Source organism: Vanessa tameamea, chromosome Z (genome assembly GCF_037043105.1).
Source record: "Vanessa tameamea isolate UH-Manoa-2023 chromosome Z, ilVanTame1 primary haplotype, whole genome shotgun sequence".
NCBI classification, from domain to species: domain Eukaryota; kingdom Metazoa; phylum Arthropoda; class Insecta; order Lepidoptera; family Nymphalidae; genus Vanessa; species Vanessa tameamea.
Genome location: NC_087341.1, coordinates 4,328,442 through 4,400,530, shown reverse-complemented (window position 1 = coordinate 4,400,530; position 72,089 = coordinate 4,328,442). Strand labels below are relative to the sequence as shown.

Below are 72,089 nucleotides of genomic sequence, written 5' to 3'. Positions count from 1 at the left end.
TATTAGTTCAAATATAACTTAAGCATCCGCTTAATAATTATATTTAGAAGTTTTAATTAAAATTAGAGGAAATATTAGAGATATTAATTTAACATTTGACGTTTGACACTGGAATTTTATTGTGTTTATTTTATTGTTTATGTCATTGTAAATTTTAAATAAACCCGAATGAGTGTGACGAAAATTGTCACAGATGGTTTTATTCATTACTAGCATCCGGCTCCGCACGGGTAAAATCTGTATATTATTATTATATTATATTTATATTCTTACAGTTCCATCCAACGTATAACCTTTGTATCGCAATAGATACTTAATTGTTAACGCTCGACATTACAAATCGTCACGATGACATGATATTATAATGATTAATTACGGCATGTATTTTTGATGACATCTTAAACAATCATCAAAATTATTCAACCAATTTATTACATACTCAAACTTTTCTTATGAATTGATCAAAACTGTATGAAAATCCGTTTGATAGACAGACAGGCGAACACAAAGATAGACGGTTGTGTTTGTGATATAATACGGTATAAGCGTTGTCTTAAAATGACGTTAGACCCAAAGTAAGACTTGTTCATATAAGTTATGATCAGATCGTAAATAACGTTACATAATCTTAAGCTACTGTAAACTAACTAAAAAATACCGAATAATACATTTCCCAGCAAAATACTCCAATAGTTATATCTACATCACATTAATTTGTATAATTACTTAAAGCAAAACTTAAAAAAAACAAATAAAAATGTAAGACACAAAAACCTAACATAATATTTTGATTTAATCTAAACGTATAATATAATTTTAAAAAAATACTACAAAGTTTACATAATTGCATTATTCTAAATAAAATTAAATTCATTAAAAAAAATAAAGCTGTAATTTATAGTTACAACATGAAATTTCAAAGCGTTCAGCTTTTATTCTTTTAGTGGAAACTTCTAAAAGAAATCTAAGACAGTGCATGTTTCCGAACGTTAACTCCTTTATACTTTATAAATAAGGTCCTGAAATATTCCGTGTAATATTCTATGCAAGAACAAAAAATGCATTTTATTATATATTAATATTTTTCACATAGATTTTTTTTCCTTATAATATTAATATTAAAAATTAATATAAATATAATCCGAATACAGATCTATTTAAGTAACAAAAAATATTAATAAATTTAATCGAGATAGCGAACTGATTTTAAGAAGGGCATAAAAAAACTAAATAAAAAAATGTATTAACTATTAATAATGTATTTATCGGACACTGTGCTTGTATTTGACATAACAAAGTCTTGTACAATTAGTTCTTAAAATGTTCATGACATTAGTTCGCAGTTGCGTATAGATATAAGTTTTTAGGATATGTAAGAAACGTCCACCCCACGTATCGGAGACAGATCAGGCACAAGATCAACGGATTCACGGATGCGGTGCGGATGAGTTGCATTGTCAACTTCCTATACCTATCCGTTTTCTTACTAAGAATCAGCAAATACAATAATATTTATTATTTAATATTATTATTAAAATTATGATTTGAATCACAAATGTACGAATCGAATTATTGGTGCGTGTATGAGTTTATTCTATGGACGTATGTGAGGACAGTAGAGTCGCAGTCTACGGAATTTAAGGCTTAGTGATTTGTTCAAGATTTGATCTGCAAATTTAAATTTGGAATAACTTTAAAGTTGCTTTAGGATTTTTTTTAGTTGCACTAGCTCACTCACCTTTCAAACCGGAATATAACAATACTGAGTACTGTCGTTTTGCGGTAGAATATCTGATATGAGTGGGTACCCACCTTGGGCTTGCACAAAGCCCTACCACCAAGTACTGTGTTTATTAATGAAAACCGCATTAAAAACTCAAATGTAATTTAAAAGATCTAAGCACACAAATGGCAAGCTTTGTTTTATACTATGAAGTGATATATTTCAGTATTTATTACAAACAAGCTTCCAATCGAAGCTTCTCCTGCGTGTTAATTGGTTCGAGGGACCAAGTGTTAAGTATCACACCGTTTTCTGTATCGTGACAATCTGTATTCAAACTGTCATGATAATAATTTGAGTAGTTAAGATATGGAATCGAACCAATATAAACAAATGAACAAACTCATTGTCGTAGTAATATTAGTTAGGTTAAAGAGTATTTATTCATTCATAAGCCGTCCATCGCCTTCGATTTCGCTCACGGTTTAGGAGTTAGTCATCCGATGTTAGGTTTAAAAAATTGCTTATCATTGGTGTTCAAGCTTGCATATCAAATATCAACAAATTCCGTTCAGTGGTTTACCGTGAAAGAGTAACAGACAGACAGACAAAGTTACTTTCGCATTTATAATATTAATATAGATTTTGTGTCTGATTAATGTAAAAAGAACGAATTAAACAATTGTTAGGAATTGTCAAATCGCCTCAAAATGAAAGGGCGTTTTAGAGCAGCAGCCGGACTTTTAAAGGCAAATAAATATTAATCAAATTATTTTATGAATATTATTTTCACTACGAATATGATTTCGGGACCTCATCTAGCAATATTCTATGTGATATTTTCATGATAAAAATTATCGCACTCCTACAAACTCCTACGAGTATTCATTTAATTATTTACGTACATGTTTTCTTTAAGAGGCTGCTATAGATAAGTATTTTTATTTTAACGATGTTTTGTTTTGTAACAAACTATAAAATACTTAGGATTTTTTATTAAAATATAGAAATATCTGTTTGTTAATGTACCTATAAAGACATAATATAATTAAGATGTCTCGCCTTAGTGAAGGACCAAAAGGGTGATCACATGGGTAGATGGGTAGTTGGCAAGAAATTGTTAAAAGAATATACGGTCTCAACTACATTTAATGAGCCCATTCTATAGAATACTGGCTAACTTTCAAGAAGACTTTTACCTGCAGAAGATTATAATTATACTAATGTATCATTTATCCATCCATATTTTCACATCGCCTCTCTGCTAACTCTGGCAAGCATGGGCCGATTTCGGAGATACTATTTTATTATATTGATTTAATAGATAATAATTACATCACATAAAAGGGGTATAATATTTTAGATAAATCGGACGTGCTAGCCAGGGTATACCTTATCACGCCTATTCCTAGTAGGTATAACTCTTAGAATTCTACTCAAGATTATTGTTCATCTTTTGGAAGAAAAATTGTTGCAAACATAAAGGACTATAATAATAAGGCAAGAGCCCATAGTACGCCGGACGAGGGTCCGAACCATTGACAGACGCGTTTCGAAAACCACTCACTTCGTTGCAATGCTATTTTTATTTAGCGCTCACTCGTGACTAGCTTCGACTTGATATATTCTTAATAGAAATGATAATACATTGATATTTTCATTTCTTTTTTCGCGTGCATTTTCAGTCCCACGGACGCACCCTGAACATTGCCTACGTCACCGCAACAAGTAAATTACGAACACACGCCGCCCACCTCGGTCGCTTTATATATTTGGGACTTTCAATTCATTGCATACAACGTCATACATATTGTCCTCAGAGCGCTTTGAGCTTCAGTGCAGAGTATTTTGCACATCACATACCTGAATTACTTTTTGAAATTATTAAATAATAATTTATCAAAACTGTAATAACAATTAGAAAAATCATTATTGTATCTCATTTGTTATATTAAAATTCTTAAATAGTTTATAATACCAGTTGAAGATCGTTCCAGACTTTTCCATTATCTACAGCGCTCGTTAAATTTAAATAGAAACAAGTAAACATTTTGGTAGGTATAAAATACATAAACTAGGTACTTATACAAGGTTATTAATATTATAATAATAGTAGCTACCTTCCGTCATTTTAAATTGAATGTGAATGTGCTTCCGAAGAAGCACGCTACTTAATCGAACGCTAGTCTATTATTTCTTGCTACTTAGCTCAATGATGGAGGCAATTCTGAGATATCACTTATAATTTCATCAATAATAGTTTCGTTAACATAGATAAGGACATATAATTAAATTAAATGTCTAACATTTTTTTCAGAATTTATCGAAAACCTGATTTCGATGTTACGAATAAGTTATCCTGTAAAGTTCAAGTACCTTTAAGATGCCGTTAACCGAAATTTCACTGTAATTATTTCGGATACCGATCGAGATACCAAAAATGAAACCCAGCGGGCTAGCGGCTACGTCACGTTTCGCTCATCGCCCTTGGCTTCCTATATAAAGTGGACCTCGTAAATTATTATTTAGCCGCATTGACTGAAGCTTATGCGAAAATATGATTATTTTATTGGAAGTGGAGTGGTGGGGCGAGGCGCGGGCGCCGAAGGGCGCGGGGCGAGCTGGGTCCGGGGAGGGAAGGAGGCGCAGAGAGCCCGCGGCGTCGCGGCGCGGTCTAGCCTTCGGCGTCAGGCTGCGACGGTATTAAGGAACACCTAGCTCCGCAGCCCCAAGCGATTTCACCGGAGGCGCTCATCTACAGAACAATCATTTCGAAAATTATTTTGAATCCGCCGTAAGCGGTTCGAGCCAAACTTTGAGTGCTCCTCCCATCGTCTACTTCGCATGTGTGAATGATCCTTGAGGTTACATCTCAGCCTCATAAAATATTTCATTATTGTGCTTGTCATGTTTATAGTTGCTTAATTTAGCTGCGTGGGCGCACTAACCAAAGACACAAAAGTCGCAACAAAATGACCGCAATCCTCGCTATTTACACAAATGCTCATCATATTTAATGTCCGCGTTGTTATTGTGTAACAACTTATACATTTCCCACTGCTGGGCTAAGGCCTCCTCTCCCTATGAGGAGAAGGTTTAGAACCCTGCTCCAATGCGGGTTGGTGGAATACACAAGTGGAAGAATTTCGTTGAAATTAGACACATGCAGATTTCCCCACGATGTTTTCCTTCGCGAGATGAATTATAAACACAAATTAAGCACATGAAAATTCAGTGGTGCCTGCCTGGGTTAGAACCCGAAATCATCGGTTAAGATGCACGCGTTCTAACCACTGGGCCATATCGACTCCTCGAATTACATTTTTAACTTCAATACAATGTAATAGTGAGAGTAATGACGATCGGAAATAAACCCAATCGAGGATTTGATGTTTTTTTTTATATATCAAACGACTGTCGTTTCGAAATACGAACCTGTTTTGATTAAAAAATTGCACCGTCAAAGCAATATAAAATAAAACGTATCTTTATTTTGAAATGCCCTCTCGGCTTTAGGAGATATGTTCGAAAAAAACACAAAATATTTCCATAAAACGCTTTGATAGTTCATACGAGAATGGAATTCATATACTGCACTATTGATTGCATTTTTGTATCAAAAAACGAATGCAATCGCAGGCTTTTCAAAAGCCTGTCACCGTTTGCATGTAATATGCAAGTTACACGTGAAATTCTGTCTAAAAAAAAACCGTACCGTTCACAAGAACATTAATATTTTTTAAGAAATTATCATTGTTTAAAAAATTAATGTTCATATCATCAGTGCAAACCTGAAATAAATTTATTACTATATTTTGTTTATGAAATTTTAGTAACCAACACGTTAGCAAAAAATTTTGAAATAAGTAACACCGCATCATTTTTCTTACTAGTAATATTGTAGAAAAACTATTACTAACTTGAGTACATATGAAGAACTAATTGAAATTAATAAGATTTGGTTTAAATAATTACTAATTGCTACGTCTTTGAAGTCGGCTAAGAAGCATATCCACTTGGCTCAAACATAAAAAAGTGTAATTTAAGTGAAAGATATTGTAAGTCAGAAACTCAATAAATTAAGTATTTTGCGACATAACATATGACCTTCCTTGCACATTTCTTGCGAGCCGGCGCTGAAAATTCCACTGAACTCCACGCAGCGGACATGAAATCATTTGAATTTTTCTAAGCTTCACTACAGGGTTTATTACTAAACTATAGATACATAAATAGTCATACCTTCACACTAAGATTATTAGGGTTTAAAAAAAATCTTCAGGATCATTGACCCCATACGATGCCACGTTTGCCCTTCAATACATATGTAAACCCTTGTTCTATCCGTGCGAAGTCAGGTAACTAATGTTTTCTGATATCGACAAATCATAATACCAAGAACTACCTATTAACAATATTACAGCAGCCAATTATTTCATACACTAGGAGTACAGCTAACAAAATAACTATGATGACTATAATGATTAAAAACTAGGATGCCGTGGTGATACATAAGTAAACGAAATCATTATTCTCAATTGTAAATTTATAATTATTTAGTTCAATTGTTAAAAAATGTTTCAACACTTTGTAGGTAATTTCCATTTCACACCACTGTCATAATTACTAAAATTCGTTTTACAAAATAAACGGAGCTCGACTCTCTGATTGATTTTCTTAAATTGATTACAATTTCAATCTGTTTTAAAACAACGAGAACTTTAGTTATATTAAGGATATCAAGCGCTTTAAGATCAATAGTTAGGTTAGGTCAGGTCATGTTAGGTTAGTTAAGTATTGTCTACGTAAATCGACTGATTATAAAAAAGTTTTTTGAAACAATAAGTCAGTGACGCCATTAATTGGAAAAGGTTTTTAAGCTATTTATTATGCAGTATTATAAACAAGCAAAACACGTGACATTAAATAATTAAGACATTTCCTGTCATAATGCGATCCTTAGATACGTTACAATATTATATCAAAGTTTGTTTATGATTCGGATATACGCAAGAGCCGCTATCCTCACTGCATAATATTATCATATTAATCCTAACTAGATAAATGCAAAAGTGACTTTGTTTATCAGTTCATTATGCTTTCACGTCTTAACGATAATCATAAAATTGCATCGTCATTAGAGGTATAGAAAAATATTTACCACAGCTACGGTACCTAACACCTGAAACACCTCCCCCCCCCCCCCACACGGGTGAAACTGCGGGCCCAAAACTAGTAATATTTTACTATAACAGCAATACGAAACAAATGAATTATTACGTTGCACATATTGTAGAAAATTAACAATGCCATAGCAGCTTCGCGAAAATCATAGTGTGTAATGAATAAAACTCGAAATGTTCACGTTTAGTCCACAAAGTTGGAATCTGTGTTTGTTAGAACGACGTCTGTGTAGATGAAATAACTCGAGGTCTGTTAAACGGAAAGTTATTAAAATGTCGAGACCGATTTTCACTCAGACATATTTTGTAACGTTGAAATTAAATAACTTTTCCGGTAGAGGTGTCGCCAATATTAAATATTTGGCTACATTTGAAATACAGACACAGACGACGTAAAGGCCCTAATGAAGATTCCTAGGCTAGTGGTACAGTCAGCGTTACATAATGGTTAATATTTCATACGGCGCTAATGTCTATGGTCAGTAATTCAATACCAAAAGATCTAATTGGAAAATTGTACGTACATACGTTTTTGAAACAAGCTCATCTTGTATAACTAAAAAATTTAAATGAAACTGAAAAGTCAAATTATTCGAAGAATCTTTCGCTTGTTGTCATATGAAAGTCTTCTGTATCACCTCACTCTGGAGAAACAGCAATAAATTGTCCGTTCTATAACAGCATCTTGTCGTGGCAATGTTTTATTAATTAAATTAGTTTTTGGCCGCGGCTTTGCTAGCGCGTTAGAGTCGTATGTTTTTGGCATAAATAGGAATATATGATTTCTTGGGGCGAGATTGTTTCAAGCCATATTTAATCACAACCGGTTAAGTTGTTTAGCCGAGAAAGCGTAATAGACAGACAGAGTTACTTTCGCATTTATAATATTAGTTTAGATATCTGCTATATTAATATCTGCCCAAAAGGAGTGTAATCTCTTCAGGGTTCATAAATGTATGTGACTTCTTTATTCATCCATAACCTTTAAATGCCTAAACATATTTGGATGTATGGCGTATCGGTAGAACCCTTACATCAATGAGCGAATGACAATGTATATGACAGCGCCAATTATTTTCCAAATTCAAATTAAATTTATCCGTGGAATGTATTTATCAAAATACACGTAGATGAATAACTTCGACATGTAATTGCATTATTTGAAACTGAAAGGCATATTCGATACCTGGGGTACGCATGGTATTCATATCTCCCCTGAATAGCAGCGAGGTACTATTGTTATTTCTATTATATTAACATGAAACGCGGTCTATTGCGGATGCGGTTGTCTGGAACCGTAAATAATTTCCCAATACATTTAATTGCGAGCGGTATAATTTTCATCTCAAATTTAACGTTTATCACCAAATGAAGTATAATATTTCTATCATGATTTAATCTTAAGGTCGCATATTTATTTGACTTGGTCAAATGGACTTGAATTCACTGAATCAGACGGAGTTGACGATTGTGTAAAAGAATATGTGAAATTTTCTCTTCTTGTTAAACTAACTCAAAGGTACTCGCTGGGCCAGACGCCGGTGTTCTGTTTCATGATGCTTACTTCCATTGTTCTATTTTTGAAATTATTTGTAGTATGGTAACATTTGCTTATGTATTGGTGTGTTGGGAAGGGTGACACGACCAACGTGTCTATTGGACCAAACTTATTATTGAATAGTGTATGCGTTTAACGCGCATCGTTTGCAGGGTATATGTATCGATCGGGCGAAGTCCCTAATTAACTTAAATTACATATTAATTACTAAATTTTTGATTCAAAATAATATCTGGTATCAATTTGTTAGAGAGTTAATGTTTGTGCTTTGAATATATTTAAACCTCCTCGGAATACAAGTCCACTATTAGAATATAAAAATAAAAAATTATATTGAATAAAATATTAAGCTATTTTTTTTTATATTTTACAAAGACAATATATAAAACCGCTTCTCAGAGTAACAGAACAATTTAGCTTTCAGGGTTTGATCAACGAACGCGATATGATATATGTTCAAAGATACAGGAACCTTTAAGGTACGAACAGTTATTAGCTACAAATCGTACGCTGATGGTGCCACGAGTATGTAAGTGATCTTCACGCACGAGCCAAAGACAACAGCACAAGTTCTAACGATGCGCGTGCGCAACTTATACAAACGAATCATGAAGTTTTATATGTTTAAAAAGATAGATAATTAATTCCCGATTCTCATTGTCCGATTCCAAAATCCTACCAAAATCCAAATTAGAAAAAAAGTCCAGAACAGCACATAATATTAATTCAGTAAAACATCGTTTTTTTTAAACAAGGACTTTACTGTCCGGCGTATACATAAAAGCTTGTTTTAATTCATCTATACCTGTACTATAATAAGTATATAACTCTGTCAGTCTGTCTGTGTGTTACGTTATCACAGCAAAAACTCTGCTTGCTTCATAGCAATTGATATGAAGCCTACTAAAAAAATAATATTCAAGTTTCGACCCGTAGTTTATTTTATTTCATTTATTTAAAAGGATATATTTAAAACCAACATAGTATACAATAATAAAATATGTATATCTATTATAAAATGTATGCAACATTCACAAATTGTGAAGCTGATAAAATATTTAATAATTAAGTATATTTAGAATTAGGTATGAAACAAGATTGAACTCCAAGGAACGCGTTAGACTTTTTATTAAATATTAAACGCGAGCAAAGCCGCGGACGAAAACTAGATAATTATAAATGAGATTATACTTCCGGCTAATCTTAGCTACCTTCAAATATGTTGGGATACTATAACGCTATAAGTTAAAAGGCAAGCTAAATAAAATGTAGGTTTCATCATCATTTTTAGTTTTTTAAATCATATTAAGCCGACGCGACGCGTGAAGCCTATCCGATTAGTGCATTGGTAATAGAATCGAATCGCATGACTGACATCGACTGACTAATTAACCACGTACACCCTGACAGGCGTGTATTTCATTCGCAAATATTATTTGCATAATTACTGCATGTTTAGAATTTTTGGAAATTTATAATATAAAATATATTTTTATTACAATAAATAAAAATTCTTGAAAGCCTTTTAAACGGACGAACTAACATTGTACTATAAATTTGATATTAAAATTACGCTTAGCATATTTTGTATGGAAAATTTTAGTTATAAATTCATTTTAAACTACATCACGGAAGTGGTTTAGCTCTAGCAATTTCCTATTATATTTTAAGTAACTAAATAACGAGAGAACATAAAAAAATTATAATACTATATAAATATTCTAACTTCATATACTTTAAGTTAATATTATGTCAATTTTACAATCGCATTGCCAAGAGATCAATTTCAAATACCTAATAATGATAAAAAGATTTACAACGAGCGAATATTACAATACGCAAAATCATCAAAGTACGTTAAATTCAAATGAAAGTTTCAAATTAATAACGTTACGATTTTTAATACCGAATAAAAAAGAAATTAAAATTAAAGTAAAATTAAAATATTGAAAAATCATAATAAAAAGATAAATAAAAATTCTTACCTAACTGCAACAGGAACTTGAGCACTCGTAAACGCGCGCGAGACCGGAGGCAGCAGACGCAGCCTTCCTGGTCGACACGAGAACGAGATCTGACGTACTGACGAATGTAACGCACCGGTAACACTCCCTTAGCGTTACGGAACGACACGCGATTGGTTGGACGTGAGAGCCCGTTGCGCAGACTATAAACTATAATATATATACATAATCATATAATATGATTTCTGGTATCATTGCAATTCTGAATACCGGTCTCTATAAATAGTACCTTTATATAAATATGTTACCGCCCATCGTAATAAATCGTTATCAATCAAGCTTTTATTGAAAACTTAATAAGTTCATGTGAAATGAAATCAAAGGTTTTTTGTAATGAAAAGATTATTCCTAACTTATATGGATTGCCAATTTTTTGATGTTACTATGTGTCCATGCTATTTCAATGTTGGTAACGGATATTGAAGAACTTAAACGAGTTCCTTAACACATTATTAGATTTGAAAAATTTTACCTTATAAAAAGTTATTCAAAATCTGAAATAATTGAAATAAATTAGAATAAGCTGAGTATGAGATGAAGAGATTCCAGTCATATCTCTTGTGTTTTTGAAACTATTTGTTGTGCGATTTTTTAATGAGATTAGTGGACTAGATCAATTCACAAGTCTTGATCATTTAACAGCGAGCTTATCTGTCTCCATTTGGAATCGGTTACAGCACATCTCGCCAATAATTGTTATGCCAACTATCAAGATGTCGAGAAGCTATAATGAACAATGTCGGCACATGTCCATCAGTCAAAACCAGGTTCCTTAGATACAATTTGCGTTGATACATAATTTGGATTTCTGTATTGTGTTCAAATACAGACATTTTCAAATGTTTTGTTGTTATTCATAAGTTCATACGTTATAACGTAATTTATAATTCTACTTGCGTTGAAAGGTACTCCTAGAAATTAATCTGCTCTTGAGTCCATCATTGTCGATATTCGTCGCCAGTCAGCTACTAGGGTCATTGTTGAGCATAAAAAAATTCCTGGACGAAATCAATAATACCCAAAAACGCAATGAGATTTTAGCTTTTAGCGTATCTGACTGGGCCACGTCGTTTATATTGCGTGCCGTCGGTATTGCGTTGATGCCACGACGGAAGTGATATACGAAATGTAAGCACAATTTTGATTTTCAAGATAATAGAAATACCGATATTAAAGAAAAATCAAATGTTCAAATTTTAGTGAAACTATTTTTTTTTATTTCAAATAATATTATGCAATCCTAAGCGAAATAGAAGAAAGGGAACTTCTCAGTATTTAGTATTAAAGTCGTATATTTAATAAATAATGACCTAATATGTCAAATATGGCATATCATAATTTGTTTTATTATACAACGCAAAAAATTGTTTTTGTTTGCTCATAGCTGATTGAAAATAGTAAACTAGTGTAATTTTACTAAAATAATTAGCAATTTCATAGTTATAGCAAACCTTGTAGGCTTGATAAAACGGTGTGCTGAGCATTTATTAAGAACTAAGAAGTATGTATGTATATCGCTGTTGGCTTAAAATGATTACAGGGCTAACATCTTAGCTCGAAAAGTTGGTGATTGGTGTTGATGAGCATGTAAGGAATAGATATAATATTTCTTGTATATTTTCAGTACATGTGTATTATACCACCTTCGTACGACTACCATTTTATTTCATTTAAAAAAGCAGTCACAGTTCTTTTTGGTAACTTATACTATAAGCTAATTTATGGGCTATTCGCTGTGTTGGCATCTTTATTTTTGTCGTATTATATTATCTAAGGCGATGGTAAGCGTCCGCAGGTTTGACTTTATTAGTAAAACATATTTTTTGCGCGTAACGTAACATAACCTCATAATTTTATTTTATAAACTTTTCTTATTAATATATAGTTATTGAAATATTATGTGCCTTTTCCTCAACAGCCAAAAAAATATTTTATTTTGTCGGTTGTCGTGCTGAGGAATAAATATCCCAATATCCCATATGCACAATATAATAGAACCTGACTAAATTGAGACGGGTCGATATTGATATACATATAAAACCAAAGTGTTCGTGTATGTCGAAAATCGAACTATCAGATTTTTATCGTCCCCATATAAACTACAAGGTGTCAAGCATATGAACCGTTAGAGCAACACTAATACCCAAATACCTCTCAATGCCCTAAAATGTACTGTTCAGTAAACAACCCTTAGGGCAAAGTGCCGTGCAACCGATGCATTCGAAATTACTATATATATATAGTGTTTACTTAAAACGTATTATAGTCCAGTGAATAAAGACATTGCACTTCGGAAAAATTAGGGGAAAGCTGAATTTTTGGATGAACCTTCCTTTTATGGTTCTAAAAATAAACCCAAAAGTCCTCATTGATCCATGTGCCGCTAAGAAAATTATCCATTACGACCTTTGAGGTCGCGACAAATAGTTTATAGTTTAATAGGTCATAATTATGAAAAAAAAATGTATTTATTAAATGTGAAACTCAGTAAAAAAAAATTATATTACTTTTTCTCGGAAAACCAAGCGTTTTCGAGAAAATTTAATTTCAAACTATTTTATTAACGACTATTTGTGATTAAAATTCTTAGTTTGCTAATATAAATAATAAAGAAGTTCGGTTTTTATTTTGTCTTTACTCACTGGACTATTAGTTAACTATTTATTTTACGACAAATATTATTGAAAAGTTGGTAAATGTTGTCTTGCTTCAGAGGGCGATTTCTTTCGTACTCGAATTTTAGTTTTTAATCCAATTTTTTTTAACACAAAACTCATAGACCTTTATGTTTTGAATGTCATCATATTATCTACTGACAAACAGCAACGCTTAGAATTGTTCTGTTCCAGTTTTATGGATGAATGAGCCAATGAAACTACACGCATAAGGTACATAACATCTTAGTTCTCAAACTTGGTGGTGCATTAATGGTGTTAGGTATTGTTAATACTTCTAACAGTTTCAAAGTCTATGTACAGTGTACGTACACAGTACGACTTACCAGCCTGACTATGTTTTGATAAAAATATCGTTATAACGTCCCAAAAGTAATCACTTTCATTATTGAATGGTCAAAGAGAACTCACCCTTTCAACTTTATTAGCATTGTTCCAAGGCACAAAACAATGAACTCATATTTGCAGTATACATTAGGCAATTAATTAAAACGAATCAAAGCATAATTCCTTAGAGGACCTCGACTCAAAGCACCCGTGTGGTGTGAGCTTTAGTAAAAAATACATTTCCTAATGGACATTAGGTAATATCAATTCACTTGACGTCTGACACTGCTGTTCCACCAACAAAGCAAATTTAATCAACGTTAAGTAAAAATTTGAAAACATTGTGTGGATATTTTAGAACTTTCTGAGTATTTGAAAACAGTACAGGCGCCATAAGGCTGGTGCATACATGATACAATATTGTTATATTGGATTCCTTCAAATAATAAATACAACACATTCATAATTATTTATCATAAATTAATGTTATTCAGTTAAGGCTGGTTAAGCTAACCGCGTACACTAGTGGACACCGAGTTTATGAGTGCACACAGCCAGTATAAAAGCTTTACCGGTTTTGTCGATAGTCTACCAACCTGCACTAATTTTTAGGGTTCCATACCCAAAGGGTTAAAACGGGACACTATTATTAAGACCGCTGTGTGTCTATCCGTCTGTCCGTCCGTATGTCTGTCACCAACCTATCTCAAGAACCGCAATAGCTAGACAGTTGAAATTTTCACACATTATTTATCGCTCGATAACAATAATAGCAACAGGTAGACACTTGAAATATTCACAAAATATTTAGTTTTATTTAACAATTAAACATTTTACAGAAAATTTACTTATATTTATTGTGTAGCGTATATAACTATGAAATTGCTAATTGTTTTAATAAAATTACACTAGTTTACTATTTTCAATTAGCTATGAGCAAACAAAAACAAATTATTGTTTTTGCTTTGTATAATAAAACAAATTATGATATGCCATATTTGACATATTAGGTCATTATTTATTAACTATACGACTTTAATACTAAATACTGAGAAGTTCCCTTTTTTAGGGTCCCGTGGCCAATATGAAATTTGTGTACCTACTGTTGTTTACTTAGCCAATGGTACGGAACCCTTCGTGCTCGAGTCCAATTCGCACTTTTTATGTCATTAACGTACCAAACCGCAAATTGCACAATATTGTGATGACTATCGTTGTATTCCGTAAAGCATTTAAATGACGATAATATAAGTGTCGCTAACGTAAACACTACACAATTGATTTGGACTTTAATTTAAATTGATTGACGTTTGATTCGTTTATATAATATACAGACAGATATTTTTGAACACTGGCAACGATTAACGTCATCGCGTAACGCCATCTAGATTTAGACGGTGTTCTTAAATCAATTCTCAATCGATTTTCGTTCAATAGCTTCAACAGAGATGGAGTTGCGTATTCATTCAATCATAGAGCAAAACATAATCGTATCATTTGGAGTGCTTATCTAATTAAGACTAAAATCGTTTTCGTTTTATTACTATTTATAGAGGTCGTAATATGCTTTTAGTTATGTTTTCTGATAATTTTAGTAATTTATAGTTGATGGCTGATTTTCTTTGCAAGTATTTCTGTTGTAGCAATTAGCTCAAGTAAGAAAGGGATTATAAAAAACATTCTTTTGATTTTGTTTTCCGTGCTATTAATTATATTTTCTCGCAACCTGAACGAGAAATGAAACGGAAAAGGCTTAGATTAGTAATATTAAACAAAAGGCAGGTGGACCGCGCTGAACGTTATTGTGACGCAACAAAAGCAAATACAAATCCCCGATAGTGCGAAAAAGGCCATGTCACATCAAGTGAAACATCAAGGACTATCTTAATAATTACTTAATTTAACTGTTGTTTAGATTTTGTATTCATTTTATTCGATTTTGTTACCTCACTATAATGTTCCGCGCGCTCCATCTGCCTTATATTTTATTATCTGAGGCAAAATCGGTCAAGGAAAAATTAAAATCAAAGTCGGTCTATTCTAACATTGGCCTTATGGATTAAAATGTTTAATTAGGTAAATTGAAACTGACATAAAAAGTTTGCCTGCATTTACAAAGTAAAGATTACTATGTTGAAGAAATTGTATTAAATGAATTGATATTTATATTGTTATTGAAATATTTACAATAAGACCTGGTACATATTAAGGCACATACACACACACATATATATATATTTTGTACTCGTCTTATGTGAACTAGCAATGATGCGTAGAAGAATACAGCTTGAGAGTCTTATACAGAAGATTACGATAGGCTAATGATGAATGTCTTTTTCGTAGTACTTGTCGTCTGACGTCTCTTCTCTAGCTTTCTTGCAATCTCTGGAAGTGATTTCGTGACTTCGCGAAAATAGACGGAAGTGTGTAAGGAGGATGCGGATCTGCTGATATCATCCCGCGTCCATATCCGCCTTTGGAGGACATCGCACAATATCGCACGAAGTGGCTCGTGGCATATCCTAGCACTACGCGTATGGCCACTCTCGAGCGAATTTTGGATCTTAGTCATGCAGCGGCGGACGCTCAACAGTCAGTGTGACCAACGGGCTATTCGACCATCCAGGGTCACCAACGTGGACGTGCGAGTCAGGCGGTTCGTTGCTCCTCGGCAGTTTTTGGAACCATAGCGCATCTGTCTTACGAGATGCGACGGATCCAATTCGCAGATGACAACGATATTCACCTAGAACCTCCCCCCCTGATGTTAACACGAATGCCTTACCCCAAAAAGGATTTATTGACTTTGCGGAAACGGACCCTTGGCGTCATAAGCTTATCCTTGCATCTCGTGTCATACTCACTGATTCAATCAAAGTGATTAATGTTATTGTTATATGTGTATTGTGTTATGTATACATAACATTGTTGCAAGTATATTGTGACGCAACTGTGTAACTATATAACTTAAGTATTCCTATTTTGTTAAAAATATCCCGAAGGGAGTCCTTTACTCCAAAATTATAAATAGCGCCGGCGCTTTTATAAAATAAAAACAGGTTAAATATATTTAGCGTTACCCAAAAGTGATATTTAATACGACATAATACCTACTGTAAAAATCCAATAACCAAAATATACTTGACGAGCGGTATTAATATCAATTAGTTATCTAACTTTTCTAATCGCATATTTTGAGAGCTGAGACTTCATGTTAGGGACGTTAAATGAGAATTGCATTGAAGTTTATAATCTAATGTTATACCTAAAAACACCGTAGCATCGGTTACATCAATTAGTATTATAATTTTGCTTTCTAACATTAGTTTGGGTAAAAATGACATATTTTTACGCATTAAAAATTTAAATTATTTACAACCTACAAGAGAAGTTAAGGCAATTTATTCTTTTCTTGTCTCGAATATTCTCTATGGATCTTATCGGCGAATTATTGCGAGGGAATTGCATACGTCAAATACAGTTTCATGTGATGTTAAGAAATTTGCCTGATGGTAAATGGCCGATACATAAAATCACGTTTAAGAAATATTCACTATCCCTTACATCCTTGAAAAATTTGATGTTTTGTCCCTTGTGTCTGAAGTGATACTTACTCACCCTTCAAATCGGAACACAACAATACTGAGTTTTGTCGTTTGATTTTAGAATATGCGATGAGCAGATGGTGCCTACCGAGAACTGAACCCAACTGCTGATATACAGAGCGATATTTTATCGGTGAAAAGCAAAAAATACTTAATGGACCAAACCTCAAGGACCCAAAAAAAACGACCCAATTTTAATAAAAAATAAACCACATCATTGATTTTAAAAAAGAAAAATATATTTTGTAGCCACTAATTGAACCTGTTAATTTTAAAATAAATAAGATATGGCCGTAAAACTACCCGAACAGAGTTGAGGCAAGTGGTTAACGTAATCAAATGCTAGCTAGTACATAATTGGTACTGTGTTAAGCTAGTTTTAGATCACAATCCCTAGATCCGTGGCGACTATTGTATGCTTTAAACGCAATTAAGTCTTCGTTTACAATTGCTGACTAACGTGAGTGTTACGCCCTTTTAGTAATATGAGGCCGTCAACGGAAATGTGACCATCGTACTTAACGTTTAGTAGTTTATCGTAATATCGATTTTTGATGTAATGTTTAGAGATTTGTATTTTTACAGATTTGACACATTGAATTATGACATAAGGTGTTGATAGTTAATTGTTATTGATTCAATCGTTATTGATATCCGAAATAAGCTTAGTGTAGTTCCAATATACTCCAAAATGATTATCGACTGTTTTATCATATGTAATTAAATAACATTAGCAATTTTAAGAAAAAGTTGATTTTAACACAGAAAAATAAACTTAAACCGTCGTATGGTACTTTTGAACGACGTATGGAAACCTTGGAACGGAATGGTACGCTTGGAACGAAGTTTCTTTCGCTAAATATTAATTTAGGGAAAATGAAACAAATTAACGGTACCAAACGTTTTACGTTTGAGAGCAGTTAAATCAATGAACGCGATAAACTCAAAAACTACCAAACGGACTGTCATACGGTTTTCACCAATGGATTTATGAAAGGTTTAGGTATAATGAGTTAAGGTTTCGTGTACATCTTTATGAGCCGAGATGGCCCAGTGGTTAGAACGCGTGCACCTTAACCGATGATTTCGGGTTCAAACCCAGACAGGCACCACTGAATTTTCATGTGCTTAATTTGTGTTTATAATTCATCTCGTGCTCGGCGGTTAAGCGAAACCTGCATGTGTCTAATTTCAACGAAATTCTGCCACATGTGTATTCCACCAACCCGCATTGGATCAGCGTGGTGGAATATGCTCCATTTTCCATCCTTCTCCTCAACGGGAGAGGAGGCCTTAGCCCAGCAGTGGGAAATTTACAGGCTGATTATGTTATATATAAAATAGAACACTATTACACTTTACGACTTATTTCCACTTTAATTTTACTTCCGAAATTCCGATAATAATTCGTCAACGTTCAAAACGCCATTTTTACGCAAATCCATAGTGAATATCAAAGATTAACCAAGCTCTCGACCAATGATAGCGCGTCAATTTACTGTCAAATATTGTTTATTTGGCTTTTCTCCCCTTATGGTTGGAATAGAGTATAGACACTTTATTATAAGTTGAAGTAATTAGTACCATTAGTAATCAAGTAAAAGATTTAGATATACGTCACGATAGCCGCCCTCAGTTCAATCGAAAAAAAAAACGAATTTTATGTGTTATTTTTTGATTTTATGGTATATAAATCTAATATCTTATTGGTTTTATTAATTATTATTTATTATATAATAGTTAAAAATATATATTATAATTCTAATCATTGATTATGTTTAATTTATATTTTTAATACATATTGTGCAATGTGATAGTGCACGGTGAGACTACCTGCAAATAGTAGAACATTGGCCAAGATAATTTTGAAACGTATTTTTTTTATTTTGATGTGATATTGTATCTACTGTTGGTTTACCTATTGAAAATAAAATAAAATAAAGGGCCATCTGATACCAAAGCACAGCGCGCGCTACGTCGCTCCCTGTTACGACACAATGTTACAAACTTCCGCCCCTTCTTCATCAATCCTCAAAATTGCAGAACATCTAATTAAAAAAAAAAAAAAAAATTCTTTAGGGTGTGAAACAATGTGTTGTTGATTTATCTTCAATTTCAAATCAATGATGACAGATCAGACAGAGAGAAATGAGTACTTAATTAAACAGCGCCGTACAATGTTTATAAGTAATCCCGTTAGAGCATTGCAGAATCATAATTAAATATTTACCGAATACCGAAACAATCACGAGTCAAAAGTCAAGATTTTAATGTATGTTATCACCAACATACATTAGTTGAGTGATGTTGTTTTATACGATTATTACCAAGAAATCAAACAACTATAATTTGTGTTACTATTTAACTAGACATATGAATTATAAATTCATCGAATATGAAAATATTTTATATGCAACTTCTCATGTGAATTATAATTTAATTCAGGTTTAATGAAAATATATTTTATTTATAGTAATATGATATATTTATTGAAATATGCAACGATGTACGGTGTGAATATACAAACCAGTTACATGGACAAGTACTAGTTCTGGTTTCATGTTTTATGACGTCACCAGAATCCAATATAGCCTGAAGGGAACATTTAATCTCCTTGAAAGCAATTGAAATCATGCCCTTATTAAAGCATCAGATAAATATAATCGTACATAACAGTAGTACAAACTCACCACAGAAAACAAACAAAACAAAAAGCGATACGAGATAGCGTCATAAAATAGGCTTAAACCAAGTCAGTTGGCAACATTTCACGAATGAGCTATATAAAGAGTTCTTACAGAATACAACGGATATTATTTAATGCTATCGTGATTACGACTGTATACGACAAATAGTGTGCCTATTTCTTTCGAAATCTGTTACCTTATTGACTTATCAATCATCTAATTACACTCAGTTCCATTGAATAGTATATTTCCTTGTATAAGTTTTTCAGTTTTTAAGGTTGAGTGTGAGTGGACAAAAGCGAGTATTTCAAGTCCAATGGTCTACTGGGTCCTCGGTTTGCTTATTTGTATGCCTGCCCTCCAGATTTCAAAATATATCAGTTACACTTTTAACAATACATTTTTTAAACACACATACTCGTAATATATATATCAATTATACGTAGAACGCATTCTTTAAAAGCTTAGAATAATTGTTACATAATTTTACACTTAGATTAGACGCTACATCATTTTAAGGATTCAGAAAAACAAAAATAAATAAAAATACTTTTTTTTAATAATTTGAATGATTTATTTATTGCTTACAAAATAGACAACATATATGTAAATTTTTGAACATAAGACAAGAATGATATGATATAATTCAGTGTGAAATGTATGGTGTGGTAAACTGGCAAAGCGCAGCGCAACGGTTTTCCACAGAACGCAGACATGGTACTTCTGCGTGCATAGATCGAGCACGAAAAAGCATACGACACTGTTCGAATTATTCGCACAATAACATTGCGCTTTAATTCACTTTGATATTCTCTAGTCGTTTGGATTCAATCGAAGATATCATTGCAATGCGTGCATCGCTTTTGATTAATAACAATACTGAAATTGCTCTGCGCTTCGCTTCGGAAGACTTCTGAAAGCTCGTAGGCGACAACTTATAATAAATCTACAAGATATAATTATATTTAATTGAAGAATTTAATTCTATTTATATCTTAATTAAGTATAATTTTTTTTAACTATGTACTTATTATAAGTGTGTTTTAGTGTGGTTTGTTGTGTGTGTGTCAAACATTTGCTCCTTGTGTTTTTCCCGTTCCAAACGTTTTTAATATATTTTATTTTTAAGAAATATTATATCAATAGCTACACTGATATGCAGGTAATGCTATTGATATTGCTAGTTTAATTTTGTATTGTAAAATTAAATAAACATATTCTAAATACATATGTACATGAATTATAGTATGAGGTAACTAAGAAAGACTGCAAATTAAGTACTGATTTGTCTAATAATATACATATATATATATATATATCATTTTTTTTTATATAAAACGTTTAGAAATAGGAAACGTAACATTTTATAAAACTTAAGTATTCAGTGTTTTATTTATAAATAAATATTTTTTCAATATAGTCTAATTCTTAAAATTAAATTAAGTTAAATTTCTTAAATAGTTTTTATTTCATTAAGGCGGACTTTCACGTTTATCCATCGACGTTAATCAAACTGTAAAAAAAATATATAGATATAGATATTATAAAACGAAACGATAAAAAAAGACGCCGTCATTACGGTTTTATATTTGACTTCGCTTATAGAACACGTGGATCATAAAAGAATATCACAGGTTCATATCTGGGCAAGCACCAACGAGTTGTGGTGCTTTAAGTTTAAAACTTTAAACTACGTTTTCCAATTTGGTGCGTTTGTATTTTTTTATGGCACAGGTAGGCCAATAGAGTTTAATGAACGTTTGACTGATTATATTTAAAACTTTATACTCACATAACAGCATTCGACTCCGAGATGCCTTTGCAAGGGGCACAGCGAGCTTTTCATTTGCATCCTGTTCCCGGGCAGGCAGTCCTTAATACGAACACATATGCCACCTTGTCTGACGCAGGCTTCTTCCAGTGCGATGATGCTTACTGCTGTCCGAACAGAACTTTATATTATAATCTATTTTTAAATATTTTATTACTAGCTAGAAGAGGCAGACGTCGTCCTGTCTGTTTAACATGGTTTTGGATAAAGTTGATAAGGTGCAACGCTATTTAGTGACGAATTAAATAAAAATTAATAAAATCCTTTAAAAATACAAATATGAGCCAACTTTCATGATAATTGTTCGATCAATATCTTCATTTTTATAATTGTATAAGGTATTTGGACAAACAAAAGGACTAGCTGATGAAAAGTGGGCACCAACGTCCACAGACGTTGACGACATAAGAAATATCAACTAATTCTACGTATGTCCCTTGTAACTGTAGTCACCCCTCTTGTATTCCGATATCCGAGTGAAAGGGTGAGTGAGCCTTATATACGAATTTTATTACAGCGCCAATATCTATGGGCGTTTGTGACCATTCAACATCAGTTGGCCCATTTGCCTGTCCGCCAATCTACAGCAGAAAAAAAGCCTTACTTACAGGGAAGAAGAGAGGGAAGAAAACTCTATCTGTCTTATCGAAAACAATAGCATTCGAAAATAGCACAATGTAATAGCGAAGTCTACCTCAGGCATGTCCAGAATAATTTCGTCTATCATTTGCATAAACGCCACTCAATTTTACATGTCTATGTTATGCGTTTGACATTTGATTAACGTTTGAATTAACAATATAGTTGATTAAGCTAATTAAATTTTGTATTAAGAGCTAAGATCATAAGACGTAAATCTTACACGACATTCGCGTGGTCAAAACACATAAACACATAAATATTTAAAAACGTTTTACTCTCCTTTCAACGGAATCCTTTTTAGAAGCTTATACCGTTCAAATTTATCATATATATTCGATGTCCAATAACGAGATTTTTCATTATAGTCAGATAAATTAATAATGTTGTACTGAATTTCAATATTTGAGTAAATTAATACTTCTGATAAAGGTAAGCTCATTCATGTGAAAATACGAGCGACTCTTTGATATATTCGATGCAATTGTCCACGGTAAAAACACCCCTCGAATTGCAATTTCATCAAAATTACGTTTAATATAAACTTGTCTATAGCCGCCGGAGTTGTGTAAAATGAAACCTTAATTAAAATTGGTACTCGGAAACAGATTCAATAAGAGTTACATGTAAAAATCAAAAGCGGTGAACGGTCTACGTTTTAACCCGTGAATTAATAACGTCGCATTCAACGTTTCACGTGAAATACGTTTTGATACGATAAAATACTGTTATCAATTTATTCTAGTAAATTAATATTGAAACTAATAAAAAACAAAAGTTGTTTCCGCCATCCTCATTATTTTTTATTTATAATAATGCGTTATACAACATATAATTATTACTTATATATTTTTAAACTAGTACCTACACATACTATTTTACGTATTACTTGACATTGAGCAGTACAAAACAACACGCAGTATTCGATGCGCGATGGCATTGAGCGAAAATCTTACGATCTTACGATCGAGCGAAGATTTCGAATTAGGTCACATTATAAATAACTCAGACTTATATACAGTTAATATGGAGTTCTTTCCGCTAATAATTACAATATTATTACGTGTGTAACATTAGTTGCAACGCAAAGCCATACAAACTTAAATAATAACTATATGGAAAGGGCTCGGTGATATCACGATTATATTAACCGAGATGGCCCAGTGGTTAGAACGCGTGCATCTTAACCGATGATTTCGGGTTCAAACCCAGGCAAGCACCACTGAATTTTCATGTGCTTAATTTATGTTCATTCTTCTCGTGCTTGGCGGTGAAGGAAAACATCGTGAGGAAACCTGCATGTGTCTAATTTCAAATTCTGCCACATGTGTGTTCCACCAACCGGCATTGGAGCAGCGTGATGGAATATGCTCCAAGCCTTCTCCTCAAAGGGAGAGGAGGCCTTAGCTCAGCAGTGGGAAATTTACAGGCTGCTAATGTAAAGTAAAATGTAATTCATCGTAAACATCTTAAATCGGTGTGAATTATATTATAGACAGTAACTCAAAACTAAGTACTAAAATATTATAGGTATATTATATACATGATATATAGAAGAAATATTTAAATCATAAGCAATTTTGTTCCATCGTTTAATAAATCGACCAACTTTGAAAAGGATATCATACAAAATAAGGAGCCCACGTATAATACGGTAAATACTCATAATTAAATAAAACCATACAAGTTCGATATTTCATATTGAATAAAATTCAAAAGAAGCTAAGACCTGATCTAATTGCAGTGTATTTTTATTACTATTTATAAAAGACTGAAGGTTTTTATATAATAATTTATGGAATTATAATACATTTTAAAACGCACAGATGTATTAATTTTATGTACGTAAATATATTGTTTGACTAACGGATATCATATTGCTATTACAAAATTACGTCCGAATTATAAAAAAAATAATAAATACTATTAATATCATTCGAATAACGTTTTCAATACAATCATGTGACTTTGATAATTATTATAACACTATCTATTACGACTAAATACATAAACATATGAATATAATAGAAAAAATAACAATTGACGGCGTTAAGCATATTTAACTAGAAAAAAATTAATGACGTAATTAGAATCAAAACAAAAATTGTTATCGAACAAGTTATCATTCACACTTCTATGTATATATAAGGTTTTTTTATGTACATTAGCAATTATGTATAATATAAATAATTGATTGTATATAATCGCTATCGATATTAAATAAAATTAATTATATTTTTAATAAAACAATTAAAAACTAATAACAGCAACATTATCGTTTAATATAACTTTATCTAAACCAAACCACATTAAAATTGATAGTCGTTGATCACTTTTATTTTAATTTTAATACCATTGTATAATTAACTCGTAGTCACACATAGCATGACCTAAAATATTCAACATATCTTTATAAAATAATACCATGTTGATGATCAAATTAAAATGATTAAAAACAAATGGCTTAACAAAATACGTATACGTTCCGTACGTGTCCGTCTCTAAAAAAATATAGTGATTATCAAAAAAAATGATGTACAATCTTGATCATTTCATATCCAAAGTCCACGTCAAAACGTGTAGCTTATTATACAAACGGCGAACACTTAAGCTTTTAAATTTCCATTTTAAATGTACGAGCAAACGGTATTAGATAAGGTAAACTAGATTCTAGGAGCTTATGGTCAACGTATTAGCATGAAGGATAAAAAACTCTTAGACATATTTCCACTAATAATAGTTATCCTCAGGTCGCCTTGCAAATTATCTAACCGATCCACGTCAACCGTTTTAATGTGCAGCTAACTGCGCAGGAGATATAATTATAGTCTCTCTGTCAAAGGTGTGGACTAACATACTGGACTCTCTATTCCCACCGTAATAACCCAATTGCATTCCTAATCTGGCTTAAGATAACTACCGGACCACAAATATTTTGAATGATAATTAAAATTACCAATTTACAAATTACGTCATACTAAGGGTTACTTGACAAGGCAGAATAATAAAAAAATGTATTACCCTGACTCGGGATTTGAACGCAGTGCCTCGGGTTTTAAACTCTTGTAGGCGAGTCTCTAAACTAATAACGGGTTAATTAAATTAAATATTAATAAAATTCATTTCCGCTAAAAACCACTGCACGAATTATATTTTTTTACTTTATAAAACAAATAATGCGTATGTAGGTGAATGATTTTTTTTTCTCAATCTATTTAATTTGTTTAAGAAAATTTTATTTATACATTAGAAATATTATCTTTGCGCTAATATAGAAAAACCTATCTCTGTTAGTAGACATGTTAGTTGTTCCAAAGAAACTATTACTAATATTTTAATTACCTACATTTAATATAAATATATACCTAAATGTGCGAAGTATGAAAACTTAATTTTTTAAAATACTTAATTTAAGGAAAAAAATTACGTTTTTTTTTTAAAAGAAATCTACAGGAAATTTCTTTAATATTTATAAATTATTAAAATCGTAAATAGTGTTTAAAAAAGAGTGTTCTGTACCTATGTCGTAATATTTAATTCACAATGCAATCAATAAATATTTACTATCGCTTATCAAAAAAAAAGAAAGTCTGACAAAACAAAAAAATACCTAATTATATTTAAAAGGTAACATTTATTTGTTAGGACATCGCTAGCAGAAAATGTATTTAACTTACGTTCCACTGGCAAAGTAGACCTCGTCTGGAGAGGATTAGCTGCCAACATCGGCACTAACACGCTTAGCACAGCAAAAGCGTATACTGTTTTAGAGATCATTATTATTTTCGACTAACGCGATCGCTGGATGTGTCTAGCTTGAGTTTAAATATCGTCTGACTAAGTCGCTGGGGCCCGCCTTATATATACAGACCTGTTGCCTGTTAGTAAACAACGCACTACTATACGATGGAAATTAGATTTTCTCACAACCATCTCTTAGCATGTACAAAATTAATCTCATTGAGGCCTCATCATTTCTCCGTTCGTCACTTTCTCGAAGCCCTTTGACACTGACCACATGATAACCGATAACTTTGATAATAAAAATCAATAGGTCATTCATTTAGATTTTATTTTGCCGTCAAATATAAAACACATTAGGCAGCATGTTGCGTAACTACTAAATATTAATCGTAGTTTATTGATATTTAAAATTAGAACTCTATAAGATTCGTTTGAAAACTGTTAAACTAATTGAATATTTAATTATAAAGTTTCGCTTGGAGAAATAGTATTATTTTTTTAACATTTATTTGGTTATTTGCCTATCGTACGCAAAGCTAATAATTACTTCGTAATGTGTTTTTCATTCACTATATATAGTACACATCGTATTTATATTAAAGTGAATATTTCGAAATCTATATGAAAATTTAAACGCAATTTTAAAAACAAAAATATTATAATTGTTATATTATTTACGAAAAACTCTATATCTAAATATAACCTAAACGTGCAACATTCCGATTATGTATAAATTCACTTCGCATCTCACTTGTGAAATGTGATACGCTATTTTGATTATTGTATTATACATTTTTAAAGTCAACGTCGCTTTCGCTCATCACATTCTGATTTTCAACGAGTGTTAGGGGCGAGTTTCGAGTTTTTCCTCTACTGTTCTTGTATATGTAGGTTTATGACATATCTTTATGTTTAATAGGAAATAAACTTATCCTTCAATAGTTGATCTTAACACTGCGTAACTTTTTTAGAACGGAGAGCAAACGAGAACAGATAAAAAAAAATCTATCATCGTATTATCTCTTTGAACAATAGATAATTTATTTTATAGTACATTGTCATTGTCACATGATCCATTTCGATGGCCTTTGATTGATGTTAATATTTAGCAAAATATTTTGCGATTAATTTATCTTTAACATTTATCACGTGCTGTATATAATATATTTATTACTTACATTGATAACTGAGTGAAATATGTATATACTATTAAATAAAACAGTAGTTTGTTCGAACATTTCAATCATTTAATTGAAAAAGGTATAATAATAGACACCTACCTATAGACAAAGGTTATACTTGTAGCTATAACTACATCTTCACGCTATAACTTACGGAGGCTGATCGAAGTGACGTTTAACTCAAGTGATACTGCCAGCAGCTCCAATCCAAATCCAATACATTTTATCCAAGTATAACAATGCAACTGTTTGAATTATCAACATTTCAACTCTAACGTTTCGGAAAGCTACTTCCAGCGAGAAGAAACGGCAAGAGACTCGCATAGTTTCTCCTCTAAACCACATTTAAAATGAGGTTGGTATACTCAATTACCGTTCACGATCACTCCTTAGTTGGAAATCGAGCTTAAATTGAAGCATCTCCATTTAAAATAATATACCTAATATAAAGTAAAATCCTGTATATATCACGATTGTGCCAAAACATTGTCTCCTTTTGATGAGAGCTAAGTTAAGCTTGGGGCTTGCTTTGGATAATATTCTGTCATTATGCACGCTGGGGATTTTTCTCTTCACCATCGAGCACGAAATGAACTATAGAAACAAATTGAGCAATGGAAACTCGGCTCTGCTCAGCCGAGGTTAAACCCACTCTCTTCTGTTAAGATTCACGTGTTCCAACCACTGGACCTTCTCGACTCAATGTGGACTAATTATATTAGATTAAAATTAAATATATATAGCTAGTGAACAAATAATGACCACGCGGAATTCTTGCAGAATATCCTAATTACATTTCAAGTTCTTCTCTGAAACTGAACGAAGGGAGGCAATAAACCGGGGTGTTTTACCTTACATTACATTTTACATTAATAGTCTGTAAATTTCCCACTGCTGGGCTAAGGCCTCCTCTCCCTTCGAGGAGAAGGTATGGAGCATATTCCACCACGCTGCTCCAATGCGGGTTGGTGGAATACAAATGTGGCAGAATTTCGTTGAAATTAGACACATGCAGGTTCATGGTTTCCTCACGATGTTTTCCTTCACCGCCGAGCACGAGATGAATTAAAAACACAAATTAAGCACATGAAAATCAGTGGTGCTTGCCTGGGTTTGAACCCGAAATCTAGTAGTGCACTTGTTCTAGCCACTGGGCCATTTTGGCTCCGGGGTGTTAAATTTTGTAAAAATGTTTCGCATTATTACTAAAAATTTCAAATATTTAAACTACAAAAGGCATAAAGATATCATAAAATAGATATTTCCAGAAGAATAATATAACTATTTGCTCACTTTATAATTTTGTGCCGCGGCTCCATCCTTAATACTTTCTGAAATTTGACTGAGATGACTCATTTAAACGTTATTTTAACGGAATCAAATTAATCACGACAACATTATATAAAATTGACATTTTGTGTGATATTCAGAGATTTTTTTAAACGAAGATTGGCATGTATTTACTTATACAAATAGGTATTTTTGGTAGGTAAAAGGTAGCTCTCTTAAAAAAACAGATTTCATCAGATACGTTTTATTGCATACAGTTGCATCCCCTAATCCCTCTCTCATAATCCTATTGGATGGTTATCAGGCACGACCGGGGAGAATTCAGGCGTGACGTGATTTCAGACTGGTGTGTTAAAACTACCAGGTTTCAAACTTCGGGCTGTGACAAGTAACTACTTGAAATAATTACCTTGGTAAGTATTTATTGGGCCGACACATGGTTTAAACCCAAGACCTTATATATGTTTTGAAGCTACCACTAATATATTATATTAATTGCATAAAAGATTTTGATATATGCTAGTTTCATAAATGATTCATTGTAATTTTTATTTGTGTAGTAGAAAAAATATGCGTCTACCATTTGAAGGCGAATCATGTGGAATTTTTCAATCATAATTTTAACAAGAGACGGTACCTGTATATAATATAACATAACTATGTACAATTAGAGGGTACATGAAACGATATTTCCTGGAGATCGAAATTAAAGGTCACAGGTATAAGGCCCAGCACTCAAACATATTAAAAAAACACAATATCAACATTAAACTAACGTGTTCAAAAAGTCAATAAATATTTCAACTTCATTGTTTCATATTTTGTAAATATTTTTAACAATAAAATATATCAATCACATTTTAAAACAACGTCAAGTAATCACGTATTGATTGACGCTGTATTTCTCAGATTCGCTCTTGACCTTGCAACGATTGTTTACCGTCGAGATTGAAGTGACCCAAAGACCTCCCCAATCAAATGACCCACAATTTACTGATATATGGACCATTCGATTATATACTTTATTCTATTAATATAAGCATTATTATCAAATGCAAATATGCCAAGCTACGGTTTAGTTTGACAAATGTTATGCAATATAACATACTGGAGGTACAATCGTCATTCCAGGAACATCGTATCGAACACAAGAGCGTCTTCTTTCAATTCCAAGTATTTTAATGGTGTGTGTATTGTCATTATCGTACATGTTCACTGGCAAATATAAACTTTTTTTATGTTCATAACTTATTATTATTTAACTACCGACTCAGACGTCTTAAATGTAAATGAATCGTTTACCCCCAAATATTTTTGTAAATAAAAAATGTATTTATCCACAACATATTGCAATACAACCAAAGGATATTCGCTGTTATTAGAAAAGTCTTACGTCCAATATTTTTTCTTTGCGTTGTGTTTTGATGATGCTGCATTTACATACCTGTTTAAGTTTTGCAAGAGATTACATAAATTACACAGCCTGACGTCAGAAAAAAATAAATAAACAACATCATTTATGTTATAAAACTACAACCTATAAAAAAATATATATAAATATATGTATATCCCAATTTAGGGTCAGATTAACTAGACCTAGTAACGGAGCTAGGACGGTTGTTTTAGAGGCGGCAAATTGAAGACCGAATCGATTTATTTTTAAATTACTTTTGTAACAACTCGCGAACCAATATCAAACAAATATGTTTGACATAGAATATGCCTGTGAAAGGACTTTCAGATTGGCGACAAAAATTAATCTGCTGAGTTTTTTTTGGTAACACTATTTCATCGTATACCTACAGATAGATGAAATATTATATGTAGGGACATTTATTTACGTAACAATTCTTATTAACTGATATATACAGATAATTTTAGCTTGAATGTAAATTGTGTGAATGTCATAAAAAAATACTTATAAAGGTTTGAATACTAAAACAAAACCTTACCTTAGTTATAACCGATGAAAGCGAATATTCATCAACGTGAGCTCGTATCCAATATAAAAGCTTAGGAATCGAGTGTGCCACCATTGCATGACACAGCTTCAAAATACAACACAATAAAAGCTGTTGCATTGTCCTCCTGAACTGATGTTCAGATTTCTAATCAAAATGAAGAAAATCGATGATGCAGACACCCAGTAGTATTTAGAACGTATAAAGAGTATATATGTATTATATTGTAAATTATCGGCTCTTTCTGTATCAGCCTGCGTTCCTAATTCCATGATACATTGTTCTGCTAAAATCCAATTATAGATTATTAGTTTACGCAAATTTAAATCTGCTTTCGCAGAGTCGAATTGGATCAAATGGGCGTGTATGCAACTGGAGCCATAATCAAATCACTAGAGAGCGTTATTTTCAACCTTTGAACAAAGAGTACGCCCTACAACAATGCCGTACCCTGGATTTGTCTATGGATTTATTTATTAAGGATGATTTTAACCATTAACCCCGTGACCAACATGATCAAATCTTTTAGTTTTTCATATAACATAAGTAGGCGATTGGTAAATAGGTCACCCGGTCTCCAATGACCAAAAACATTGGTACTGCAAGAAATATTAATCATTGCTCATTTCACCAATGCGCCACCGACATTCAAAACGAAGATATAATGCTTCTATTGTACCTGTAGATTTACATTGACTAACCTTTAAACGGGAATACAACAATACTAAGCAATGCTGTTTGCCAGTAGAATATATGATGTATGCGTGGTGCCGCCTGTACCCAGGCGGACTTGCCCAAAGTCCTACCACTGTACTATACTATGGTATACTATATGTAGTACACTTTTAATTATGAAAGACATGCTTACCATACCATCATGCTTGCCAGCTCCTAGGACTGGAAATGTTATAATGGCTTTCAGTCACAGAGCAGAAAACTCGAAATCTTAGGTATTTTGGTAGTGGTAATGTACAATTTTAATTGGGCTATAAATCTTGTTACCTTTCGTTCGCTGTAGATCGTTATTCTGGTGCTACTTTTATTATTTAAAGGCCCAATGGTTAGAACACTAAAATAAATCTCATGCATGGTGATGAGTGGAAAACATTGCAAGGAAACTTATATTGCATGAAAATCTGATATATAGGTATCTGCAAGACTGCATTTGATTAGCATGGTAGAATAAGCCTAATATCATCTTTAGAGGATAGATATCCTTGGCGTAGCAGTGTGATATTTAAAGGATGATATTGAGGATGATTTTTAATAATAAGTATACAATATACTATTTTTGAAGAACGATGTGATAAGTTTAAAGTACTAGACGCAACTATATACTTTGTATTTAGTGATAACAGAACATAGGAAAACACATACCTACTATGATCATCACAAATTCAATTCCAATAATTAAAACACTATCAGTTTGGTTGATACAATGATGACATATACTCAAAAATGTGGTAAAAATTTAACTTGACAATCTAGGCGTGCCTAAGACTTGTTTGCATAAATGTGGCGCTTTTCTCCTGTTACAATAATGCAACGGGCCCAACTACCCAGAGAATGTAGACAGACCGCTCTCGAATATAATGTAAGATGATTTAGACCTGAGTCTGCAATTTCCTTCTCGTTAACATTAGACGTTATATATCTTTTTTTATTTAGTCTTCGTTCTTTCTTGGCATAATATACAATTTCAGCCAGAACCTTAGCTGTCGTCATTTATAAATAATAAGATTATAAAAAATCATTTGAATATCGTAACGTCAACGTGTCGTGGTTAAAATAATAAGTTAATCCTATTTATATAAATTTTTCCGATTTGAATTAATAAAATATAAAGAAAAATACGATTCGTAAAAACTCGTAAAATTCGTAAAAAAAAAGAAATACAATGATGAATATATTTACTATACCCTGTACAAGTTAGCGTGATCTTTTTGACAGACGGGCTAGTGATGGGAAACAAAATAATTAGTATAGCAAAAAAATAACGTTTAAAATACTTGTAACTGTGACGAGATGGTGTGGGTGTATTATGTGTGAAATTCTTTATTACACTAGACATATAATACATACAGGGTAGATAAGCGATGGTGGGTCAATATTCAAGTACCTATTTAATATTACAGAGCTATTTTTGGACCTCCCGCCAAATTTAAATATGTGGTTCAGACCATGAAAGTAAACAACTTTCCCAAAAAAATACGGGTAGAAAAGTGAAAAAAAAATTTAGACCTTCCATACGAAATCTTTTTTTTCTAAAAAGAGTTATATCACCTAATGAGACCCCAGCCACTAGCCCAAGAAACCCCAACCAAAAGAACATTTTTGCCTTCGGAAATGATGATGTTAACTACGGGAGATAATTAACCTGACAAATGGGTCTAACGAAAATGGCGGTAATGAAGTCAAACTTTAAAACATATTATCTTTTACTGTAATTGAACACTTAAAATTTGTGGGATATGCGAAACTGTAAAATGTTATTAGAGCCACTTAGTTAGGTCTTGGTCTCGCGGACTAAATTGGGGAGTTAGGTCGGATCTAATATTAAAAAGATTAGCGAACCCGGGACTTCCAAGTAAATAGATTCAATTTAATTCGATACAACAAGCGGTGATGTTAAAATTGCTAGAATTATTCTCTGAACCGTATTGTCAACGCGTGCATTCATACATAAATAAATGTTTGTTCATTCTAATAGATAAGGCTCTTATTGTAAAACTCATATCCGTCTAATATAATTTTTTCTTCTCCGTATATCTTAATGTCTTTAAACATTCACATGGATTAATTAATTAATTAAAATATTGATTAGTTTAGACTTTCTTTGCACTTAAAATATATCAACATAATGAGAAGAATTGCTCTTTATCTGATTACAAAATGATCCAAAACATATGATACAAATTCAACAGACTAAATACTTCTTATAATTATAATGTAGTGTTCGAGATTTATTTCAGAACACTCATTTTACCGTGCATCGATTTTTAAATATCGAAAATGAGGCCTGCCGTATATTTATTACTTGCCATTAATAAATCTTGCGATATATTTGACAAATACGTAAAATTAGGGTTAGAGATCACTCTTTGAGTGAATGTGGCCTCGACGAAGTTTTCTTATCCCATATACTGTTTTCTTGCCCCAAACTGCTCCATCCCGTATACGACGTTCTCCCTTCCTAAAGTTCCTCACCTTATTAATGTTGAATGTTTGTTAATGTTTGTGTTCAGTTCACTTTGTAAATTTTTATGTAAATACATTGAGCGTTATAAAATTAAGTTGTAAATATTTTTGTGATTGTTCTTATATGTTGTCTTAATAATAATTAATGTTTATCCAATTATTTAATATTGTGTTTTTTTAGGTTATGGATTAACAGTCTACTACTAATATGCCTTCAAAATTAAATTAAGCTTGTAATCTCGATCGTACCGTTCAATCTCCATCGCACGTGACATTGGCGAAATAATCTGTGCTCTCACGCCACAAATAAAAGCCAAAATAAATATATATATATTTGAAAAAAAAAACACCTTGTTTACTAGGTTGTTTTGAGAAATGTCAAATAAAGATTTTGTCCAGTCTGACGTTGGTTTTAGAAGTTTCTAGACGAAGTATTTATTTTTATTTATTTTTCTGTTTAACCTAAAGGTTGACTCGCAGAGAATTTCTTCAGGCATTAAGTCCACCTTTTGTCCCATTAACTGTGTGTTGGTCAATAAAGTATTTAAATAAATAAGTAACTTTAATCAAACATAGATGTAAAAATACTTTGTGTGCTGTGTGGTGTTGGAAAACAGTGTTTTAAATGTGACACGTTTGTATGCACCAACCCGCATTGGAACAGAGGAGGCGTTTGTCGAGCAGTAGGTTATTTACAGGCCGTTACTCTTTTGACTTGTTTTCTCCCTTTGGCCTACTTAATAAAAGACAATCAATGTTAGACATTTATTTAATATTTTTATTTCGTTCCCGCTTCAGTTTACAGAATCCATCTCGTATACAAACATATTTTTAATATATCGTCTTTATCAAAACACACATATTTTACTTAAAATCACTAAAGTTAAATTACATAAATAATTTGCTCAGAATAAAACTAAGAAGATTCAGTTTTATAAACCTGGAGGCTTATTGTCGATCACAATCACGTTCACGTTGACCATTTTTATTACGAGAATGCAGTAACGGTTGAACGTCGTAGGTACTTCATTTTAAAGCAATCCATCGGCTCGAAGTATAAAACCGAATGAAAGCGATTGTCAACGACAAGTAGCAAGCAATACTACAAGGTACGTTCGCTCGGTAGCGATAATTTACATAAACCACAGATATTTTTAAATATTTACTTTTAAACATCAAGATAAAAGTGAATCACTAGGAATTGTATTCGATTTAATATCCCTTCTTCCATTATCGTAAACACGACAATAATACCCACACGAATCCAATGTTCTCTATAAAACTAGACAGCCGATCCAGGGATCAATTCTATAATCTATATTTAAATCTATGAATTAAAATTAGTGTTATATGGAGTATGTAAAAAGGTGCACGATATACATCTACAGTATCGTTTCTCAACCTATGGACGTCACGAACCGAATCGCATGAATAATCATTGATTTTATAATAACTTTTATTATTGTATTTATATGATAATAATTAATTTCGAAATAGTAAAATTCAATAAAAGAATGTTTCGTAACCCATTGGTTGTTAAAAATTTTCCAACGCCTGCTAGATAACCAAGACCCCGCTTCAGACGCGACCCCAGTTTAAGAAACGATGAACTATAGAATAGAAATATAAATTACGCATGTGGTACAATTATCTGAAATTGTAGAAAATGTTTTTAAATTCGATTAAAATGTAAAAGCTATACTTTGAATGAACCCTACTTGACTAACTTTTAGACCCAAACACATACTGATTGGCGGTAAAATGACAGATCCGTGAAATACTTTGATACTGAATAACTACAGATTTTTTTTTAACCGTGACATAAACACGAACTTAACATTTTACAGCCAACATTTCAATTCTATGATTTAATCGTACAACCGGTAAAATATATCGATTAAATTCAACTATCACTAAGAAAAAAAAGCAAAAAGCACATGTACTAAAGAAATTCACATATACTTTCACAAATAATTATTGATATAATATTAATTACTATTAGTCAATTTCCCGCATTATATTCTGTAAACTGGATCCCGTTTACAATTTACGAACTAAAAGGAACATTTGAGATTACATATAAGTTTATAATAATAAATAAATTAACCTACAAAATTCAAGAGTACAATTTACGATTAAGCGAAACCAAAGATAAGCTACAATTCTTTTTTTATATGAAAATATATCATTAATATATCGAATTCAAAGATTTGTAAGTACATGCCGCAGAATTACAAAAAAAAAAAATTAAATGACAATGATATCATCGATAACAATATAGGGGACATGTAAAAGAAATTGTCTCGTTCTTAAATAGTATTTATATGTATATAAATAGTCCAAATATTCACCATTCGAAATATTTGTTATTTCTAATTATTATAAACTTTAGTAATGTTACATCTAGAAAATTAACAAACGTTTAAATTTATCATTTCTTGTTCAATACGTCTTTAGAAAATAACAGCGTATGTTTAATTAAAAGAAAAAAAGTGCAAATTAAACAGCGAATTCAATATTGATGTTCGAGTCCTATCGAACGCCTTAATACTATCACTTACTAAGCAAAGCAAGGCACACAATAGGTAATCATTCAATTTACATTTTATTCATGCATTACATTCATGAAATTGTCCTCAAGAACTTTATAATACGCATTGAAACGATTAATTCCTACGCGGCCAAATAAAAAAAAAACATATTATGTTCCAGAATATTCGGTAACATTCCCGTTAAACGACTTCCTCGAAGTATTTATTCGACCTTGGGATTAAACGCGGTTTTTATTTAGAACATCTGCTGGAAAGAAACGGGCACGAGGTTTGGTTATAAATTTTTTTTATAGTACACGCAAAATCGACTTCCGATCATTTAAATACGCGTCGACCTTCACGATTCCGATCTGATGATGACGTTAACGGGATATTTTCCGGCCCACCGACATTTATAAAAGATATTTTTGTTCTGGTCCAATCTTATCTTTGGCCTTACCGAGTTTGATAATTGCAATTAACAACAATCTATGTCAATAATAAAATTAAACAAATTCTCATTAAGTTTCAGATTCCACTCCACAATTTTCTTAGATATATAATTATTAAGTTATTGACACAATTTTTGGTGCGCAATTGATATCATTTGATTACAGGAGACAGATTACATAATAATTCATTACAGTAAAATAGTTTTTTAATAAAACTTCCGTTTTACCCGCTTCAAATGATTTGTTAGACGATTAAAATAAAAAAAAAATACAATTTTATTCTGTAGTGGTCATAATAATCAGTCGAAACGTAATTTTTTTTTTCTATTTTCATCGCTCATTGGTTTCAATTCATATTAGTAATTCAAAAACATGCTATATATTTTGAAATTCGTACAAAAACTCAGTTAATTTAATGTGATATTACTACCGTTCATAAACATAATTATTATATTTTGCAATGTCGATTAGACAAGTCATACAGTTTATTAGTAAAATAATTCTACTTAGTTATTAGTATTTTAGCACAAAATCGACACCAATTTCATAAATGTAAAACACGATACCGAATACAATATTTTATTTACATATCAACATTCTATACATGTAACATAACACAAAACGGATACACTAGAAATGGTATTAAGCTTATTAATTTTACTTCATAATAATTGAGAGGCGAGTCGAACTCATTTATTGCTCTTAAAAAAACTGAATAATTTTTTTTGCTTTACATAGAAAATTATTGCGCATGTCATAATAATGTCAGAACACGATTACGTCACTGCGGTTATATTAACAGGACACGCGTTTATTTTCAATTTAGGTTTGAATTTCTTTTTAGCAAATACCATTTCAATAAAATTCAAACTTTTCTGAATTATATTTGGATACAAGTCATACAAATAAAAATCAACTAAATAATACTTCATCTTAGTGTATTTCCTCAATTATTTTCGGTGGATAAAGTAATAAAAAATACGATCAATATATTTAGTTTTTTCGATTCAAAACTATCGTTACATATTAATATTTTTGTAATGAATATATCATGCAAATCAGCTCGAGTAATTTTAAAATGAAATATTATAACGATACAAGATTAATTATAGACTTTTATTACTTTAAAACACTAACAATGCAATTTGCAGTAATGAAATGTGGATGTCTTACCACAAAGGCGCGCAGTGAAGGCTTGATCACTAATTATTCTATGGGATTACGGACAAACACAAAATTTTCAATACTCCATGTATCTAAAACTATTCACGTGTAGGCAACAAATACACGTATATTTGCTTACATACAAACCCACTTTTAATACCCATATACACTCTTCGCACAGTCCTGTTTGCACAGTAACGAAAAAACCACACGAAAAGAATAAATGTTGTCTGCGAATAAAAAGTACGCTTGAAATTAAAAGAAAGAATATAAAAACATTGCTGTACAAGTTTCCCAGAGGTCGTGCTTATGAAATTGTGGGATAATTATTGCTCGCGCTTAACTGCGCAAACTGGTTTGCACAAATTTAGATAATGCAGAGTGTAACAACGTAAAAATTGTATAACTTAGACATGATCTCTAGTAAGTTATTCGCTACAACGATGGGTTTTAACATGGAGATTTCCTGATCGTCGATTACGATTCTTATTATACGAACATGGTTGTAAAACATGTCGAAATTTATTAAAAACAAATATAACGTCAATTTAATTCTTACGTGCTTAAATATTTAAAAAAAAATTTGGTACGCAACAAATTCTTACTCAAAATGTTCATGTTTCATATACTACTAAAAAAAAGGGAATAAAAAAGTCTATTATAATTTTATGTATTAAAATAAAATACTCAATACTTATTAGTCGTTATTCGAGCGAAGATGGAAAAAAAACTCAAACGATTTTAAAGTATAATATTTTGAAATTCGGTTTTGATATAATTTTACCCTGGTAATGATTATGGCAATGCCGTATAATTTGTAAACATTGCCAGTACAATAAAATCGAATAACGGTAAAACGTTATTTAACTAAATTCACAAATGTCGGGTATTTTGTAAATCACATCATAAATCAATAAAAAAAAATATGACAGAGAGATACTTTTTTTAAGAGTATTGTTAATATATCTCGGGGTGACTTTTCCTCTTGTGTCATTATTAATTCATGCGGAGATATATAATTTTAATATAGGGCTTTATTCTTAGTCGTTTTTAATTTAAATTGTTTGTTCAATAAGTTATGACCGCTACTTGTTTTTTAATACACTTCAGTCAATGCAGAATTGACTTTTTCGGTAACACCTGAACGGCTATAGAAAAGTTCCCTGCTACGCGGCTTATTAAAGTAATATTATATGAGGGATAAGATAGAAAAGTATGCACTAATACACATAACTACATCAGTGAAGAAGTTAGTCTAAATCGGTTAAGTTAAATTAAATATTTATATGGATATATTCCGGCAAGGGAAGACGATAGCCACGCAACAGCAAAAGGAGTTTTAAATGGCACAATTTTTTATAGTCAAAGACAGTAATAAATAGTTTCAATTACCCTATTTATCGATGAGTATTCGACGTATTTCGGAAAGACTACGATTCGCACGTCAAAATCACGACGCCTTCCTCATAATATTCGCAAAACATGCACAGGGTTCAACGAAAAATTACGTAATTGAAACCGTAATGTTCGATAATAATAAATTAAATTAGTATCATCGTCTTATTTAATATATAATTTTTTATTTTTCTTTATAAGCAAATTTAAGCCAAATTTAGTATGTGTGCATTATTTTCGTGTTGAAAACCATAAACACAATCAAATGCAAAAAAGTATCTTTTTTATTTATTTAGTTAAACGACAAAAGGCTTTCAGATAAATCGATTCTAAAAATGTCAATATATACTCAAGTCCAGTCGAGTAAATCGAGTCAAATTTTGATGTCAAAATTTTCTTATAATTTTAGTATTAAATTTAAATTAAAACTATAAAAAAAGTACTTTTTATGAGTTTCTAAATAAGTTTTGATATTATATTTTTGATTTACAAATGAGAAAATTTAGTTAAAACAAATGTCTAAATATTGTAAAGCGAAATGCAAAATTATTCGGAATGTAAGCAAGATTGGCAGAAAGTGTGACGAAATATTTTCTAATGGATATATTATTATTCAAAATTATATTTTCGATAAATGTATGAAATATTGTATTGGAAGGCACAGTTTCGTGGAAGGTTTGCTGAAAATGTATATCATAAGACATTAAAGTCGGCAACACACATACGATGTTGCTCGGTAGCTATAATTAATATTACGCCTATTCATTGGATTTTATTTCATAAACTCATAAATTTATAAGGACTAAGACTGTATGACTACTTTAAAATTCCATATCGACGATATCGCATAATATAAATCAAAATCGATCATATTTTATTTTAGTAATAAAAGTAGTCACTGTCATATATTATGGAAACTCATTTTTTTAGTTATACAACTCTTTGCTAAAGGCATTATTAAGATAACCAAGGAGTTTTCTCTGATATATAATCACAATTATTTTTTTAAGAAAAGTTGCAGACACAGGCGTAATATTATTATATTTCGTTTTTAAAAGTGGAATATAGTTTTATTCGTTTTTAAAAAAACGCGTACTGGCGGGCAGAGAATTTTGATAATAAAGCATGACCAATACGAATTTACTAAACGTCAGATCTACTCCTGACATTTGAGTTTCTTTAAATTTTTCCTTATAAACGAACCCAAATCAGCGTCCAAATACGACACTAAATACTATAAAAAATATCGCCACAAAACTTATTTGAATACAGATTAAACATAAACCTAAAGATTTCAAACTTAAAACCCCTCAAGATCATTTTAAATACAGAGAGGTAAAGCTTGATATGCTCGTTAATTTTTTTTTATCAATAATATAAAATAATATTTAAAACTAAAGATCTTTGGTCCGGCGCGTAACGGCCAGCGAAATATGGCGCCGAATGCAAATAAAAAAAATAATAATAATACAATGAACTTTAGGTATCTAAACTCGCTAGCACCATTTAGAAAGAAATACAAGTACATAGCAACTAGAATGAGATTACAAGTCGTTTTTAACCTAAATCTACGAGGGATATCTGCGCGAAACCTATTAATGTTTTGTCGTCAAATTCTTCGTTCGGTCCAGTCGAATTCTGAAAACGAAATGAATATTTTTTTTTATATACCCTCGACATATTGTATATAATGCTTGAAAATGTAACAAAACAAATATACGAACCAAGTGGAATGTCACAGTTTTCGCCGGCTGCGGCTGCGGCTGCTTCTGCATTTGTAAAAGCTTGGCGAGGTTGACAGAAATTGGTGCGGAGTCGAGAGGATCCACTAGACCCGCGCCAACCAGTTCCGCAGCTATACCCTCAGCCGTGTCCTTCCCGTTGATAAACTCGAATCGTATGTCGTTCAACTCTTTTCTAGCGTTCCTGGAATATTTTTTCTTATTGAGTCAACTAGTCAGTGGTTGTAAATATTTATCGCGGCTGGTATTAATGAAACCGCTTAGTGAAAGTTACTTCTATCGTTCTGTAACCTACTCCGACGGATAAGTTAGTCTTATATATAAATAGCGTAAGCCGATTTTTGTCCCAGTGATTATGGGACGATAGCTGCACATAAAAAATTGGTTATGGTCTCATTTTTAAGAGCTCCAACTGCAGATGCAGAAAATTAAAGAGGATTCTTGATTTAAATATATACATATAATATATTTAATATTTAATTATTTTAAATAATGTGTAATCAGTGGTGATGATGTTTTAACATCACGAGAGTTTATGTACGTGTTTACTTCGAAATAAGTTAGTATTATTTTTTCGCTGACGTTACAGGTTTAATATCAAAAAAACATGACAGGAAAAAAAAACATTTAGAAAATGCACTTCGAAATGCGTCAAAACAGGTATGTTGGAAACTCAATTCGGATTCAGGCCGGGTCGCGTGTACATAACCCCATCGAAAACCTTGGAGATCTTTTCCACAAACACAGTAGCTAAAGGTAAAATGTTGTTTCTGGTCTCTCTAGACGTGGCAAGCGCCTTTCGTTTGACATTTCGTAAAGCAGCAAAATGCGCCACATCATTCGCTCATTGAGCAAAGAGGACAAATTGGTAAACAAATAAGTTCGTTTAGGCGAAAATGTTTCTCCCGTTAATATATATCCTCTGTTACGCGAATGGAACCTTCATCATGCGGATGATAGATCTTCTATTGCTCGCAGAAGAATGAAGGGACCTAGTACAGATTTCCGAATGTAAATTACAATTTGATACCCATATTTTAGTTTTAGTGAAGGGAAGACAATTTCAAATTCATATATGACAGACAAACCGTACATACTACATACCCATACATTTGACAATCTCGCTAAATCAAAAATTATACATATTTATTGTTATATACGAGGTCAGATTATTGAATAAACTAGAAGACGTCGCGGCATACGAAAGTGAAGCGTATATCACGCCTCTTGGTGATTCATACATTATAGTCGGATTTGAAATTAGATGTGCTGTTTATTTAAATTGATCTTATACCGTTTCAAATTGCAAAAATACCTTCAGGTTTACTAATAAAATATATTTGATAACTCTGTACGTAGATCATGAATAGTTTTATTTAATCATTATTGTGGAATGGTCTAACTTTATATTCAAAATAGAAAAAAAATAGCGTGTATATGGTGAATATTATCAATATTTTGCACACATTTAAAGCTATTTTTATTGATAACCGACTCATATGTTATTTTTAGAAGTACACATAATCAATAGATATCAGCGTAGTATCAAGAATTTCCAATCTCTGCATCTATGTCAAAATTCTCATTAAAGTTTTTAAGTACTTACGTTTTTAATATAGCATTTTATCTACCTTTATTTATTTATTAGAAACCTTTGATTGGTTACAATAATAATAACCAATAGATAGAAACATAAAAATAAATTGAACTTATTGAATGAACTAAAAAAGTACAAATCTATCACGTAAACGACGGCACCTTTTTACCTAAATATTGATTGTTCTGAATAAAGATAATATTTTTTTGGAATTATAGTAGGAACTTAATCCGCGTAAGATTTTAGGAACAGTATTTTTTATTTTTTTGTTGTTGTGTGTAATGAATAAGTTTGTCATAGTAGGTTACACGTTGTGTTTTCCTAAACAAAAAAACCTTAATAAAAATTATGCATCCTTTCTAGTGTTCAGATGTAGTTTGTGTCGACGTAGATTCCAGACTTAAGAACAGTATTCAAGTTTGCTTCTGACAAAGGAGTTAAAAAATACTTTCAATGAAGAAGGATTTATGTATATCTAATTCAATCTAATTTCTCAACAATTAGCGATTTCGGTGCTAATGTGTGTTCAATGTGAGTTTTAAACTGTAATTTAGAGTCCACAGTCCTAAATAGTCTTGACGTTACTTATACTAGTACCAAATATTTCGTAATCACTATTTAAAACATTTACTTTTCGAGTAAATTGAACACGATGGCTTTCACCTAAATTCGATTCCATTTCGCACGCTTCGCAGTTTGCACCGACATCTTAAGTTATTAATGCCTGCCTTATATTAGGAAAGCCTTAAGTTATTCACTTCAACCTTATTTTTAATGATCTTTAATAATTATTTTTAAATCTTTATCTGAGAAAACTTTCACATGTTTTAACATTGCTGGTATATTGTTAACAAATATATTAAAAAATATTAGCACCCGACTAGTACTCCTGCAAAAGTCTGCCAAAAGTCAAATACAACTTAAAGTATTTCACTTAAAGAATATCTGTAGAATATTTAGTAGATCTTCCGGGAATTAACCCTGGCTGGTAACTATATACATATATTAGACTTTCGCTTCAAACAAAACTATTAAATTTCAATTTTTTATAATCAATTATTTAAATAGATTAATGTCATACATTATTGTTGTTAAAATTGGGAAAAAATATCATTATATAATTTTATCTAACTAGTTATACAACACACTTGATCTAAGAACATAAAGGTTTGATACAAAGTATTGAATTCTTATTTGGTCAGTCTGTATTCAGAGTATACGGCTTTTAATGACTTTATGTAACTTATGACGTGACGAGATTTCATTACAAAATGACATTTGTCTCGTCATTTTAGTGCAATAATTGATGTTATTGATCTCAATACTTTATTAAATAACACTAATATATAAGGGCTGTTCAACGATGTCTAAGAAAGCTGAATAAGGATTTTTTTATATCATTACTTTTAGTAAATGGTTGTTTTTCTGAATAATAATAAAAAATCGAGACGTGTCTATCTCCTTATTGTAAAAATAGTAGGCTTCGACCATATACACACGCGCTAAAAGAAGTAAAATCACTACGTAGACCGTTAATACGCCAACATATAAATGTCATGACCTTTTTTGAGTATGCACATACACTGGCTCAGTAATCTTTCAAACCAGAACATAGCTATACAATTTATTTGTATGAACCGTTAGAATAATAACTGACGCACTTTCTAGATAGGTATCATCAACTGGTTATGCCACCAATAAATATATGATATAAACATTTTTTCAATATATCTAAATTTCATTAATATTATAAAATGCTAATTCTCTTTTTCTTTGACACATATATATATATATTGAATTCGTATCCTTTTGTTACATTAAAATGCTTAAAATTTACCTTAGCCTCAGCACTAGGTTGACCACATTGGGTTCAGTCTGAGCAGGAGGCGAAGCTACAGGTCGAGGCGCAGTTTCTTTAGGAACAGTAGATTCCTAAAAATAAAAAAAAAACCATGGAGAATACAAAAACAAATTGAAATTAATTGCAAGCGATTTTGTTATCATTAATATTCCCATATTTTTTATACATACATATACATGCTCACATTTATATATATATCAATGGTATTAGAATTTAACTAAATAAAAGTTTATAAGAAATGTTTTAAACTATATTATATGTCTTATAGCAAACTGAACTCACGTCATCATTGTCACTGCCGCTGGAGTCAGCTCGTTGCAATTCGTTCATCGGGCGCTTGTCTGGGGCTTCCTCGTCTGAGCCCGGTGTTTCACCTTCGTCCTCTTCTTCACTCCAAACCCATTCGCCAGTAACAGTGCGGTGAAGACGACCCGAAGCGCCGGGCTGGCGTTTACTTGCCTGGAATTATTTTGTCCCATTTTATGAAACAAATAATAAAAATATGACAATAGATTGAATTTGTAGAATCGGAAACTTGGTGTCATAAGTTTACCTTAAGTTCTCGCATTTATAGAATGATTGGCGCTGTTTCTATCAAAACAATATTTTGATAACAACATAGTGAAAATATATTGTGTACACATCTGTAAGTATTCCTACTTAGTTAGGAACTTCGTAAAAATCCTTTCTCTTCTGATTTGTAGAATGAAAACAATTTCAAATATGTGTAGCATCAAAATAAAGTAATATGTCGTGAGACATAATACTTTGAAATGAACCAAAATCGATCAGTATCAATATAAATTAGTTGTCTGACTAGAACATTAACAGTGTTTACTTAGAGTCAAACACCACTACACTTTTTTTTTACATTACTGTAAATTATTTGTTGTAAAAATTATTTTTTCTGTTCTAATTTATCGTTTAAATCATCATAATTTGCTTGTTTTAACGACTTTAAAGGGTAACAATTTATCATTTATAAGTAGTAAAAGAAAAAATAGAAGCACATTGATCTGTGTAGTCCACCCGTACCTAGCTATCATAAAGAATTTTCTTCACTAATGGAAACTATTATCACCATAGTAGTTTCGCTTTTACAAAATTCTTTTGTTAAATTAGAGAATATGCTTATATATCTCCATTATACATCTTCATTAAATATCAGTTTGCGAGTAAGGCAGCGTCAAACCAATTTGCATACTATGAAATATTTTAATTTTTTCACAGTAAAGTCCAATAGCATCCTAATTTAGAATAATTAGTAATTCAGTCGATATTAGTACAATCTTTGTCCTGCCGTATAGTACTAGTCAAACAATATTACCTTCCTAAATTTCTTAAATCGATAAAAATGTTGGCTGCACAAATCTACAGATACATTACCTTATGAACACGCGTTTCCATGCTAGGCCCAATAGCAACCAGTGTTTGAGTGAGATATTTTTTGTCTTTAGCTTTCTTGAAGAATGGATGTTTCAACAGCTCCGTCGCAGTCGGCCTCTTTGACGGGTCCTTCTGCAGGCAATCTATAATCATCTTCCTGAATGTCTTGCCATACACTTTATACTGTTCCTTTTCATCTGCACCTGTAAATAAGCCATTTAAGTAAAACACCATTTTTGAGAATTATAATGAATTTTGTTACTATAGATAGACGTTATACAAGATTATATAATTAATAAGAAAGCATGGAAAAAATTTAATTGTACTTTATTGACATCCTCCGTAATTAAATAGTGTAACTAATGAGTTTCACGCTGGTTCTTCTTGGTAGAATCTACTTTCTGATTCAAATATGCTTTAAGCCTACTTGAATAAAGAATATTTTGATTTTGATTACATATCAAAACATTTTAAGACTGATATTAAATGATTAAGGCATTGAAGGACATTTTACACTATCTAAATAAATAAATATTTTTTTTTACGTTTTAAGAAACTAATTTAAGTACAATAATTATAAGTAAATAAATATAAAAAGATTCTTTAATTTAAGATATTTTATTGTGAATAAATATAATAATTACAAGTTTTGTTTAACCATTTATAACAGAAAGCAATTATATTGATAAAATTGTATTTAATTTTACAATAAAAAGAACATAATTAATAACTAAAATACCTGTGTCTAAATTCGGTGGGTCATTTTGCAGAGTTAACATTAAAACTTTCATTGGTGGGTATTTATGATATGGTGCAGTGCCAGTTGCCATTTCTATAGCAGTTATACCAAATGACCAAATGTCCGCCTTGAAATCATAGCCATGGTCCTACAAAAAAAATTGAAAGATAAATTATGATTTCACAAGATATATTTTTTTGTACAATTGTACTATAGAATACTATAAATATCTATTTTATACATATATTTTCTTTTTGTAGGCGATTTCCTAGCCTTTCGCCCACTGCGACCTGGACGATTGAGTCAATAACGCGAAAGTACGAGGTGGGCGGTTATATCCTCCTCGATTGTTCTTCATAGCGACTCAGTCTCCTGAGACACAATACGGATTCTTGCCGTAGTCTAGCTCTAAATGCGAGACATAATTGTCACGCAAGTAGCTGTCAACAATAGCTTGCAGATAATGGAGTACATGGTGTTGTTGAAACGCTTCCTTATTCGTATTCCGGATACAAGCCACCCCGAGCACAAACTGCTGAGACAGAGACCGATCGATGTATGGCCAAACGGCTCTGCCGGCCAAACTGGCTCTCAGCCAAGTAGGGGCCTACACGCAACAGATGCTCGCCAGACGACAAGTGACTCTCACTCAAAGAGCTTACAAGTCTCGTTCAACATATGGACGACACACAGATATTCTACAGTCATCTAGTCATCAGTCTATCAGTCAGTGCACTTTATTTCATCCTTGCATGCAAATCGAAAAGCATTCATGCCTTAGGGACTTCGACGTTTACATTTTAGTGTAGGCTTTAGCCTACGCAGTAATGTCACCGAAAACCGGTGCGATTTCGAATACGCAAGAAACCATGAGCTCGATCTATCTTTTGCAAACCTTCGACTCAACGAGTCAATCCGATGGAGGCCCGACTGTAATTCCTGTACATATCACCAGGAAGAGCACATCGATCCTATTTGATCCCATACAGATCCCTAATGTCCCTCATGGAGTTCATAACGAGAACGAATAAGGGTATCCGAGATTTCAACTCGGGGCGCCAACCGCATCGTATAATATATATAAGTGTATCTTTATATCGCGGAAATCGAAAACGTTCTAACGGTGGGCGGCCCATCGGTGTGACAACCTCCACCACGACATCCCACAGCTTTAAAATGGCAGCTAGAAATTTATGGGTGGTACCATATCCACCTGGACATGCCGACATTAACCCTTTCCACCAGTGAATACAATTAAATCATTTTAATAGTTCTTTCATTGATTATATTGTGGTCTTACAGAAGGAATATTTTAACTCAATGATATGATGATGTTACTTTTTGAAAGCAGATTAAAATCAACCACAAGCATGTGAAGCCGCAAAAACAACTATTGTATAAATAAATGTCCCATTTAATGTCATCAATAGTTTTATAGATTAACCTATTAGATAGATTAGCAAAGAAACCTTTGGCTTTGTCCAATAAATATTTTTTATATATATATATCAATAAATGGCTTAGACACAAATTACTGTGGTGACCATTTACCATCACATAGTAAATGCCAGTCTGCCTACCTTTATTTATATATTTATATACAATTTTAAAAGTTCCATACCTGTTCCATGACCTCAGGTGCCATCCAGCATGGTGTGCCTACGAAGGTGTGTCTGACTTTCTGCCTAGATAAATCTCTGCCCGTTGCCAACCAAGCTGAGACACCAAAGTCAGCAATCTGCACTGTTCCATCTTCACCTAACAAAATGTTGCCAGCCTTGATGTCCCTGTAATAATACAAATATAATTACTTATAATTGTATCAGTAGATAAATGTCAATAAAATTGTACAATGTTGTATATTATGCTCTTTGAAACATTCTTACATGCCCCGTTCAAGGCTATGTCAGACATATATTACTAAAAATGTCATATCGTGGGAGACGAGCCTGTATATTTTATTATAATCTGTGCTTTTGTGTGTCTTAGGCTGTTGAATTTTAATCATACCGTAAATAACTATATGGAGATAGATGACACCCTAGATCGAGAGATTAAACTCTATATCCTTAATAAAAACTTAATTGTTACTCGTTCGTGCAAAATGAACTATTAGTAATATATGAAATTATTCTAATTCCTATATATTATCATGACAGACGTCTATGACAATTCTTATTCGAAATTATACCGTCAGCACCAAATTTCCTAAAACACAATCTATATGATAAATACAAAAAATATATCACAGGATCTGCGACTCGCATATTACTTATTTACCATGTATAAACAATAGCTACTTGAGATAAAACATTTTCTGTATCACTGACTAATTGATAAAACACTCAGAACGAAAGAGACAGATATATATTGTTAAAGATAACAGCAAATAAATTACGTCAATAATTAAGATTTAGGCAGTTTACAATTATAACTCGACCAAATCAAATAGACGCTCTTATGGAATATGGCCTCTTCGTTCGCATACTTTACGCTTTCGTTTTACTTTCGTTCGCAAAGACATTTCGCTTGGACCTTCGTAAATCGCTATAATTATAGTATCATGTTGAAAATGTGCTTTTGTTTTAGGTATTGAATAATGCATTTAAATGAACCAGCTTTTAAAATACAATCAAGAGTGCACTGTAAAAGTAGAAAATGCTTTTAAAATAAATATAACCGTTCATAAACAATCGCGTTAAATCATATTGCATCAGATAAATTCGCGATGCAATCAACTTAACATATGAGTGTGTGGTACATTTACTACTGTTTTCCTATCGCCAAACAGAAATACTTTGTTATATTGATTTCAACTTTGATTTAGACAATTTAATTACAAGAGACGTAACATCTTACATAGACGTTAAACGAAGTTGTTTATATTGCTTGTAGTGATCACTTTACATCACAAAAAATCCTAATTCTTTTTTTATAGCACTAACAAAAAATTCGCAATTATGCTGCCTAATATAAAAGTTAATATTATATGTAATTGAGCTTAGTGGGTACAGTATGTTGATTAGATCATAAGTTGCGCTTTCAATTTCCATGCTGAGGCATATGAATTTCAACAGATTAAATATATTTACAATCTTTTACCACTAGGGTAACATTATTGGTTACAAACAAAGCACCAGTAGTTTCTAGGAACCAAAGTATTCATAAATATTGAATAGACAATGAAAACATGAATCTTCATATAAAATATGAATCCTCATTCAAAATTAATATTACTTTGTGTATGATTAACTTAACATGATTTACTTTAATTAATGATCATCACACAAATGACGATGATTTTCTCCTGACCAACTTTTGATTAGTGAGTAGCGCACAGAGCAGATATTCCAGAGCATAGCCACAACCAGAGCATGTGCAAAGACATTTACACTGCTTATTTCTCATAATTTGGTGGAAATAAAATTCAATCCAATACGGGTCGTATTATGTAAGGGTCCACGGTTACTCTAAAACCGTCTTACGTGCTTTTCTAGGTAAAGGTGAGTGGACACTAGTTTTATATACTACGGGTTGCTACTGAGATTCTTTTCACAGAAAAACAGCGGTAAGGTCTGGAATTTGATCCAAGGACCCCGAGTTCTATCTTATAAGCTAGCCACCATGGCGTCAGCAACAATGGACATTCGCTTTTTGCAAATTCAGCATCAAAATTTTTTTAATTGCAATATAATTTTAAGCTCTTAACTTAAAGCAATAGTATTTTATGATATAACAAATCGATAGAAGCGCCAAATATTATTGTAATTCGCAATATATGGTATTGTATACATAAGAATGAAATCAAATTTCGCTTTCAGCATGTATGACGCAAAGTAACTATAAGCAATCTGATCGCTAAAAATGCAAGTTGACAATGCACATTACAATTTACACTGAAACCATTGCCGTTTTATAATTTATGATAGGATTTTATAAAGATACCATCCAGTAATAATCACTTAGGCATAGCAAAACACATTTGATTTAAATTTAGTATTGAGTTCATTTAATTAAAAAAAAAAATCATAATATTCCATTTGCTATTGGCCAGATGTATTATAATTATAGTTAGTAACCACAGCAACTATTTCGTTGTCAGAAAACGCTAAATATTCCATTGAATTTTCGCTTTGCATTACAATATAAAATAATAATATTCACCAGGCTAAAGTTTACATAAGAGATTGCTCTTAGGGATAAGAGTGTTTTTTGTACGTAGGATATCTCTCCTCTTTAAAGCTGTATTTTTATAGCATGCATATTCTATTTTATGTTATGTATTTATGTACACAAAATAGGACCAATACTTTTGGAGTATGGTTAAATACTAAAAGTGGTTAGGTTAGTGGATTATACCTGTGTATTTGTCCATTGCTGTGGAAATATTCCAATCCTTTCAAAACTTCTTTCAATACAGTGGCAATAGTAGACTCATCAAAGACACCATGCTTGCAATTGGATACTCGCATTTTATGCTTTATGACATCAAGGAGACTTCCACCTGAAAAGCATAATTTTTATCCAATCAAGTATTATATAATTACTAGAAGCTATGTTTGGACTCTCCATTCAAACAAAAGTCTATCCTAATATATTCTATCCTGAAATTAATTTTATTTATATATATTACAGATAACTATCCGATATCTCTAAACAAAATAATGTTATATGTCATTAAAACATTTTAAATAAATTCAGAATGTATTTATTTCAAAATGTAGGTATAAATAATAAAGTATTCATTAAAGTATAAAAAATCAATCAAAATAGTCATTATTTTTTCATTAAATAAAGAGGCAGTCGCAAATGGGCCAATGGTAAGTGGTCACTATCACCCATACACATTGGCATTAAATGAAATATTAACCATTCCCTACATTGCCAATATGCCACCAACCTTGGGGAGTTACACGGCTCATTCAATCTTTAAATCAGAACACTATACTAAGTATCAAATCTTGTAATCAGAACACTATACTACTATCTATTGCTGTTTGGTGATAGAATATCAGTATATAATTAATTTCAAATTGAATATACTTTATATTACCTTCTAACAGCTTCAGCACCAGCCACAGCTCATCATTGACCACAAAACTGGTATAATATGTGACAACATTAAGATGGTTGCAGCTGGACATAGCCTGAAAAATTATTATTAACATATCAACTATCTATAAACCTGTTTTGAGTCAATAAGCTGAGTCAATTACTGTAGACTTTAAATTTGGCAAGAACAACCTCACTATAGCATATACAAAGAAATGTCATTTTTTCTAAAAAAAATCATATCAAGAAGTGTAAATGTGTATATTTATAAAACCTTATTTTAAAAGTACATATTTAAAAAATATTCATATTCATTTTTTGATTTCTCTATCCTGTTACATTGTTTATGTTTAATTAAGGTTTCTAATTTGTAAATGACAATATTAAAAAAAAGGGATGTGTATTCTTCACCTATAATATTAGTTTAATCGAAAAGGAATGCACATTATGGCAAGATTGTTTTATTAACACACAGATGAAAACTAGTAATCTAGGTATTCAATTAAATTTGATCCAACCAGGTATTCAATTTCAAGCTCAATGTGCAATATTATATTGTTGTTTATTTAAAAAAAAAGTGTTATAATTAAATACCTATCATCGGAATACATAATGGAACATAAATATAAATCAACGAATTAAGATATCCCAGTAAAGCATGAATCTTAAGCAATGAATATGGGGCTCAGACCCAGACAAGCTACCCACTTTGTGTTCATGGACTTAATCTGTATCTATACTTCAACTTTTGCTCAGCTGTGAAGGAAAACTTGCAAGTGTAAATCAGAAAATTTTGCAATATTTATTTCCAGCAATATACATCATGAAATAAACCTTACTCCTCAAGAGAAGGAGGTGCAATGAAGACAACAGTGGGCCACTTACTGGCCGTTATTATTATTTTGATGTTTATAGTAAATGTTTAAATAATCAGTCTAGAAAAAATTAAATTTCAAATGTAACATTTACTTGAATCTCCTTAAGGAGCTCATCCATGGATGTATTCCATTTTTCTAAGTTAATCCTTTTAATAGCACATTTTTCATTCCTCGGCTTGCAATAGGCTGAATATACAACCGCTGTTGCACCAACACCTATTTATAAAAAAATATTATATTATAAAGGGAAACATTTGGCTTTATATGAATATTTGTTATGGCAATATTTGTTTGTATAATATAAATGCTATTATTTATTAGGTTATTATATTTCAAACATCTACCACTACTGTTTCTCAATGAAAAAGACTAATAGCCCTTAATATAGAGACATATGATTGAAGTACTTCTTGTGCAATTATAACTAAATACACACAAGCAAATGATACTTATGATTATTTAAATGTTGTCATAAAAAATGTTTTTTGTTTTTTAATTAGCATTTTTTTTTATTAAATAAGTGTATAAATATTTGTAAGTAATTAAATATATGTCAATTTAAAGTAAATGATTATGAATATATTTCATAAATATAATGTATTCAGAACTTGCAGTTTGTTATTAATGTTATTATAAAATAAAGCAATACAAAATATGTTTGTAATTTTTTTTCTATAGATCTGAAACATCTATGTCGAAGAATTGAGTTGTAATGGTACTGTAATAATCAACGAAACACGTTTTACTTGCCGTTTATAAAACACGTAATGAATTGTTTACATAAACCACATCGTGTAAATGGGAGGATTCTGTCAATAAGTCTGCGTATGACACGTACCGCATTACTATTTAAGTTAAATGAGGTTACATTGACGTTAGGGCCATTTAAGGGTTCATATAATGACAAAAAAGATACATAATTTCTTAATTAAACCTTTCACATCAAAATAATATTATCAATACAATTTATAATTGTCATCCGATACAACTATGACAGATCTCAGATTTATCAGCAAAATCAGATTAGTTGAAGCAAATATAATATTCAATAGGATGTTTAACAAAATATTGAATAGAAGATTATTTAAAATATGATGTGGTAATTATTACATACCAATGACATCTCGTAATTCATAGTCATCTTGACTATTGGGCCACGGACATGATGTATTTGCACTGGCCGCCATTTTGCGTGTGAATAAATTTCCGATGTTACCGGCTGTGTTGTTCAAGGAACATGCAGCTCGCACATACGACGACAATGTTGACAATTGACGGTCGCAAGTACCAAACGATTTCTAAAATATTTAAAAAATAAATAATGTGCTACATACATAAAAAAATTAAGTAATTAGATTTGGACTATATTATTATATACTTTGCGTTATAAGAACGTCTTCAACGCCTTTAAATATATTTAGTTAAAACAAATTAATTGTAATTTAATTAATAAACGAAAAATATAAGTCTTACATCCAGAAGGTTTGTTTATTATAAGTCACCTCATTAAGTTTATTATAAATAAGATTAAATCGAATATTATACGACGATTAGACAATTTTGTCGCATTTTGTCGTCAGTGTGAAGAGTATTGTGTGGTGTCAGCTATAACGTCAATACGAAATGTCGGATTTACAAATTATTTTTAAATGAGACTAAATGAATCATTATGACAAAGACAGATTACGGATTAATGTATAATATACAATTTAATAATAATTTGTAATTATTACCTGTCGGAAAATCCCACTGACACCCGGCGGTGTTATTTCAGTTTTTAAATTGCTGAAACATACATAAATTTTATTTATTTATATCTTCATCCATATATCGATATTTAAGTATATATTTGTGAATGGTTTAGGTCGATTAAATAAATATATTAACTGAACACCCTACAAGGAACTTAATATATAATTATGTGAAAAAATAAAAAGTATCCTCTTGGCGTATTTCTGTATATAAGCCGAGATGGCCCAGTGGTTAGAACGCGTGCATCTTAACCGATGATTTCGGGTTCAAACCCAGGCAGGCACCACTGAGTTTTCATGTGCTTAATTTGTGTTTATAATTCATCTCGTGCTCGGCGGTGAAGGAAAACATCGTGAGGAAACCTACATGTGTCTAATTTCAACGAAATTCTGCCACATGTGTATTCCACCAACCCGCATTGGAGCAGCGTGGTGGAATATGCTCCATACCTTCTCCTCAACGGGAGAGGAGGCCTTAGCCCAGCAGTGGGAAATTTACAGGCTGATTATGTTATGTATGTATTATGTAATTTATGTATTGTATTCATTGTAAAATAATAATACAGTTATGTATAACTTTTTTATTTAAGAAGCAAATAAAGTTAAGATTCTGACAATCGATTAAATATTGTAAAATGCCGACAGTGCACACGTTACGAATATTCAATCCATTTAATACATTTCCGTCTTAATTCAAGGTGCATAAGTTAATAAACGCGGGCGCTTTGCTGTGTATTTAAAAATCTTTTGTGTTGGGGTATTTTACGGTTTGGAGATCGCCCTAGCACTGCTTGCAAACGGACGCTTGTTGTGCTTATAAAAGGGCTCTACCTAATCATACCTTCTTATAAATTTTAATTTAAATAACCTTTAATTAATTTAACATAAACAGTAATCATTTATATTTAGGTATTTTTGAATAAAATGTACATTTTTTTAAACAAATTGTGTAACGATAACTTACTGCTTTTTATCCAATTTTAATTCACGGAATTAAATTGCTAACAGTGTTTTCGTTTGAAAACCGGTAGTAGCTTAACTTTGAAATAGTATATTTAAATGTATGTCTTCACCAAAAACAATTAGTTGCTTTCTGACGAACCTCTAAATAAGCAAACAGAGATGTAACCTTAAGCATTTATATTTAATACACAAATATAAATTTAAGTTCGACAGTCGACTATGTATCTAAGCCTTTGGACTCTTATTAAAAATATGTACTTACACCAGGCAACCGATTCGATTTATACGTTTGCTTCCACTCGTGTAATAAATAAATCTAAATAAGACCGTGGCTTATTGGTATGGATACTTTAGAACAAAACAGAATAATATCTACCTACGTATTAAAAACAATAACATTTCCATGTAATTTGAAATTTGATTGTTATAGAGTTGCATTAATTTTGCAAACAATTTTGCGTCTTAATCGCTATTCTGCTGTTTCAGTTATAAACCAAACTACCTTAATACTAAAACTTGTTTAAATTGAAATGTTTGATGTCTGGGAGTTCGGATCTATATTAATACTAGTTGTCGTTAGCGGCTTCGCTCGCGTTTTTGGGGTTGGTCGTCAGGTAGACAGACAAAAAAAGTCACTTTCGCATTTATAATATTAGTATAAATTATTATAGTTTTCTGGTTATGCGACTTCTAAAAAGTCTACCTAATCTATGCTAAAATTGAACCAATTGGTAAGAGTACCAGTGAGACAGCACTGCAGCTGCACTGTTATCATTATCTCTGAGTTACACAACAGAGCAAGAAAGCTCTATTGGTAACGGTTCCTACTTTATTATTGATGTTATGGCTTTTTTATCAATGGTAGGAATATGCGCGGGCTTCACATAATCCGAATAGTCATTGTCGGTCTATTTACTTTGCCATAACTTGCCGAACTTTAGTACTTTAACAATAACGTCAAAATAAAAATAAAAAGACAAATGATTTCATGTGGGGTCATCTTTAACCATTTTTCTAATAATAATTTAAATGTAATGTAAATAAAACAATTAATATTATTTAAATTAGCGTGAGAACGCTAATTAAAATAACAATTATGAATATGAGTGAGAACTCATATTAATAATTGTTACCTACTAAAAAGTTGGAAATAAAATAATTATTATTAAAACAAAAAACTAATGCATAAAATTTACATTACATCTCATTAACTTATTTTACCAAAAAGTAATGTTTTTAGGCGGTAAAGGTTTAAAGACCAATTCTAGTTGACATACGGATAGGGGGGGGGGGAGATTGCTCAGAGCATCAAGTATTCTTAATCAGTTACTGCACTTGTCTTATGATAATCAGCCACATGTGTATCGACCCGTATTGGAACAGCGTCGTTGAATAGGCTCCAGATCTTTTCCTCAAAAGGAGAGTCCTTAGCAGTGGGACATTTCACAAGCTGTTAATTTCGTACATTAAATAAGGATGTATACAACTGTTTGTGCACATTATACTTATATATGTGAACAAATCAGGAATATGTAGTAAATAATACTTGTTGCTTTCATTACTTAAGAAAGAGATGATAGTATTTTTAATCCTTCCTTTCTCATTTTGTAAAAGTATACCAAATCGGCAATTTCATCGGCACTGAAAACACAGAAACACAGTAATTGTTCATGGTAGATGTCAACCTCGGAACAGTAGACAAGTCATTTGTTTTGGATTTATATTAAACAATTAAGGTTGGTAATTAGAGAAACTTTAGCACCCACACGTGTCAGCATTGTTTTATGATTAAATAATATCAATATATAATTTCATAAAAAAATAATATAGGTATGTAATTCGAGATGAAACCCGTTTCGAACCGTTAGCTAATCGTTTTCAGTACGAATTATGTACGTATATAAGTGACGTCGTGATTATCCATATATAGGTATAGCCTATAATATATCTGATATTGTAACAGTTAATATGCTGCGACCTTCGTCACCGCGTATCAAGTCGCGCAAAGAATATTAGTTGAATTTACATAACATAACATAAACATAATCAGCCTGTAAATTTCCCACTGCTGGGCTAAGGCCTCCTCTCCCGTTGAGGAGAAGGTATGGAGCATATTCCACCACGCTGCTCCAATGCGGGTTGGTGGAATACACATGTGGCAGAATTTCGTTGAAATTAGGCACATGCAGGTTTCCTCACGATGTTTCCCTTCACCGTCGAGCACGAGATGAATTATAAACAAATTAAGCACATGTAAATTCAGTGGTGCCTGCCTGGGTTTGAACCCGAAATCATCGGTTAAGATGCACGCGTTCTAACCACTGGGCCATCTCGGCAGTTGAATTTAATATAAGTATATTTGCTTGTAAATATAAACATCTATCGGCGCACCTCGGGAGTCGGGGATGAGACAAACTCGTATGCCGTTACGGCAAACAGTATGACGCTCTCTTAATATCTCTACTCCCTCGTATGTTCGTGGCGCGTGTAGTATATAGGTTATACATACAATATATTATTATAATATTCACAAATGTGAATATATTTTTTATAAAAAATATACAATGAGTGTATTTATTATATAAAACATATAAGTTTTATGTATCGCATATTTTTATTTATTTAACTCTATATATATATTGATTTTTAGTTATTTTTGATTAAATGTTTTTCAAATATAAATATATTATCCTGTCGATAATATAAATTTCGCCGGACGTCCACAGACAATGATATATATTTATATTTCTGCGGTAACAAAAAAATATTGAAACATAAACAAATAATGATTGCATTTTTTTATAGGCAACACTATCACAAATACAAAATAATCCCCGGAAAGATGTACTGACTTTGCGAAGGCGGAAAATAGGCGTTTTACATTTACCCGTACTCCTCGTGTTTACACAATGATTATCACTGTTTATTTTGAAAAAAAATATATATTATAGTCAACGTACATCATATTGTTGTAAATATATTAGATCTACTTTATTATAAACATTCCCAAGAGAGTTACGAGCTCCAAGCAGCGGCGCCCTTACCCATTGCGAGGCTCTGGGCGGTAGGTCTTGGTTCCCCTGTCCTCGGTGAAAAGTATGTATGTGATTCGAAAGTAGGTCTGGTTGTTTGGTTTAGGTATGTTTGATGATTGATTGATGATCATGTTATGTTTGACGAGTGATGGTAAAGTTATACAAATAAATAAAATTTGTGTACTTTTAAAATATTTTACATTTAAATAATTACAAAGTTAACAAATAAAGAAATTATAATTTTTTAAATTGATGTTTTTGGCGTAATTTAAACAATTAAAATGATATGAGGAGCGATATATTATGTTCTGTATAAATAAATTAGTTAACTAACTTTATTTTAATTTACTGTTATTTTATAACCTTAATAAAAAATTAGGGATCAAAGACAAAAGTTTTAAATAAAAAATCTATTTCAATTTTGCTTGGGATTTTTGCGCGAGGCCCCTGCAAGAGCGAGGGCCCGGGCGATTGCCCTGTTCGCCACCCCCTAAGGCCGCCGCTGGCTCCAAGATAATAAATAGATCTGACAGCTTTTTTGCAAAAAACCGTTTCAATATCTTTAGCGTTACTCAAGAAAACGTCTTAAGAAAATAACTAAATATCCAGTGGTACCAATCAGGTAGCGTACCCGGTTAAAAATGTGGAGTCTTTAATGTCGTAGGAGGATAATGTTCATAGGAAATTCAATCAATGGGTGTTCCACTGCAATTGAGCCTAAAGTGATGCCTAAAAATTGTAGTATCAGTTATATTTAGGTCACGATATATTTTAACCAATTACTCAAAATCGAACGGAGCAATTTGGATTATATTAATGTTTCTATTGATGTAGCCCTCAGCGAATAAACCTACCCCTTACTTAAAGTTAACTTTCATTAACAGATATATTTTTGAAGCTAATTTTATTTATATTTACTAGCTTATTATTCCTAATTTATATTTAATAAAGAAAGGCGCTTAGTTAGAAAATATTAAGAGGGTATATTTATTTTATAACGTTTATTTTTATTCGAAATATGAATAATATACATTTGAACCGTAAATTTATTGCGAAACATAGATCAAAATTTGACCATACCACTACTTATAAATTCAAATCTGGGTTATTTGAACCGTCAAGGTCAAAACTTTACTGTTTTGTCTTTATTTACATGTCGTATGAGCTAAAACCCGTTAAATAGCTTAGAAGTAATAAGCGGAGATATAGTCAAGAACAGGAAGTGAATTTGTTTTATACTTTTTATGGACTCATTTCATTAGTCTACAGTTCAATCATTTAAGCCAAACGTAGACAAAATAAAATAAAATAATTTTGAGCATTAATTATATATAAACAATAAGCTTCTCTTTTATGTTTTGCTACAGATATCCTGTTAATAAATTTGAGTCAAGATTTTATAAAAAAAAAGTTGTTGAACATTCAAGAAAAAACATTGTTTTCTTTCATTAACTAAAAGGCTACGAAATCATCAAAGTATTAAATAATATCAAATAACCATTTTATTTTACGAGACTTAATATAAGCTTGAATTAATATTTTAACTAATTTTAACAATTGGTTACTATTCGTTTATATTAATGGTCGAATTTACCTATTTCGGTTATTACTGAGAGCCGAGATAACGCTTAGATTATCTCGCTTTGTTAACCTGGCGACCAATAATTATAATTAATGAAAATACTTCTTTTGTTTTGTTATGGACATACCGATACAGAAATATTTTTAATTAGATCGAGTTCGACACTCAATAATAAAAATAAAACAATTAATTAATAAAATAATAATGAATTTATAAGAATTTAAAAAATCATCGCGAGATCTCCAAAAGTATTGGTCGTATTTACTTTAAATTTAATATAGTTAGTAGTTATTCCTTTCGCAACGTAGACGCTCATTAAGAAAGGATTTTCGGAAATATCAGTTTTAAGGGAATAAATTTGATAAATTGGAATACATTTGTAAAACCTTCGTACGAAGTTGGTAGAAGCAGTAAGTAAAATGTACATTTTACAACAATTCGTAAGTTTTGATATACGAATAGGTAAGGTACTTTGTTGTCAATACTGAGCATATTGTCATAAAATGACCTCAGTGAAACAATTAAAAAACACTAGTCGTGTAGTGTACGAAAGATTTGTTACTTACGAGGATAATACGGAAAAAACAGGTAAATTCTTTTTTTCTACGAACCACAATCTGAAATTTTGCTTAGCTAAATGTAGGAAAAATATGCAATATGACATACCACTTCATAGTACAAAAATATTATGTTACTAGATGCACAATAATATACAAGTAATACATTTTATTTTCACCATACACTAAAACTTAGTGCTACCTTTGATTGAAAACATTTGACTACGATTTTCTTTAAAATCTATTAATTACAATGAAATAGAAATATTAAATTTGAATAATGGCTTAAAATGTTACAGCCTACATCTTTTATTATGTACTCAAAATTCCTTACTAAGATATGTATATACATATAAAATTATCTTATATAGTATTAAACCATGTCAATTAATTTTGGCAAGTTTTTACTATTTATTTAAAAAAAAAATAGCATTTCATATTGTTCCTAAATGGCATATCCCTATAAATGTAATCGTACGGATTACCACCGGATTTTATGGAAACACCTCCACAATTCAAAATTATTAAGATAAGTAAAGATATAAAAAGAGTGCGGATCATAATTTCGTTCATAAATAACCATAAGATCGGTCAGTGGTGTCATTTCTCAGCCGAAAAAGATGCCTTCAGTCAATTCTTTACTAAAGGTAAGCACTGTGATGCTATTAGTAAGTATTAGTGATCGATTAAACGTAAACGTTTTTATTTATTTTTTTAGTTGGCAACACTATTATTTTAACGTTTTAAATGCTACGTAAATCTTGTATGTGTTATATTTAGGAATGCAGAGGAAGAAGAAAACTCTTAAATGCTCTTAATGCTTCAAATGTAAATTAAAGATTATTTAAGAAGCGAGAATCTTCTAATTCTCCTGAATAAGACAAATCGCATTCACTGACATACAGAAGCGTTTAAAGAATAACAATTTTTCATTCCATATTAAAGGCTAGCCTTCTACATAAGACCATGAGAAAATGACTCCAATTAGATTTTCACCATACTTATCGTAGTCATACATGTTTTACTTCACTATATACGATTTAAATATGGTTAAGCAAAAGTAGTTCGTTCATTTCTGACTGACTGACTTTCCTATGTCAAACATATTTTAGAAACAAATAAATCATAAAAGTATTTTTTTAATTAGTTATAATTGAACGTGAATATTTTAAAATAATAACAAAAACTCTTAGTAAATTCTATTAAAAATAAGCTAATTGACAAGAAATGTACAAATATTTTAACTAGTTTAAAGTTTCTTCGTTTACTTTATTGAATTCTTAGCGAATGATGTACTTGAAATCATTCGATTTAACATTATAAAAACCTATTTCCTACTTCCTATAAATTAGCTGGGTAATTAAGTAGCGCCATTTAAAATGTTTTTTTTCGTAAAGTGATATTGCATCGCTATTTTATACAGTTATTATTTCATGAAAAGCTACTTTTTTTCTATATCAACATATTCTATTGAGAAATACTGGCAAGAAAATCAATAGTTCCTTAACGCTACCATAGAACTTACGTAGGAAATAAAAACTGACTGCAATATTCCGAATGTGGAAATTTAAATTAAAAAAAAATTATAAATATATTTACCAATTTTTGTCCCTTTTGCCGTTAAACGGGCTTCCCATGTCCACGACTGGGTCCATTTTGAAAAACCCTCGATTTTTCCGACGAACTTCCATTTTCATGTTTCAAAATGGTAGTGCGTCAATATCGATTTGTAATATAAGCTTGTATCTGTAAATGTAAAAATTAATTCTCATGTCAAAGATTTTTATGAACTTTTATATTTACAATATATCTATAAAAAAAATATCTACATTTTTTTAAAAAATAAAGGAAAAATATCATTAATTATTTCAGAATATTAAAGATTATTAATTCAAATTAGTAAAATGTCTTTAAATAAAAAATAAGTGAATCATATTTTTTATCTCATTTTCTCAGTTTAAGTTACAGTGTAGTGAAATATACTAACACAATAATTAATTTTTAAAAAGTATAACTTTTAAATTAAATTCAGAGTAAAGTAAAAAATATTCTTTGTCTTCTACAAATTTTGAAATTATCTGTGAGAATCTCATCCTTGTCACATCTACGACAACAAGTTATATCAATGCAATATATTTAATTAAAATTCATCCGTTTACATTTACCAACACCCACACACATTACGTTGGTGTTAGATATACGAAATATTCACCATTATTTATATCGTCAATGGTATAATAACCTTTCTAACCTGGGAATCCTTTCTTAGTTCCCAAGTAAGTTCTGGAACATAACAATAGTAAGCAGTACTCTTTAGCTGTAGAATTAGTTATAATGTGGTGGTACCTACCCAAACAAGCTTGCACAAAGCCCTTCCTCCCCAACTGTTTTTATAGCAAGTATTATTAGTATTCGTTGTTACAATAAATATGAACTAAACTAAACAGTGAACAGTACGTATTTTTGCTATTTAATTTTCATAGTCTTAAATATTCACGAGACTATATTTTCTTTATAAAAATACATTTGACAATGACCCGCATTACCGTAAGACGTTTTGAAAGGAAAAATTGTAGGTAGTTTGACAATTATTAATTGATTTCCTCACCGCTTCAATTCTGTCACACTTATATCCAAATCCAATGTTACAGGCAATTTGTAATTGTAATGCATTTTAACGTAGCACATTAGACAGTAATCGTTGTAAAGTACAGATGACCTTTGAATTGGTCACAATAACAATTTAACACTGAAGGGGTCCCGACTTCGTACGTGTGTCATTACAACAAACTTCAACTAAGTATGTTGAGTAACCCACGGGCCAGAGTTGAGACCGCAGAGTTGGTCAACATTTTCAAATTATCATTATTTGCCACAAATAAGTACAAATATGATTGAAAATATTACGTTAAGATAATGGAATGTCTTATGCCTATGTTACGTAAAATAATATTTTAATAAAATATACCATTGCATGATACTAATAAAGAATGCTATTTTACTATTTTATTATTATATACTTTTTATTGTTGGCAACAATAACATAGAATAAAATCACAAAGAAAATAAAATCGGTGCCCAATTTATGACAAGGTTTCGATAAAAAATATTATAAATTGTATAATAACTATGTCTTGACACAAAATAATATGAAACAAAATAATTTTATGAAAACATTTTATATTTTGTCAACGAAGTTTATTCTCGTTTGTCGTCAATTACAGAAAAGAATAATAAGTAGGTACCTTGTATGGAAGCGTAACGAAATTGTTCAGAACGGAACGAACGCATACTATCGCGCTGAAACATTCAACAAAGTAATTATTAACATTGTAAAAATTACCAAAAAGTATTTATTAGATGCTTACGTATCAACTATTAATACACCAAAATTTTGTGTCAACTCTCAAAATAAACTTCATATAAAATAATTATTACGGTAAATTATAATGGCATTTGTATTTTTTATACATCTTATTGACAAATAAAAAAAATATTCTTTTTCTGAAAATATGTGAATAAAGTGTTTAATAATCTTTCAGAATTTAATCTATAGTTAAACTGTTGTTTAGCTTTATGATAGTAGTATTAAAGAAGTATTTAAAGGATCTCACACATAAATGTTTCCTAGACCTGGTATCCTGCTCGCTGCAGAACCGACGATGTCCGCCGATGCCAATCAAAGCGCAGGCCAATCGCGACTAATCAACTGAACGAGACGATCTCGTGGCTACATGCGTCATATCTTTCTTTATATACAATGTTTTGAATACTCACATTTCTTTTTTAATTAACACGATATCAAACCCAATCATATAACTAATTTTTACCCTTTGCTATTGTGAACTTTTTAATTTTGAAGTTCTATTTTTGCCATATCTGTATGTTGTAAGATTATTCTTTATGTTTAGAAGAAAATCTGTGTATCTTTTTGTAAAATATATTCATTATTTAAAATCGAAAAGAGCACATTAATAAATTTTCAACGAATTTTGAGACAACAGTTTTTATTAATAGTATATGTTATAAAATCTCTTGTCTTTTGAACATATTATTATACCATACATATGTAAATTCATTCAATGTTAAATATTTAAACAGCAAACTTAAAATATACGACTATGAATACTTTTCTGGATAACGGTGTCAAAGACCATTTTTTCTTTATTATACATCATGATTTTAAATTACTACATATAAAAACATAGATGCAGTAAATCAAAATAGCTTAAGTCATGCTTATAAAGTCCACAATTATATGTAAAAAAATTCAGACGGACAATTTAAAATATAATTAATAAAAAAATATATATTTTCTAGGTTTCAATGAAATTTCGGCGAAAATATTATTTTCAAACAATTAGTTCTTATATAGAGAGCCGAGATGGCCCAGTGGTTAGAACTCGTGCATCTTAACCGATGATTTCGGGTTCAAACCCAGGCAAGCACCACTGAATTTTCATGTGCTTAATTTGTGTTTATAATTCATCTCGTGCTCGGCGGTGAAGGAAAACATCGTGAGGAAACCTGCATGTGTCTAATTTCATCGAAATTCTGCCACATGTATATCCACCAACCCGTATTGGAGCATCGTGGTGGAATATGCTCCAAATCTTCTCCTCAAAGGGAGAGGAGGCCTTAGCCCAGCAGTGGGAAATTTACAGGCTGCTAATGGTAAATGGTAAAAAGTTCTTATAAAGTTATAACTTGGTTGAAGAATGATAAAATAAATGCATCATCTTATAATAGTATTTATTTATAATGTACTCCAAAATTTACCGCTTGGTGGCTCATACTGACTTGCAATACTATAAAGAATGATATGCCGCAGCCGGAGCACATAATTTGTTATTGCGTATTAAAATTAAAATGATTTTATTGTTTCTGGCTAGGCCCAAAACAATTTAAATACGATTTGCCTAGATAGGCATATTGACATAACAGACATTAAAGACCACGTATGCTAACATCGTAGCGCTGCTTTACTGGTAAATTAGGACATTGCTTTGAATTTGTAAAAAAATAATAGCATTCCTGTACTATACGAATAATAATTCAGTTCTACCAAGTGTGCATATCATATACCATTTTAAAAATCATGAAAATGCTTAAAAAATACTTCCAAAGACTCTCTTTCGTAGTTTTCGGATAGAATCTAAGCTTCAGCATCAATTTGGACATAAGGAAACAATTTAACCCTTTTTTATTTCTTCATGTATAGCTATAGCTCATAATCGCGGCGACGTCGAACTTTAATTAACGGAACTTAATCGATTCGTGTTAATCTAAATTTTAATCTTCATCGTTATGAAAGGTGTACAATCTATATCGAAATTCTCATGTTAAAGGAAGCATATTCCGATTCCTCTTTTCTAACTTAAATCAATTGTTAGCAGTTGTTAAATATGACACGATTCCCGTTCCTTCTGATACACGTAGGTTATTCTAAATTGGAAGATATAAGAATCATCACGGGATGCGCAGTTACGAACTCTCACATCAATCTATAATTGTAGGACGACAGCTATGCAACTTCGAGCTGCTAGGAGCTAAACAATAAAGTACCGATATTTTTATCTTATATAAAAAAAAATTATCAGCAGTCACTCCGCCACCAATAAAGGAACAAAACTATGTGTGTACACAGTTTTTAAGATAGATTTAATAGAGCTGAAGAGACTATTGGTTTTTTTTAAAGTGTGCGAATACTAACAGCCGGCTTTTGATGTTTATAATACATACATATACATACATAACACGTACCCACAACGTTATATGACGAGCAGGAACGTGTAGCGTAAACGTAAAACCGCCCTGCGCAACCAGTTCATAATAAACCTCGCTGTAAGTTCGTATATCTTATTTTTAAGTATACTATGTAATATGTGGTGAGCTAGTCCAAGTGTGACATCACTTTTGCGCAAGCATGCATCCAGTTATCAATTACAATTCATTATTATTTTGAAATCTGATCACCGCCGTCCTCTCATCGTGTGATTCGTTTAGTATTTATGAAATTGAAACTATTTTTCTTATCCATTTAATAATAACAGTTTCCATACGTGTTCTATCATGTATCTTATTTAACAAGACTTTGGTCCTCGTCATCGTAATTCGACCTGTTAGGGTTATGTATAAACAATTGTAATATCCCTTATTATAAATGTTCTCGACTTCTATGAATCTACTGAATACAATTTTAAAATGACTGTCGACTAAAATCAGTGGATCTCAAAGGATGAAATTGTGTGCAGGAACGGATCCTGGATATGGATCGTAAGTGAGCACTGAGAAGAGATTTTTCAAAATTTATCAGTTTAACAAGTTTTCAAAAAAATATGTCACACAACTGTCCTTATCGCCTTAACAGAAGCCTAAATAGCGACTAAATAGCGATTTTCATACAATTACAAACTTTAATCCCCTTAGAAGATATTTTTTGAAAAATCTCTTCTTCGAACTTCCGAACTTCCGTAGAAATTCCACGCTTTTGGGTGATGATTTGTCAAAAAAAAATGTTAAACAATTTTGTATGAAAGTTTATCATTTTTGATGAAATATGGAAATCGAATATATGGACATCCGTTACAGCCCTTTTGAAAAGTCTTCATCCAAAAGCGTAAAATTGCTAAGAAAGTTCGTCATTTTTTATATATAAGCTTATTATTAGTTAGGGACAGTTGGTACACGGAAATTAGTACTTATGCTTCTCTTTTAAGTAAAATATATTTATGACAGCGTTTTTAGAGAATCATTGCCAAGAGGTAAAACAAGATGGACGTGAGTATAGATGCTAATGTTGACGTTAGTATAGATGTCACTTATGAAATCAAAAACGAGGCTGAAATTAATACTTCTAAATATTATTATTGAATAATAATTTTAATGTATAATTATTACTAAATATTAAATAAATATATAATTAATGCAAAAAATATAAATCTTCGTGATTTTACAATTTAGTTATGTATACAATGTAAATAATTTCCATATTAGATCAATTTTCAATCTTAATTAAACTGTGGAACGGAATTTGTATGCGTTCGTTATAACTTCGTAGTATGCACTTTAATCTTAATTACAATGGTAATAAATTTTAACTAAAATCTGCTATTCTTATTAGGTACTGTTAATGTGGATTTGTCTGGTGACTACGCTGTCAGCGTCTCGGGAGGACGCTGCCCAGGACTTTATCGAACACGTCTTGAAGATACCTAATCCTGACAGAGTTCTCAACTCAGTGCTCGGAAGACTAGAGAGGAACAGACAAGGACTCTTGCAAAGGGCGAAGCCTCGGTTCGCTGATGATGCGGATTGTGAAGACCCAGAGGTAAGTAATTTTATTCAAAAAATTCAGAATATGAACTAATCATGGACTGTCTTTTTGATTTACATCCCACGTTTGGTCATAGGTAAGTGAATCTCATTACTTTTTTTTATTTAAAACAAGTAGACGTACTGGCAAATGGGCTACCTAATAGTAGGAGGTCACGACCGACCAAAGGCATCGGCACATTACAAATATTAATTTCCTTACATCACCACTGTGTCAACCACCTTGGTACATACATTAAAACAATAATTAACGGTCCAAATTTAAAAATGCGAGACGGAAAACGATGTTATTTCAATATTTTAATACGTCGAATTACCCATAACAATTTTGTTTGGTTGTTTTGCAGAATCTTCCAGAATATACTGAGTCTTTGCAAGATTCTGTAGAAAGAGGTTTGAGGCATTTAGGTTCACAAGTAAGTACATTTATTTACCTTTTTATTGTTTCTAGAAATAATATAGAAATAATATAAAATATTTTATACGGATACAGTATAAATATACCATTGTAACATAATATATTTTACAACTTACCAACAAACCGTAAATATTCCACTGCGGGCTAAAGCCTCATCCCATTTTAAAGCTTGGAGCTTATTCCTCCACGCTGTTCGTATAAGGGCTAGTGATACTCATCTGGAAGATCATCATCTGACTTAATATGCACGATTCCTCACAGTGAATTATGACAAAATATAAAGTACGTGTAATTCAGTAGTCACGTGATACATATTCTATCTATTCGGATATCGGTATTAAATATTACTAATATGTTTCTCATTAAAAGTAGCCAGTAGGCTATTGAGAAATATAAAGTTATAAATCTAGAAGGTACAAGAAAAAATAATCTTTCCTATATAATGCATTAAGATCTCGATTGTCTTCTATAATTTCGAAACGCGTTATAAAATACGTTGTACGAGTATTTTGTAAGTTCTCCTTTGTTACACGGTATAACAGTTCATGGCAATCTGAGGATGCTGAAGTACGTATTATCCAACCAATGTTGCTTTACATAATTTATTCAAAATAAAATTAAATTATACATTCATTTTCAAAATATCTATATTTATTATATACAGACTATATGTTTAAAGCACAATCGTCGGCTGATAAAAAATCCACAGACTTGTACACTACAGAGAGGTAATACTTAAAAGAAAATTAAAGACAATTTACTGTTCACGATTAATAAAAAATAGATGTTAGTGTCAATAATCTTATTTACAGTAATATATTATATATGTTACAAATACTAAATAGTATTATTTTCAAGACAGATCTAGTCTAGGCAGTATTCAATGGTACGCTGTCTTATTATAACACTGAAACATTGCTTGTAAGTTCTCCAATATTCAAGCTGTTGATCTATCCTAGAGTTAACCTATAAAAACGTAAGTCGAAGCGAATATAGGAGGGTAAGGCGGCATGTATTAAGCCGTTACTAAACGACTGAAAATGCATCTATATGCTAACTCATGTGAAAATAATCATTATTTATCCGAGTGATATACCCAGTAAATAAGATTAACTTAAAACTCTTTATACTCTGAAATAATGATAAAAGATAAATAAAGCAACCAAATTAAATCAGCAATTTGCGCCGCATTGTATGAATATTAAAAAGAGACCAGCAATAATCTGTTTCAGAAACATTATCCAATATGCCACTTGGAAAGAAAGATTCACAGATTGAACACTAATGAATATGAGTACAGACCCGCGTATTACGAAGAGGTCCGTTGTACCATGACCCCCGGTGATGATGTCGGCGTCACGAACGAGGTAAACGACTTATTGTTGCGCAACTTTAGAATCATGGCGACGCGGTTAAAAATATTTGAAAATTTCGGTTCTTTTTTTATTGAATGTTGCCATCATTTTAATATTATATATTGTTTATATTAATTTAATCTATCAATTTAAAAAGTTACTTCGCCTTTCATGTTACTTCAAATTAATTTATTTTTTATGAATTGAATATACTTACATTTTGAAAAATATTAAGAAATCTTTTTAGTCTTAATTATAAAATTATAATTAAAGAGAAAATGTGTGTTGTTATGCTTTGATTATGTCGCAATTTCCATACTTAGGTTACTTTTTTGTAACCACTTAGTTTCGTTCCTATCCGTTTTGTTAGAACATAGAATGTACATTTCGACATACACACGGATACTCGTGAAACATGTAATTATTTAAATCTCAATCACTATGGTATATAGTATTTTTTTTAAAGAAACAGGTAAAGGCTTTTCGATATGGAATCGAAAAATGGACATTGAATGCTTTTTTATTCATAATAAAATATTATAAATTTCATTGAGTAGCAACGGTCAGTAACATCAATATATTGTGTCTAATATTAAATTACATGTATATATGTTAGGTATGTTCGAGCCTCGGATTTTCATGCGTTCAATGGAACAAGACGATTCATTTGACAAGAAGGCGATATTCAAGGTGAGAGACATTTAGAAATATTCATACCGAAAAGAAGGTTGTACATGTACCTACATTAAAATGATTATATTTTTCATTTAAAATTAGAATAAACTCAACAAAGGAACTGTTTGATTTATATGCAAATTTTTAATTTTTTTTCGATTTTTTTTTGACACCAAATAAGTTAATAAAAAGCTTTAGAATAAAAGACAATAATAATATTTAATTACTAAATTACAGCCTTCGCACAAATACACATCAGATACAAGAAGTAGTTTTCTAATAATTTTATTTTATTTACATTTTTATATATTTATAATAAGAATGTTTTGCGTAAGTAATAATATTCTTTTATGTAACCTCAACAGCGACTGTTGGGAAACTAAGACCATGGTGATACCAGCGGGATGCGAGTGCATGTGGCCAGTTCACAGATTGGGACAGCTAACATTACACGTCTAAGGATACTGGAAATTCAAAATAATTGTCTTAGCATTTATTATATTCTATAACATTGTGATAAAAATTACTTCACCGATAATTTATTAATTATTTTATTAAGGAAAATATGACTTAATTTATATTATGAATATTGATGTTATGATCAGATAATTTTTAAATTTATCTTATAAATAAAGTAATTAAAAGTATTATGTGTTCCTTCATTTATAATAATAATAGCTGTAGCTACGGCTTGAATTCAGTGAATTAAAAAAGTAGCCCGTGTCCCAGTGACGCAAACTTTCTCAACACCAAATTTCATCTAAATCTGTTCACCGGTCAAAGCGTGAAGAGGTAACAGAAATAATTACTTTAGCATTTATAATATAAGTATATGTAGATATACATTTTTAACCAAACTGACAAAAACAGTTAATATAATCAAACAAAAAAGGTAAATAAACAAAAAATATTTAGCGCATATGCTATGTGACACATGACACATGCGTAAAAAAAACATCCTCATCATTTCTTCAATTAATATGTAATATTAAAAAGTCATTTGTCTCTAGAATCGAAATGATTTAACAGCTTCAAAATACAATATGTAAGTACCTGCCACGTTTACTTGCCAAAAACACGAGTAAAAAGCATTTGTAGTAAATATATAGATTATTTAATGAATATTAACAATCACTGTTTATTTGTGTATCTAAGAAGGCTATTTATTATATACATATATGTATAGTCCGTTCACAGTTATTTTACCTTTGGCTATTAAGTTGGCTAAAATGATATCATAAAAAAATATAAAAATAATGATTAGGAAATTATTTATAATATTTTTATTTATATTAAACTAACCTGACTTCTTAACATATTCTTAACATCTTGAGAGTCGAAGATATACGTAAAACGATCGGACCTTGAATTTTCTATCATCACTGTTGTATCTAACATATTATTGTTAGTATACTAACCCACGATCTTTAAGTTATCATAATTGAGTGTGAATTGTCATAATTAATCCCCGTTATATTTGTGCTTTGACACGGTTAGGTAGGGGACGAAACGGCGCGACTAAATTATAGGAAATCTATAATAATAAGAGAGAACTGTTCATCCTAAACCCAATTAATATTATAATTAATTAAAAATAAGACAGGCCATGGCAAGCCGACGATGGGTTGCACCAAAAGTAAAGTAGAGAACAGCCGTATATGTCTCACTTCTGGACTAACCTCCTCTCATCTTAAGGAGACGGTTTGCCGCTTATTCCAAGATTATCCAATATGGAAAATCGACTTATGCAAATTTCCTCATTAAGTTCTCATTCACAGCCGAGTATCCTATGCTCATGAATAAGCTCATGTCAAATGAGTTCTGTTGTGGCTGTGGAGTTTTAACCCACAATCTTCGCTTGAAATTCACGTGTCCAGTCCATTTGGCTGTCCTTTGGGCCATCTCGGCTCTTATACACAAAAATAATATATTTATCTCCGAAAATAGAATAAATTCGAAGTTTTCTAAATTCTACTACAGTGGCGTGACAACGAA

At 31.4% G+C, this 72,089-nt stretch overlaps 2 protein-coding genes and 1 long non-coding RNA gene across 6 annotated transcripts; 1 reads left to right on the top strand and 2 right to left on the bottom strand.

Moving 5' to 3' along the window:
- Positions 1 to 20,338: 20,338 nt before the first annotated feature.
- LOC113404201 (uncharacterized) lies at positions 20,339 to 26,195 on the bottom strand. Its single transcript, XR_010309894.1, has 3 exons — positions 25,930 to 26,195; positions 21,575 to 21,720; positions 20,339 to 21,295 (listed from the first exon to the last, which is right to left on the bottom strand). It is a non-coding gene; the product is annotated as an uncharacterized LOC113404201 (long non-coding RNA).
- Positions 26,196 to 34,381: 8,186 nt separating this feature from the next.
- LOC113404245 (serine/threonine-protein kinase OSR1-like) lies at positions 34,382 to 63,942 on the bottom strand. Of its 4 annotated transcripts, none has more exons than XM_064220448.1 (14): positions 63,926 to 63,942; positions 61,911 to 62,057; positions 54,157 to 54,208; positions 53,538 to 53,721; positions 52,515 to 52,639; positions 51,547 to 51,640; positions 50,853 to 50,997; positions 48,115 to 48,280; positions 46,494 to 46,641; positions 45,755 to 45,957; positions 44,651 to 44,827; positions 44,345 to 44,439; positions 40,893 to 41,094; positions 34,382 to 40,806 (listed from the first exon to the last, which is right to left on the bottom strand). In XM_064220448.1, exons 2-14 carry the CDS (start codon positions 62,006 to 62,008, stop codon positions 40,726 to 40,728), a joined length of 1,770 nt encoding a protein of 589 aa, XP_064076518.1. In that variant the 5' UTR covers positions 62,009 to 62,057; positions 63,926 to 63,942; the 3' UTR covers positions 34,382 to 40,725. The 4 variants fall into 4 exon arrangements, with proteins under 4 accessions (XP_064076518.1, XP_026500891.1, XP_064076517.1 ...); XM_026645106.2 differs by lacking the exon at positions 63,926 to 63,942 and adding an exon at positions 62,920 to 63,104; XM_064220447.1 differs by lacking the exon at positions 63,926 to 63,942 and adding an exon at positions 62,662 to 62,680.
- LOC113404249 (uncharacterized protein) lies at positions 60,913 to 70,647 on the top strand. The gene is made up of 6 exons (XM_026645109.2): positions 60,913 to 60,958; positions 67,435 to 67,641; positions 67,994 to 68,062; positions 69,297 to 69,431; positions 70,036 to 70,109; positions 70,460 to 70,647. Exons 1-6 carry the CDS (start codon positions 60,932 to 60,934, stop codon positions 70,551 to 70,553), a joined length of 606 nt encoding a protein of 201 aa, XP_026500894.1. The 5' UTR covers positions 60,913 to 60,931; the 3' UTR covers positions 70,554 to 70,647.
- Positions 70,648 to 72,089: the final 1,442 nt, after the last annotated feature.

Excerpts from the sequence above, each read along its gene's own strand:
- LOC113404249 (XM_026645109.2), top strand. The coding sequence starts at position 60,932 with ATGCCTTCAGTCAATTCTTTACTAAAG. Across the intron at positions 67,642-67,993 it reads CGGATTGTGAAGACCCAGAG|AATCTTCCAGAATATACTGA; the intron begins GTAAGTAATTTT and ends GTTGTTTTGCAG. Across the intron at positions 68,063-69,296 it reads TGAGGCATTTAGGTTCACAA|AAACATTATCCAATATGCCA; the intron begins GTAAGTACATTT and ends AATCTGTTTCAG.
- LOC113404245 (XM_064220448.1), bottom strand. The coding sequence starts at position 62,008 with ATGAAAATGGAAGTTCGTCGGAAAAATCGAGGGTTTTTCAAAATGGAC. Across the intron at positions 46,642-48,114 it reads CACCTGAGGTCATGGAACAG|GACCATGGCTATGATTTCAA; the intron begins GTATGGAACTTT and ends TTTTTTTTGTAG. Across the intron at positions 41,095-44,344 it reads AACCTAGTGCTGAGGCTAAG|GAACGCTAGAAAAGAGTTGA; the intron begins GTAAATTTTAAG and ends AAAATATTCCAG.